This window comes from Psittacula echo, assembly GCF_963264785.1.
Source record: "Psittacula echo genome assembly, chromosome: 3".
In the NCBI taxonomy this organism is placed as follows: domain Eukaryota; kingdom Metazoa; phylum Chordata; class Aves; order Psittaciformes; family Psittacidae; genus Psittacula; species Psittacula echo.
The window spans coordinates 2,376,361-2,448,449 of NC_137736.1; the positions used below are offsets into that span (position 1 = coordinate 2,376,361).

General features: G+C 39.8%; 1 protein-coding gene across 1 annotated transcript; it reads right to left on the bottom strand.

Annotated features, from left to right (window-relative positions):
- Positions 1-13,597: 13,597 nt before the first annotated feature.
- Positions 13,598-46,653, bottom strand: GUCA1C (guanylate cyclase activator 1C; the record flags this gene model as incomplete). Its single annotated transcript, XM_080613124.1, has 4 exons — positions 13,598-13,728; positions 16,696-16,783; positions 19,294-19,443; positions 46,450-46,653. The coding sequence occupies 4 exons, from the start codon at positions 46,651-46,653 to the stop codon at positions 13,598-13,600; spliced, it is 573 nt and encodes a 190-aa protein (XP_080469250.1).
- Between the last annotated feature and the right edge of the window lie 25,436 nt (positions 46,654-72,089).

Sequence of the window (72,089 nt, forward strand, 5' to 3'; positions counted from 1 at the left end):
AAGGCCTGAAGCCCCACACATAAAGAAGCATAAAAGGAAGTATTGGATGACTAACTCTTCAATTCTTCCAATAGAGTACTATTCCCGTGGTAAAAGAACGAATACAAGCATCAAAAAGTCACTTGTGGGAAAGAAAAGCATCATAAAGTCTAGTTTTTCGTTCTAGGATTTAGGCTCATCATGGCCTTCATTGTGGGGTTTTGTGATCTCTTTGCAATGCTTTGATAATTAAAGATCGAATTACGGTGCACAAATAAGATGAGGTTAGTTACTTTCACATTTCCTAGCTTAGGAGTCACTCACTTTACAACTAATTTCTTAAAATGTAATTTTATACTAGAAATAATAGAAGCAGCCCAGACTTGTTTTACATTGGAGGTAATCACCAACATAGGAAAACAAGGGTATATTCCTGTTATTTCAGCCTTATTGGTAGAAGGTCAGTCGTTCAGACAATCTATCCAGTAGTTACCTTTGGCTGTTTTGAATTCATGCTTCACTTCACTGGAGTAACAGGAGAGCTCAATTGCAAAGAATTTCTTCTACCACCTGTGTGAGAAAATGAGAGTGGCATTCAGCAGTGGTGCATGACAACTATCCTATACCTGTAGTAACTGGTGTATTTGATAAGGTGTAACCAAAACTCCATGACCTTAGGAATCACAACGTCTACAAAGATTAGCTAACACTTTCACTCAGAGAATGCATTTAAGTCAGACTGCACAGCAAGGTAGTGCATCAAACTGTAGACAAGCAAAAGAAAGGAAACGAGGAAGCGCTATAGTGTTAAAACCTTGATGTTAAGGTCCCTATAGGAAACAGCAGCTATTATTTTTCTTACGTGACCAGAATGGCCTATCTTTTCTTAGCATTCCTCTGTACTTCCTTTTGTGTCTGCTGTTTGCTTAGTTATTGAGGTTGTAAATTAACAGGGACTTCTCATTTGTCTTGTGTTTATGCAGCACCTAGCGTAACAAAGTCCTTGCCTCAGGTTCTACTCCAGTAGAGGTACTTAATAAATCATTAAAACTATTTCTGAAGTAATGAATAAGCTGAGTGCTGGGAGAAGTGGTTTGCACTCCTCGTTTGAGTGGGGGTGAATGGGCTTAAAGGTGTAATTGCCCTATGTGCCATGAGGAGGCATGGGTTTTGGACAGTACCAGTGGAGAGATGAAAATGTCCTGGTCCTGCAGTCAGTACAAAGCCAGGCTTCTGAGACTTTGGTCTTAGATAGGTTCTCACTCTTGCTCTGTCACTGGGAAAGGGCAGACTGATGTCAGCAGGAAATTTCCCATGGTATGAAGACAGCCAGCATCTTTTTGAACTTATGATTAAGTGAACAGTGAACACTGTGCCATTTTTTACTATAAAAGAGACTATTGCTGATTGAGACTGCGCAGGCGGGTCGTGGAGTCTCCCTCTCTGGAGACATTCAAAACCCATCTGGATATGTACCTGTGTAACCTGCTATAGGTGGCCCTGCTGTGGTAGGGGCATCGGACTAGGTGATCTCCAGGTGTCCCTTCCAACCTTAACAATTCTGTAATGCTGTGATATGATGCAGACACACAGGCTTTCAAGAAGAAAACTTCTTTGGTGCCTGTGTAGTGCTAGAAGCTTGCCCTCTGTTTTGCCAAGCTCTACATCTTCTGCAATTCTTTGAGTAGGTCTGTGCAGAAATGTTTGACAGAAGATTTAACCTCAACTTCTCTTTGATTAGTTTGGCTCATGGAAGAATAATCTGTGGGACTGAGTTGTGTGTGCATTGCTTACCCTGTGGTATACTGCCATATGTAATTGTTTCATTCATGGTGTTTATTCGTATTTGGAAAGGGCTGTGTCCTCTCTAGCTCAACACTTAGCCCAGCCTGAAGCTGTGTTTTATCCCTTTAATCTTTTTATCACTTTTTTATAAATCAAAACATCTGCACTAAGTGATCATTTTTACTATTCTGCTCTGAAGTCTCTCCAGTCAGTCAATGTCTTTGAGTGTGTAGGCATCTGGAATAGTAAATGATTCTCTGAAAGCAACCTCTGAAGAACCATATAAAAAGTGATTTACACATCTATTCTCTGTAAATGTTGATATTCAGATATAGCCAAAACATCACATTGACTATTGAAATGACAAACTCATCTCTCTTCAGTATATGTCTTCCGGATTGCATGCTGCTCTCACTCTTTGTACAGGGGAATATGAAAGCATGGGATAACTGCTCTTTTCCAGAATTCCTTGCACAGCTCAGCTTGTGTCAAGTCAGTGAATATAATTAGAGATTCAGAGCCTGTAAAAATCCACTGAGAAGCAGAAAGGGGGGAGTAGCTGTAGGCATGCAGAAGATCTGGCTGCCTGTGCAAAAGGGAGCGTGAGCATCCCAGGATAAATTCATCAGGATAGACCAAGTGCTGCAGCAGGCACTGTGTACCACTGCCTCTGCAAGGAGCCCTGCATTTCCTGCTCTCCTAGAGGTAGGGCAGAAAGCAGTATTTTACTACTCACGACTCTATCCAAAGTGATAAATTAGTTTCTTCGCATAAGGCAGTCCCTGTATTCTGTTAAACAGCCAAATGTTCCCAAACCTTATCATAATTAAACACACCCAGCCACTCCATAGCTCTGCTTGTATAAAACATAAAAGAAAACAACGCAAACAACCCCAACCGCAGCTGGCCATCAGGAAGCCATCAGAAATCTTGCTCATCAAGCCAAACCCTTTGGTGAGCTCCCAAACACAGTATCGGGCTGACTAGCATTATTTAGCTGCCTGCTTTTGAACATCATGTGCAGGCCTGCTGGAAGGGAATTGAAGAGGGCTCTGAGGATGCACTTGCTGGGTCACTCGTTCTTTGAAGGCTCTTAATGGCCCTCAGTCTTTCAAGAGTATATATAATTTTTGTAGGGGAGTAATTTAATCAGTTACAGTCTAATCAGTCCTCTGCCAGAATGATCTTTGCTATTTTCATGTATTTCCTGGTCTGCTGGGTCCGGCTGGAACAGAACTAACTTTCTTCGTAGCAGCCCTGTGGTGGTGTGGTTTGTGTTTGTGGCTAAACCAGTGTTGCTGAGACATTAATTATGTGGCTATTGCCGAACAGTGCTTGCAAGCACAAGGCTTTCTCTTTTTTTCCCCACTCTGCTGCTACTGTCCCCTGTCTCCCCATTCCCTCCCCAAGTGAGTATGAGTATGTTGAGGCTGTGCAAGAGATTGGGAGGAGACAGGGCAGGACAGCTGACCCAAACTGACCAAAGGGATATTTCATGCCATGTAATGTCATTTGTAGCAATAAAAACTGGGGCTGAGCAAGAACCATAGAATGGTTTGGACTGGAAGGCACTTTGAAGCTCATCTAGTTGCAACACCCCTACCATGGGCAGGGACACCTTCCACTAGACCAAGTTGCTCTAAGCGCCATCCAGCCTGGCCTTGAACACTTCCAGGGAGGGGGCAGACACAACGTCCCTGGGCAGCCTGTGCCAGTGCCTCACAACTCTTATAGTGAAGATATTTTTTCCTTGTATCTGATCTAAATCTGCCCGCTTTCAGTTTAAAGCCATTGCTCCTTGTTCTACCCCTACATGCCCTTGTAAAAGTCCCTCTCCATGTCTCTTGTAGGCCCCCTTTGGGTATTGGAAGACTGTTTTAAGGTCTACCCAGAGACTTCTCCAGGCTGAAGAAGCCCAACTCTCTCAGTCCATCCTCATAGGAGGGATGTTCCACGTTTGCTCTTCCTGTTCTCTTTCTTGTCCCACTGGAGTGCGTGTGCTTGCTTTGCTGCTGGTGAGGCTCAATCCACAGCAGCAGGTTATTTCTGAAGCCTTCTGATCAGTGAAGTATGTCTGACTGGAAGCTCATTTATAAAGGCAGGTCCCAAGTTCAACCACCATGTCTGTGAATAAAGGAACAAGCAATTATTAGGACAGCCATTATTTTGAAATGATCAATCCTCTTTTCCATCACATGTGGAAATGGAGAAGTGAGAACAAATGTCACTTTTTATCACTGAGGACGTAGGGTACAAAGCTCAGGAATTAGACCTAGTGGGATTGTACTTAAATTGAAGCAAAGATGAGAATTTCCTGGAATAAGCGATTCTTGCACCTTTCACTACTTGCCACTTTCCCCAGTTCTCAGCATCCATCAGCTGCAACTGTCTGGATTGAACTTGCTCCAAACTCTTCACTCTTTACGGCGTTTTGTAGGAGCAGTTCCTTCCTAGATTGGCAAAGAACTGAGTGTCACCGATGTGCTGAACGAATGGCACGAGTCAGCATCATGCCTCTCTTGCACAGGTGTCAAACTGTTCCACAAAGCATAGTAAGAATTAGGAACATTGCTTGATAGATAGAAAACCCAAGGCACGGAGCTAAGTGATTTGCCCAAGATTACACCCACGTCATTGGCAGGGCAGTGAATAGGCTCTAGGCACAGCCTAAATTCTACTCTACCACCCCTCTGCTTGACAGTATTAACATCTAAATAATCATAGCCAATTCTCCTTGGTGCTTTTATATGTGTCAGTATGGAAGGGTCAGGGTGTATCCCCAGTATGCTAGTCCTCCTGAGAAGCACAGGTCTGCCTGTCGTGTCGCTTTTGGTCTTCCTTTGAAGGAAAGGAAGCAACCATTCCGCATGACCCCATCCGTTCCTGCCAGCTTGCACAAATAAACGGTGGCAGTCAGATACCTTGGAGGTGATACCAAAGAAATACTTGCCTGTAACAGAGGCCACTAAAAGATGTGCTGTAATCAGCACCTCTACCTAACCTATGTCCTGCATGAGCAGATTCAGTTGGTTCAGAATGTTGGAACACAGCGCTCATTATGATCAATATCATTCTGTTGATCAGATCAGCAGGAGTGAAAAATAAAACCACATTTAGTCAACAACAAACATTGGCAGCACTTCTGAAACAGGCCAAGGGCTTATTGAAAAGAATATTGATTGAGCCAAGAAAACATCAAGCAGTTATAAAAGTTAATCATATTCTCATTCAAGCCTGCCTTCAGTGCCAGGAATTAAAATTCTCCCATCTCCCGAGGACGGAAGATGCATTTCCATAATGTTCTGTAACTTCCAACGCTTTGCATCTGTACCGAATGGTGGAATTATTCATTGCAAATGATTTAGCTGAGATACATAGTCCTTTGTGCTGTGAGCGTACAAATTATGCAGGAATAAGCTGTGATTTTTTTGCATGTTTCTCATTTGCGATTGTTGAACAAAGAGCTGGGCAAACCAGAGTTAGCCCACAAGGTATTTCTGAAGTGGTCACCATAAATAGTTAGACTGCAGGTTTCAACAACATATGCCTGGTCACTCAAACCAGATGAAATGATAACGATTCCTGGGCTAGAAAAGGTTAGTGTCATTAAAAAGATGTGTCCATGTCCTCATTAGAAAAGTGCTCGTAAACATTCACAGTTACCCGAGAGAACTACTGTACGCAGAGAGTGAAGTGGCATTTTCAGAACGGCACATTTTGACACACAAGCGCTGTGGCAGTGCCTAGTTATCGGAGCTGTACGTGGTTAAAGAGCACAGAAAGAAGTTCGTGCTTGCCAAGAGAAAACAGGAAAAGGTTTTTTCTGTGCTGCAGTTCTGAAGATTCACGCCTTTCTAAGCAAAACTCGCTCTGTCGAGACCAAAAATAAAACAGAGCTATACCGGAGCTATTATTCCCCAACCCTCCTGCCTTCTCTTCAACCCTCTGCTTCTCTTACGTCTGTGGCAAGCTTTATGGAAGTCAGGTGCTCCAGAGTCTGTCCAGCACAGGGAGATGTGAACACAGCAGGGGCAGCAGTATCTCTGCTGGCTTCCAAAAAAGCTGGGACTGCAGCATTAGCAAGGGCAGTAGGGTTTCATAGGACAGGGACACCCACTGTACACACGTGGGAGCCCTCAAACTCACTGCTGTATTCTCAAGGATTTTTGTATAGTAGGTACCTGGCTAAATCAGAGTTATGTGACATGTACTCCCATATATTGTAAACTTGCCTTATATCCTACCCAAACTAAGGTGTGCTGGGGATCCTTCTCCCATTGCAAAGCTCATCAGAATTCATGGCTACAAAGAGGATCAGTGGGTGGTATAGATTTACAGACATGTCTAGCTTGTCTGAGACCTCTGCCTTCTGACCACTGTGATCTGCAAAGCGAGGAATTACAGGCATCTGGACTCAGGCTTCAATTTCCTTCGTCTGGCTTATCCCTTCTGAGGTACAAAGGACAGTTGTATTGGTGCATGCAGTTCTGAATGTCTGACCTTCTTCCTCTTTCTTGCCTCCCACCCTTTAATTGCTGCGTTCTGTGTGATCTCTTCAAGGAAGTGGGAAGAAATTTCATACACGAAGAAGGCTTTAAAATTAAGATAGGGTTTGTGTGAAGCTATCTGGAGGACTGGGTTGCAGGAAAAAAGGTGAAAATCAAAGCGGATGAATAAAGACCTGATTGCAAGTGCTATGGTAGAAAATAAAATACTGTGATGCACTGGTGCGGGTAGCGTGAGTGGAGGTGGATACAAGTAGGAGTGGGGCCAAGAGGAACAGGGAAAGCCTTGAAAACTTGCTTGAAGCATCGACAGATGCATGCAGTGTGGATGCTTGGAGGCCCTTTTCTCAAAGCAGTAAGGAAGAGTTACATCCAAAACAAAAACCACAGCAACAAGATTTAGACCAATTCCTCTCCCAACTTACCTGTGAAGGAAACAGTCAAAGTGACAAGTCACAGGGCTCTGCAGAGCTGTTGTGTCCTGAAGCACTTTGCCTGCATCCACTTGTCTAATCTGGCATCTAACACTTAACGAATTCATAGTAGAGTACCCCTAGCTCCATCTGCTCCACAAGCCAGGACAGCGCTTCCTAATGGCACCTATGCTTAAAAGTACCCCTTGTGAGGACACATTCCCAGTCTCCACTGTTTTACTGTGGATCTTCACACACTATCCAACACCCCCTGCCTGTGCTTATTGTGTGTTCACCATGCTGCTCTGACAAGCTGAATGCTGTGCCCCCCATCCCTTAATCCAATATGTAGAGCGTCACACATCAGCATGCTCAGTCAAACTAAAAGATTCGGTTTGCTTTTTGGTACAATACCCCCATATAATTTAGAAAGGAAAATGAAGTATTGCTTTGCACTTTTTTCTGCCTTACTTTTATGATGCATGAGGTTAACATGTACTTATTTAGACGTTGTCTTGTGTTTAAAGAAGCTCTGGTAAGATGGACCCAGACCTATACTGTGAGATCATGTCTACAAGGAGAAGGGTGCTGGGAGAGAGCAAAGGAGCTGCTAATCAAATGTTTGTATCTCTTGCTTATATATTTTAAAGGCGATAACCATTACATACATGAGCAGCATGTAAGGAAGCAAAAGCTGATTAGGAGTCACTTATAGGTCGAGATTTGGGTTACTTTTAGAGTGGAAATTAGAGCTGGATTTATGTAGCTCATTGTCTCTGGTCACCATCTTCCCACAGACGTTATAGTGAAATTGATTCTCAACAAAACCTCCTTTAAGGAAATCTTTGAGTTTATTCGGGCTTCTCTATCTCTGCCCTCTTTTTAGTATCACAGAAGCATGTTGAGATGGATCTGTAGCCAAATACTCATCTCATAAACTCCACAAACACTAACTAACACCATCTGTGGGAATTTTTACTGCAAATTACCACAACATGTAAAATGCTGCTTTCGGTCTGATGAGCAGAGCCTCGCCATGGGAATAGTGTCATAAGGCCTCCTTGCACAATGGCTCTTACTTCCAGATGTCACTTTTTTAGACATATAAGAAAAGATGCTTTATTATGTCTCCAGTAAACAGGAAAGTTCATCTTCTCAGTGCGCCTTGAATGTCAATGAAAAGCAGAAGTGAAAGAAATCAAACTAAGCAGCAGGAGTAGCACATCTGTGAGTAAACAGTTTCCTCCAGCACTAAGCTACTCCCCAGATGCCGGAAAGCCATTTTCATCTGTCCCCTCCTGCTCGTTCTCAGGGTCTGACTCCCTCTCCCTCGAGCCTGCAGTAATACTTTGGACAAGTAGAAGAAAGAATAAAGGATTTGGAGGGGAAAAAAACCACCTCAGCCACAAGCAGTCCAGAACAGGGGGAATAAGAAGACAAACATGGACAAACAGCCCATCATACTCCGTTCATATCTGATTTGCTTGCTCATCACATTAAATATTCCCTCCTGCCAGTAACAGACTGGCTTGCCCCAAGTATACTTGGCCATCACCACTTTTAGGAGAAACTGGGGGGTTATAGAAGGATTTTGCTTTGAGGATTTCTCTTCCATCTGAAACAACAATGTAATTTATTTGTTGAACCGTTTCCCATAACTTTGGTACCCGCAGGACAGTAATTTCTTACATGTCCTCTCTCACTTTCATCTGTCTTAAGATCATTGATCAGCATTTCTCTTTAGTCCAGAGGGTAGCTTCTTGTCTATTGTGCACATTTGGCTTCTTCTCAGAGACTTGGAAGTATTTTCCCTTTTCCTGGACAGAAGGCAGAGGAGGTGACAGCAGAACACATCCTGTGTCTCAATGGGCACAGATGTGCTTTCTGCAACCATCAAAACCACAGGGGACTACCAAGTTAAGATTTATAACTGTTCTCCAGAGACATTTACTAACGCTAGCAAGCAGAACACATAATTTTGGGAGCTTCCTTTTTTAGGGAGTAGCACTATGCCTTTGTTTTGCTTGAGTATTCGTATCTGCTTTAGATGGTAGATCTGATGTGCTGATCTTCCATTACGAGAGCTTCCACTTCCGCTGACTAAAGAAAGTCCGCTCCTAACTTTGGTGCTTGGAAATCTCACCACCTTAGATATTAATAAAAAAAGACTGATAATGAAAAAGCTTGGATTTTGCTTTTCTGTGTATTTTTTGCCCTGTGCACTTTGAAGTTGTAGGGAAGAGCCCAAACTCCCTTGGAAAACTGGAAACAAGTATTCTGCTTGGAGGCAGTTCCGATCATAAGTTATAGTTGTGTTTTGTGAGCTCTTTGATGTTCACTATTTATGGGATGTTATTGGAAGTCATTGCAGTACTTGGAAGATGACTAAATTATTATGATCTTCACCAGAAGCTGATTGCTAGCTGACACTGCTATTGGAGGCTAAGCTGGTGAACACGGTATCAAAGGGAAGACTGACCTAACTGAAAAATAAATGAGGGCAAGGGAATAAAGACCCTCTTTTGATATGAGAACCTTTAGTATAATAAAGGAACAATGAAAGAACAATAAAAGCCCAATTACTTGCAAAGGTTCAACTTTTTCCTCTAAGTGCTAGCAGCCCTTTAAAAGGGAGCAGTGTTTTAAATCTAAGGGGATTTGAAATCCTCCAGGACAGAAGCAGTTTGTCAAATATTTGTAACTTAAATAAAAAGAGAAGGAAAAGTGCAAACTCTTCCCATATTGTCCAGGACCATTAAAGCTACGTGCCAGAGGTATGCCGCCAGTGTAATAAACCCCATCGTTTTTATTGCTTTGGGGATGGGGATGGAAGGAACACACCAAGAGATGCTAAGAAAGAAAAGCTGTGCCTGAAGCCTGATGGGAGTTTAGTTTATTTTGGTACACTCAAAACTGTGTCAACCTTTTCCATGAATATTTCATTGGTTTTTAAAAGGAAAATTATCATGGCTGTAATACATTACTGCTTACATTTTAAAGTGTTTTCAAAATACTTATTTTATTCCTTCTCTACACCATTCTGCAGCAAGCCACAGAAATACTGTGCTGCATCAAGAGTTAATAAGACTCCGAATTATATGAGATATTTGATATAGGAATGATTTTGATATGTTTTTTAGATGTCAGCCTGAAGAACTTCTGTTCCGGTTTGCAGTCAGTGGGATCATTGACTCATATAGGACCACAAGCAGTCTGTAAATCCACATTCATTTATCATTCTGAGTGTACTTTGAGTTTTCCAAGAAAGAGGGAGTTTAAAAGATCTGTGATTGCTATATGTTTTCAAAAAGCCACAAGACTGGAAGGAGCATGGGATAGGAGAATGGGATGCAAACTATATTCTCTCCCTATCAGTTGCTCAGACTCAGTTGTGAAAACCAGTTTTGAGTATCATTGTCATTCAGAGGGTATTTAGTGACCTGCGAAGAGGAAATGACTGCGATCCTAAAGAAACAGTTTTCCACAGCATGCAAAATTCTGCATGCCAACACACCTGTTGGTACCTTGTTATCTTGGATAGCTGATGAAAACAGCCTAGAGAGGAGCAAGGAAAGGTACATTTGTTTTTCTGGGCTGTTAAACATCCTCTGTGAAGACACAGAAGACAATTTGAGTGGTTAATTCGGTTGGTATTGAGAAATCAGGTGCGATAGCAGTAGTTCACTAGGAGTTTCATCAGGAAGAAAAAACCGCTTATCACTGTTATTATCACTGTTTCAGATTTCTTATTTGTAACATTGCTAATCTGATTCTTTCTGAGGGCTAGACAGTCTCAGAAGGTAAGTTTCCTTTGTACCTTTGTTGCTGGGATAGGGAAACCATAATGTCCCTTTCATGGGGCCTGATATCCTCTTCCTCTTCAGGTTACTTTCCCTGGTTTCTTTTACCCTGTGGGCTTTTTGGGTGTTCTGTGACTCCATCCCATCTGTTCTCCCAGTCTCTCCAGTGTTCTGCGTGGGACATGGGTTAATCTATGGGTTAAAACAGTAAACAGTGTGGCTTTTTACTAGAAAACAAAAGGAGATAATTTCAGGACAATTAAGAATTGTTTGAAGAAAGGGACTGTCACACTAATTACCTGTAGCTGTTTGGATGCAATAAAAGGAACATAGAGTCATAAGGACTTCTTAACAGTAAAAGAGCTAATATGAGAAGAGATTCTACCAATTACCTCATTGATTGGCAAAGCTCACAATCAAAGCTGCACAGAGTGAATGTGAACCTGTGATTCTTTCCAAGGTGAACGTGGTGACAAAATGATTAGCCATTCTCAGTGCACATCGATCTTAGTTAAAGCCTCTCCCCCTGTGGTGATGCCATAGGCAGCCCAGCTTCCCCAGACCCACCATCACTTGTGTTGACAAAGACACTTCTTGAGGACATATGCTATAATATTTTTTCTCTCCCACATTGGGCTTTAAAGCAGAAGCATTCCTGTGGGCTCTAGCAGCTTCCAGGGATCAGTGGCTCAGCACTGCCCCTTACCCACTAAAGCATTTCCTAAGGTGTGTGCATACAAAGAGCTGACACCAGGCTTTCTTTTTCCTTTTGTGCTATTAAACTAGCAATAAACATTCCAATAGGATCAACTTACAATATACCTTCACGAGCAGAAAGCATCTCCAGCACAAGGAATGGACAAGCTTCACGTTGTTTCAGAACAAAACTTCGGGAGGATCACACTTGACAGGTTTTCCATGTGCCCCCTGATTTCACTGATACACTTAACAAGCAGCTGGCAAATTTGGAAGAATGAGGCCAACAGAAAATTGCGGCCATAACGCATTTACCTCAAGCAGCTGTGTATCAAATGGTGCTTAAGAACTTAAAGGAAATTCATATTACTCAACTTGTTGAATTGGTATTGAACTGAATTGATATTTCGCTTCATATAATTACAACTTACAAACATTAGGCAAATTTAAATGGAAATAGTCTCTTTAAAATCCCTTTATAAAACAAAAGGGGTGGTGTACACAGATAGTAGTAATTTTTCAAAGTCCATAACTTCATGAGCTTAAGAGCAAAAATCCAAAACACAGCTCTTCCCATACACTCAAGTTGCTTAGATTGGACCATTCTATTTTAAGTATTGTAAAGCCAATTCTGAAGGACACCACTCTCATGGGATCTAAATACAAAAGCATTAGACGAAGAAAAGTGACTTTCTGAAGTCTGGGTGTGGGAAAACTGGTAGTGACAATGACATATTAATGCATCAATGATGAATAAATACAAAAACTTAAAACCTGAACTAGCAGCAGTCTCATACATCATTCTCTCTCTTTTTTTAAAGGATATAAAAGATTAAAATGTCAGAACTATAATGTCAGAACTGTTTATAATGTCAAGTGATGCGTGTTGCATACTCTTAGTATATTCCATTGATCAAACCAGATTCTGGGATAATAATTGCAGATGATGAAGCACATTTCATGTGCAAATGGACACGGATTTGAAGTGAATTTGGAAGAAAAATGTTTTCAGACTGCAGTCTTAATAATTGTTTCGTTCAAGCTGTACTGATCCATGCACAAATTATTTTGCATATCGCTGATGCTCGTAACAATAATTAATATTAGTGTGACGCCTCCAGGCCACTGTCAGCCAAGGAGAATTTATGATAGAATGTAGTAATCTGATAAAACTTGTTGCAGAGTTGAGAGAGAATCAATCCCAATAGAACCTTAGAGAACTACAGTTTTCCTTTTGCAGACAGTCCATGCAGCTCCGTTTCAGCTCACAGAACTAATCTCATTATTTATAAAGTAAGGTTGAGTTGGTTTTAGCCTGGCTTCCTAAGAAAATCGGGCATATGTGATCACGCCACCTGTAAATGCCTTCTCTGTACTCCTGACAGCTACCACCTTCAGAGACAATTGCAACCCAGTTTGAAAGAAGGTAGAAATCTCAAAGAGGCTAAATTTGGACAGGGCAAAGATAGCTGAAGCAGTACTCCCTGTCAGGGAAAGGCAAGAATAATTCAGCTGTTAGACAGTCTTTTTGGCAGAAGCCAGCAGTCCCATCAGTAAGACAAGTCTCAATACCTCTTACCTTTTGTCTGATGCAGCTGTGGCAAAAAACCCTGTGGAAGCTAATTGTTTTGAAAAGGAGAGCATACAAATCAAAGGACACACATCTCTGGGAAACCAGAGTGCTTACGAAATGATTTGGTTTTAGCAATTCTTTGAACTTCTAATTTTACTCTACAAAAATAAACAGAATTTCATTCCAGCACTTTCATGAAAGGTTAATTCGAAAGAACAGTGGCTGAACCCTGCCAAAACTATCAAAAACATCATGTTAGTTTAATTTAAAGATGTAATAAAATCAGAAGTGGTAGACAGCTTGATAAGGAGGATGCACATCTTGAGAACATTAAGCTGACTGAGGTGTTACCCAGCAAACTTACTCCAATTTTGAGTACTGATTATTGCAATTTTTAGGTTAATGCAAACCAGGCTTCATTCCTAATTGATTTGGATACAGCACAGTCCTACCTAGAAGATTATGTCCACACTTTAGATGGTAGGTTTAAAAGCCTGTCCTGAAAAGGAGAAATCTATTAACTCCATGTCTTCTAGAAAGATTGCATTTTGTGATATTTTCATAATTTTATTGGTTAGACTGAACAGTGTTCATAGAGACCAAATAAGTTATCTGTACTGCGTCAAATAGCTTTTCTATTATACATGTGGCTGTCACAGTCATTAGTGAGGGAAAGAATAAAGAAAATAAAAGGAGAGATACGAAGTCAAGAGTTAGAGTTATTACTCCTGGAGCAGGCTGCTCAGTTTTGCCTGGGCAGGCTTTGATGACATCAAGCTCTTGAATGTGTCACGTATTATCTTCCTTGGAATGATGACAGAGATGCCACTTCTGCCACTGGATCCTTCAGATGCTGTGTCTCCTGCCGTTCTGTATGACTTTGAGTACATTGGAAAGGTCAAAATTCTTCGTAATCAAATCCATTAGGTCCTCGTCGCTTTCCACACCAGTGATAAACTCTTCTAAAGTCAGTTCCCCTAAAAGGAATTCACATACTCCTTAGGAACCAAGAAACCCAGCATTCCCTCTCAATTCAACACAAGGCCATTCATGCCAGATGGAATCCCTCAGGAAGGTTCCCCATTCTCTGCTGATAGGCAAATGCAGGAAGAGTATTTGCTCATGTTTTCCCACTTTACATCAGATCCCAAAACTCAAACTCACTTTTTTTATGTTAGAACAGGTCAAACACAGCTTTCAGGGAAGTCTAAGACAGCTGTGAGTACTCATAAATGTGAAAAAAGGCGCTAACAAAGCCTTGTCTCAAGGCTGAATTTAGGTGTATGGAACAATTCTCACTGAGCTAACTGGAGTTTATCTTATAGCTAGTTTTAACAAAAATTAAGGGCTTATTTTGCTGGGCATTACCAGGATTATTTAGAACCATGATAAATATAGGCAACAAAATATTTGTTAAGTGTTTTGATTACATAAATTCTTGCGAGCAACTGAAATGGTCATTTAAAGCGTGATTTTTTAGGCCCATGGCAAAATCAGGCACTACCTTGGAAGTTACAAGACAACTAAAAGATTTCCTTTATTGAGGAGCAGGAATATTGTTCAACATTCTTCCTCTTTTCCCACTCTTTTCCTTGTCAGTAAAGGCAAAGGCCCTTCCTAGGCATATATCTGCTTGTGTAGTACACAGGAAGGTACGTAATTATCTGGTTGGAAGTTATGATAACTGTGATTATTCCAGTGATAACTGTTTGTGAGGGGACACTTGGTTTAATAGGAAAAGCTTAATTCTTTACTCAGAGAATGGTTTAAAGTTTCTTGTTAAAATCACAACAGTGAATGATTTGTCACTGAAATAAGAAATGACAAGAGGCCAGGCAAAGAGGAAAAGAGTTGGATGAGTTAGGGCCCCGGGGTGCAGGGGAGCAGCAATTCAAGTTGCATGCACTTCTGGTTAGGTGACTTCTCAGTTAGATGACTTTTGTCTATTTTGGGCTTTAAGTACTCCCCAGAGTACTTTTGTGTTTTGGTTTTTGCCCATGGCAACCGTGGAAACCTCATCTGAGATGAAAAAGGAAAATGATCAGCACTTGAAAAATGTGAAAACCACTTTCTACACGGGCAGTAAAGGTTGCTTCCTTTTTAGTCATATAGGTCATCACTGCACTGGTGAACAGGCTTCTGTACACACTACTAAAGTGGGAATACATCATTTGACAGAAATCCTGGCTGTTAGGCTTCAGTGAGAGGAGTAAGACCCTCTCCAGGGGCTGGCATGTAGTGTCCTGAGGATGTTTGTGCTTCCTCTGTCAGCACCAGTTCCCCTATAACATCATCCCAGGAGCCATCTCTGTATGCTTGTCTGAGTCCTCCTGCTTTTGCCACTCATCCCTCTGATCTCTTCTATCCCCGGCACTCCCCTTATTTCCCATCTCCTTCCCTCTGTATTGCTTTTGACTGAGGTCTTTGGCTGGCTGGAGTTCCTGGACTCATCAGATGCACACGCTGCATCATTTTGATGCTTATGCAGGTCAACTGGTCTTGAATGCCCTCCTCTTGATCCCAGGCTATATATTGCAAAGTACCAGTACCAGCATGCAAGCATACCAAACCCACTGCAGTTACCAGGGAGATGTGGTTACACTGGCATACCAAACTCATTGCAACCGTGACAGGTCTCAGATTGCCTTGAGCTAATGAAAATAAATCGCAAAGCCATTGGGAGATTTGTGTTAAGAATTCCTCCTGGGATTATTTCTTGTATTTTAATGTGCGGAAGGACATTGCAACTTATTTGTGTCTATTTGCCCTTTTCTTTACTAAGAAGCTACAAGGAACTTAAACTACAAGAAAGTAGCATAGTTTAAGCTAAAATTGGTGAAATTTGTCCCATTCCCCAGGTGATGCTAGCCCTGCTGCTTTGCAGCTATTTAAAAAATGGAAAGCAGTTTGCAATGGGAGTATTATGAAGATAAATTGAATAATTCATGTTCTGGCACTTCATTGCTAAAATGTAAGGCACATGAGTTGTTTTTTCAGCTGATGATCTAGCTCAGATACAGTTATTGGCAGTAAGCTATGGTCAAAGCAGGAGTCAAAATATGAATAACCACAGAATTTGGGTTAGACACTAGATTATGATTATATGTTACTTGGAGTCCTTTGGTTATTTGCCTTCACCCAAAAGATGGACCAAGCAGGTGGGGAAAAAAATCCTCCATGAGTTATTCACATGCACTACAACATCTCTGTTTATACTCTGATTATATATAGCAAACAGCTATTTTACAAAGTAACCTTAATGCACCAGATAAGACCAGAAAAATGAACAAAAACCAAAAGAAGCACCCCAGATTCCTGACTAGGTGATTTTGCTCTGCAGTGCTTTCCTAATATTCCTAATTTGTCAATGATTGCAGTAACTGATGTAAAACACAGTTGCCAGTGGAAGGAGGATTTTCATGGCTAGAAGTATGAGAGAAGACATTCCCATGTGCAAGTGTTCTACTAGAAACAGCTCTGAAGCAGTGACTTAAAGGTTTGGTTTCCAAATGCAAGTCCAACTGACTCAGTGCAGTTATCTTGAATAAAACCAGTAGCACGTGTTAACAGTCAGCCTTCAAGGAACATTAGTTGGTTCTCTCGTCCACTTCAGAGAGATTAAGAACAGAAATACACTAAAATAACCTCTTTGACCACACCTTTATTTTTCTGTGCAATCAGAGTACTGGCACTTTGGATGCACAGTGCAAGACCTCCACGTTTTAGCCCCTACTGCATTGTAACTCCTCTGTCAGATTAATAGAGACAGTTGATTTATTTACACTTCACTGTAAAGCTGAAGCAATATGGGTAAAGAACACGTTCAGCTTTCTGTTAATCTAATCCAGTCAAGCCTTCAGTAGCATGTTCAGCTCCCCTCTTGATCCCACACTTCCTTATGGGGGGAAAATCCCCGTCAGTGCCAACAAAACCGAAATTCTTACCGTCATTGTTCACGTCTATCTTCTGAAATACAATGTTTGTGAACTCCTCAGCAGACATGTCAGTGTGGCCATTAATAGCTTGGATAGCCTGAAGGCAGAAAGGGAGAAAGTTCTTTAAAACTCTTTTCCCCATCAAGTTGTGAAACCAATACCCTGGGAGCTGCAGGATTTGCGATGCGGCTCTTTAGTTCACCAACCCTCTCAAAAACCTCTAAATAAATAGCTGTTTCAAGTAATGAGGATTGGAAGTTTAATTAACATAACACAGCCTGAAGATTACAGGCTAATTTCCATATCTCTGAAGGTCTGCTGAACCCATGTGGCACCTCTGCTCTGCTCTGCACTTTAGATTCCACACCAGCATTTTCATCTGGCCCTGGAGAGTTCTGTGTCTTTGGCGAGGGCCCTACGGTCTGTGTAATTTGAGTATTGTTTTTCACAGCTGAAAGCACATACATAGAAAACTTAAGTCATTTTTCTATTAAGACATGTTTAACTTAGTAATCACACATAAAGGCAGATCAGCAGACCTGGAAGTTGAGAGGATTTACTTGTCCTTCATATAACTTAAGAAAATATATAGGTAGAAATACACATGCATGTATGTTCTGTAATGGGCATACTACAGAATTTTTTATCTACACCTGAATTATCCTGAGATTGTGTTGTGTAAGATAATTCCCCACATGTGCCAGTTGATTCTTTCAGTATTCCTGATATTATATTAGAACTCATTATATTTAAATAGTTAAATCTATTCAGCACCGATGTGGAATTCTTGACCATCACTGTCTTTATCTTACTTTGAGCAAATGAGTTCCAGACGGCAGCAAGAATTTTACAAAGATAGCTACATAAACTTGTTTGTATTAGCAGTTCATACTGTAGATACTTTGGTGTTTTCTATGTCTGACCCTGATGCAGTCTTCAGAAGAAACTTACAGCTCTGCCACAGTTAAATCTGTTGTAGTGTTAAGAGTAAGGCAGGTTCCTGAAGTAGAACCACAGAGTAGTTAGGGTTGGAAAGGACCTTAAGATTATTTGGTTCCAACCACCCTGCCATGGACAGGGACACCTCACACTAAACCATGGCACCCAAAGTATTGTATAAGTACCCAGAGTACTTGAATCAGACTACCACAGAATCACCTTAAAATAATAAGGTGAATACAATGACTGGGCTGTTAAAATGCTTAAGAGGGTGCATATTTGTCTGGAAGGAATTTTGATGGTTGATAATGATCTGCTGGTCCAAAGTTTGCATAGCTGTGTGGAGAGATGAAGATTTGATAGGACTTGTGTGATTTAATGTTTCAGATATCATATATCTTGTTGGACAAGCCTAGGTCTAATGACTTGGGTAGGTTTAAGCAAAGGTTCTTGTATCCCAAAAGAGAAGAAAACACATAGATGTGTAAACTGGTTTTAAAAACAGGTAGGTTGAAAAACAAAACTTTACATTAAAAGTATCTTAATTCTCTTTTCGGATAAAGACCAAGACAAAACAGTCACCTCATTGCCTCTGGGTGAAAAAATATGGAGAATATCTGCAAAAGAAAGATGTCATTAGTCTTAAACGAGGAGAAATCTGGGAGGTGCAGCCTCTCCTACCTTTAGAAAGCTGCCCTTTAGAAGGTGATGCATCCCCTTTATTTTTTAACCCTGTGGCTTCATGTGGCTCCGGCTCCTTTTAAACTGGGCAGCAGCTCTTGAAAGTCTTTAACAGTGATGAGCCAGGCACCCCCACAGAATCCAGGTGTTTGTTCCTTGTTATATAGGTATGTTCTTTGTTTATTATGACATTAAATCCCTATTTAGATTTTATCCTCCCTGCAGCAAAACCTTGGTCTGTAATGAATCCTGAACATTCAGGGAGCAGTATTAAGTCATTCGTATTTGCAAGGAACCCTATAATACCTTTTGGATGAAAGCAGCTACCGAAGTGCAAAATAGTGTTTCACTAAAGCAAGTTGAAAACTACAGAAGTCATTTTAAAGAAAGAAATGCACTGCTTTGGTTTTATGGGTTTGAAATGGACCCATTTCCTGCAAAATTTTCTACAATATTTGTATCCAAGTGTCACTGCGTGATTTAATGGGAAAATTAAATTTCCCCAACTGAATTTTAAAACAGGGGATTATGGCATTTGTAGTAAGCAAATCTAAAAGCCTTTCAAACAATTAAAATATTAACATATTTGGATGACATCTATATTGTTTCTTGCAGCAAGTTCTGTTTGAGAAGCCGGTCTTCCACAACAGACTGGCACAAACACTTTTCACCAGCTGGTTTATTCATTGTGCTGTTTCAGTTCTACCCTGCGTTATAACACCGCTTATCACAATAATGTCTACCGTTTCTAGTTTTTCACTTTCAGTAAAGAATTATATCTGTAGAACTATGGTATGACTTAGAGATGTTTACTTCAATAAGCAAAAAACTAATGGCAGGAACATCGCTAGTCAGAACAATTCCGGTTTTACAACTGTAAAACATTAGATAAAGTACAGACAATCCATTTATAACACATGATGAACCGCTGTTTCAGAGGCTATACACTATGTCAAATGCTCTTGCTATTGGTCATAACTTGCTTACCGTGAATATGCTTACTAGTTCTTTTTTGTCAATACATCCATTTCCATCAGCATCATATAGCTTAAAATACCATTTCAATTTTTGGTCAATTTTCCCTCGTATAACCAAATTTATTGCAGCTATGAACTCCAAGAAGTCTATAAATCCATCCTAAGAGAGAAAGAGAGAAAAACCTATTTAACAACGTTTGTTTTCTGTTCATTCTGGCAATTTCACAGAAACAGGTCATCAAATTCACTATAGTACCCACTGAATTATAAAGCACCTTAACACAAAAAAACGTCTGTGGTGTTTAAAAAGGATATGCTCAACTGGAAGCACTGTAGGAAGGGGTATTAGAACAGGTTTGTTCTCTAAAAGCTGGGGCAGTGGGGGTGAGGGGCAGATCTGTTCTGAACAATTGTAATTGACATCTTTTTGAGGAGAAGAGAAAGACTTGCACATGCGCAAAAGGGGAGGCTGGGATATGTGGTTTGGTGCTAATGAGATGTCTGCAGCAGAGTTGCTTGTATTCATATGGGTACTGCAGAACTATGGATGACTTCCAGTGCAACAAAGCTGTTCCAGGTGTTATCCATCTGAGAGATCATGTAGTAAGCGTTGTACATGATAACCAATAACCTGGCATGAACCCCAGGTACTGTGGTTTATCCATATAAACATCAGGTCTCTCTGACTAATGCATTTTGCATGGGATATAAAGCCTGCAAGTCATAAACTAGTTTCTAAATAGTGAGGCTAGGGGTATATTCGTAGGGAAAGAGTATTTCAGATCTATGTAATTCCATATTTTCTGCCTTCTCTGAAGCTACTGATGGAAGCCTGTCAAGGACAGGCCTCCATGGTCAGGTTCTTCTGTTTCTGTACCAACGTGGTGACGATGGAAGAAACAGTTGCTGAAGTTGGAGAGTGTTTGCTCCAACTGTTTCTCATGTGCATATAAAAAGAATTAACAGCTGGTAAATTTAATCTTGTGATCTTTACGTTGGTCACAATGCAGTTGCTTGGAAAACCTTGGAAAGACTGTAATCAGTTTCACATGGTCTGTGAGTGAGAAGAGAAGGTTGGATGAGAATCTAGTAGGTTCAGCATGTTACTTATTTTTATTGTCATATATCAACAAGTATCTTGCCAGTTGAAGTTTTGCAATCAGCAGGCATTAATCTGTCCTCTAGACTATACTATGCTAAAGGGAAGGAAGTTCTGTAAAGGTGCAGTGCAACTCACAGCCACACTTCTAGTGCTTGTTTTGGTTTCTGTGTAAGGCTGATTGGCAGAGTGGCACCCAAGAAATAAACCCAATGTTTCAAACACACTGGATTCAAGGTACACGCAGAAATGGTGTGTATGTTACTGTTGGGGACGGATTCTCTGTGCAGGTTCTGCTGTAGTTGCTGGATTTACTCTGACTGCAATAACAGCAAACACAGCAAAGCCTAAGACACCATTCAACCACTGTTTGGGATTAAATGAAACGTAGCAGTAACTACATGCAGTTTTCTAACAAGGTTAGGTGCAGTATTAAAAGCAGATGCTTTACCAAAAAAATGACAGATCATGTACCACAAACTTAATGGGTTTTTTTGGCACACCAGCTGGAATTTCAATTTTACAAGTATTATTTCAAGAAGCATCTCATCAAGTATTTCACTGGAGGGCAAGGTTCATTTTGCTGATTACATTTCCATCATCTGATTTGATAGATCTATTAAGAATGTGGTTAGATGCGTTTCACATTGCTGCTTTTTTATTGCATTTCATACTACTTATTGAATCTACAGATTAATTTTAGGCTTGCTGGATGCCCATGACCAGATTGATTTTCTTCTTTCTCCCTTACATTTCACTTTGGATCTTGGAAAATGGCATTTTGTTTGCTTTCTTTTTACGTCTCGGTTTCACTGTTGTTGCTGTGACAAAATATCAGAAGTTTGGACAAGGTAATAATCAGCTTAAAGTATTTGGGTACGTAATACTGATCTGGTGAAAGGGACTGAAAGCTAAGGTCAAAAACCTTCCACCTCTGAAATTGTAGTTGCGAGGAAAGCCCCAGCCACACTCTATAGACACGCAAGGACCACCAGCGCCGTGTTAACTTCAGCAGCACCAGGAATAGAAACATTGAGAAGGAAGACAAGTTCATCTACCTGATGTGGAACCAGAAGCATTGCACAGAAGCATTGATGAGAAATGTTCTGGTTTTCTACAGCAAAAAACATACATTGTAGGAAGAAAAAATTACGTGATGTAGAAGGCTATGGCGATCTTTCTACATGTACACAGAGCTTTCTCAGATAAATACTGTGCTTTTTGCAGTAGCATCCAACAGCCTCAGAATAGTAAATTAAATGATGAAAAAAATCATAACAGTAACATATGAAGATAATCCTGTGGTTCTGAGAGTACAGCAAATAATGCAGTAAGTGTGTGATATTATTAAAGGAGCACTGCCATTCTGATTTACCCATCTGCTGCTGTATAACCATTCACAATACAAGTATGTAGGTAGGTCCTTATGTGTCTCCAGCATGCACATTAAAGTAGCCACTGAGCATTAGGAAGTCAGTAATTCACAAGCAAAAGGCTACCATAAAAATAATAAATTATATCAAAATAAAATGAAAAAAAAACCCCAAAACCAAACCCCAAGCCAAAACCACAGCAACATAATAAGCTGAGCATAATTATCAGTGGCGGGACATAAAAGTAATTTACTTCTGGAGCTTTACTGTGTCATTCCAAAGGGCAAATTTCACATACATCTATTAAGTGGAGTTAATACAGGTGAAGCTTATTTGCCAGTTTAGGACTTGACAGATTTAGGTGATGAATGAATTTCTTGTCTATGAAGGTTGATATTCCATGTCTGTATGCTGCTGGCCCTGCCTTCCTTGGCTGCAGCACATCTGAAGGGATGGTGAAGCCCTGCTCCCTTCCCTGCCTGAATAGGCAGAACCTGCTGGGGTAAGCTCACAGAGTATGCCTTTGGGTATAGTGTAAAACAGGGGGACAGAAATGTCCTGATGTGCTTCTGAGGAGTGGGTAGGAGATACACCAAAACCAAAAAGGGTTGAAACTTCTTTTACAGGCCCCAAAGTCTTCTGGACTTTTTGCTTAACATAGCAGACTTCATAAAAATACACACTTTTCTTTTTAGTCTCTTAATGGACTGACCAGATGAACTTGAACCTTAAGGACACGTTATGGTTGTGCATGTGTTTATGCCCTTCGATGCTGTGCTTTTGTAACTTGTTCTGCTTTCACTGATGAGTGACTGTTTTAAGCTGCTTGGAACAGTCTTATTCACAAAACAAAGACCAAAACTGGAAGGAGAATTTGCTGATGGTATAAAATTTGTCCTCAGTAGTTGTCCCTGAGGACATCACCAGTCCTGACCATCCCTGCCCAGGGCTCGAGCCCCATTTCAGTTGTTCATTAGTTACTGGATCACCTAGGAGAAAGCAATTGAATCTTCTCTTTTTATAAGATGCTTTTGCTTCAGAATGTCAGCCTATGTGCAGTTGCTGGAGGCCGCTCGCTTTTGTTTGCTGAAGATGGGGATGTGTGTCCTGCGAGGGTGAAGGTGGGCAGTCAAGGATCGTAGCGTTACACAACAGCAATTAATACTTCAGCGCCAGAGCCGTAGGAGGGCATTATCCTTCCAGTTCCCAGAATAGTGTTGCTAATCTTCACAGGTCCTTAAAAACTCTCACAGCTTCAAACTATTTGAAGACAGATTGAAACTAATTGACTTGTCAGCTATGAATACACCGCTGATATGAACAGGCACGGCAGTTCAGAATGAGCTGAACTTGGTGTTTTGGCTGCCTAGCTCTTCCCTGAGAGTGATTGCCTAGCAGGGTTGATGCAGTGCTGACGGGACAGCTAGCCATTTCCCACCACACAGCACAGCCATGCCTTTGGAAAGGGACAATTTCCCTGCAAAACCTTAGGATAAATGAATTCATCATCTCACTTGGAGCACTGAGGACGTTACCAAGGGTCTATACGCCATAAGCAGTGCCTTCCTTCCAAAATTTGCACCTGTAAAAAAGGCTCTAAACTCAGCCTGATTCCAGGAGAATAGCTCAACAGGCTTTATAAAGATTAACAAGTGTGCAAATATAGATGGTCTAGGTATTTCAAACCTAGGGGTTAGGACATTAAGCCACTTTCCCACCCCCTGTCTTTCAGAATACTGCTTTAATCTCGTAAGGCAGAGAGAGGACGCACAGGTCAAACAGCAGATTACAACAGCTCAGAATAACAGTGAAACTTGCAGCTAATCCTATATGCTTCTCTCTTTCTTTCTAGACTCCATTTCAAATACAGCTCTGCTTTCTCTGCCTTCAGAAGCCTAAAGGAGAATTCATTTCGCTCCATTTCATCTCCCCCCATTTCCTTGCTTTCCTTTTGCTTCTGAAGACTTTCAGCTGTTCCTCAAAGGTTGTATAAGCATTATTGAAGAAATACAGAACTATTTGTGACTGTTACTTTGACACATCCCTAAGATCTGATGCTGGAATTTGGGGCTTGCAGAGAGCTCCTTACAGGCTGTGGCTAGAATTGCCGGTTTCCTAAGCAAAGTTGGCATATGTCATGGGGTGGGGGGGAGACTCTTGGCAAGCAAAGTCTGTTAGGTAAGGATGAAGAATGAGGTAGGGAATTAGGAGCTGCAGATCGTTAAGTGGTTTTGTGGTACCTGCATACCCACTGTTATATAAAGAGATGAGGCTATACTGACCACAGTGTTAGACAAGGTTCTGCTTTGCTCGGATGAAGAGGACCTGTGAGATATGGAACCTTTGTGTCAGAGGAGTTGGAAATGCAGAGCCAACTGTGTCCTGGCTCTCAGGCTTGTAGGCTACCCTGGTAAAACATGGTGAAATCCAAAATGTTAAGGTGAGAAACAATTCTGTTTCTTTAATATTAGCAACTACCCCCCAGTTCCTTGCCATCACTCATGATTTTCTTTCAAGATTACTGGAAAAGAAGGGAGATAAGGAAATCACCAAGGTATTGGGCTGGGTCCTGTGTTCAGCCTGCAGCATGGCACAGCAGTGCCCAGGAAGGCTGTATTGAAGGAAAGCATATACTCAAGGACCTAGCCCTCCATTATCATCTCCTAGATGGTGGAGATCGGCTTTCTGCACCCTAATTTTGAGCCTCTACTTGTGCTTTTAGGAGCATCTTTCCCAAACAAAGCAGTAGGCAAGAGAGAGAAGGCTGAAAAATGCAGCCATGACCACATAACACATTTTTCAGCAAATTTCTTGGTGCCAATTCCAGGATATTTTTCTTTGACAAACCAAAGAATCTATCAGGACAAGCCTCCAGGAAAATCACTTGGAAGACGTACATGTCTTCTTGGACGCTCCTAGGTAATGGTTTTAGGAATTAACGTCTCATGAAGTGTTGCAAGAAGGCTTCTAGAAGTTAAACACGTACTCCATCATTCCCCAAAGTACTTGGTATTATTAGATAAAGGACCTCAGGAAAGGAAACAGTTAATAGTCTCTACCTTCTTTTAGTAGGCATTTTACATCTGTAGAAACCAGGAGATTATAGATCATGTTTTGTCACAGGAAAGCAATTACCAATTTCTGGTCATTACAGGAGTTTGCAGCTAGGTTGGTTAAAACAGATTTTGTCCAATTTCTGCTGCATCTTTTCTGCAGTTATTATTTCCAAAATGTGGTCCACCAACATTTTTGTCATCAACAAACACGTGGATCATGGTTGCGTGTTTCCAGGTGTTTCAAAGCAACACGTAAAAGATAAAGGTGAAAAAGAAGAAAACGTAAACCTGGAGTAGCCTCTGACTGCTCTGTTCATCATTATCAAGGAAATAAATAGAAAAAGAAGGCAGTTGCACTTGTAGAAAAATACTTAAAATTGCTTTAAATAAAAGAAGCACATTCCTGAACTGTTTTTCATTAAAATTACTTTCCCCTTTATCTGCATCATAACTTAACAAGTAGAATTTCAAAGTAATTATGATTAATTACACAACGCTAATCTTCACTGCCTATTCACGCAATGTGACAAAAGTGCAGCGTTGGCTGGTAATGGTAGTAATACGCTCCAAGCGCTTTGTAAGCTTAGCGAAAGCTGTGGAGTACGCGCTCATTTGCTTACAGGTAAAATGAAATTTTCAAAGAAAACCTACACATGTTGTTAGAAAAGTGCAATTGCTTCAGTTTAATGTGTAATTGTGGGCACTGAGTAACTGCACAGGAAATAACTCTAAATCTGTTCTTTTGTTTTAGAAACAGGGAGCGTAGAGACTCGGGTAGCACCATTCAGTGGGAGACTCTGTTGATGATTGCTTTTAGATAAAATTGAACTTCATTCTTTAATATTCCTCCCGTTCTATTCCTCACATTAGGTTTTGCTGCCCTTTTTTCTGCGGGACACTCAGTAAAAATGTATACAAATTTAATTCATGTTAAAGAAAAAAGCAATGAAAAATGTTAAGCCAAAGAATCAACTGACCAAACCTTTAGGTTTTTATTGTCAGTAGATTAGTTACTAATTTTTATTGTCAGTAGATTTTACCACATATTTCTCTGTACTCAATGTAGTGATTCATTTTCCCTAGGTCTCTTGTGCAGTACGGTTGGCATTAGAGCTTCATACAGGGCCTATGGGCTGGGCTGTCTTAACATGTGGATCTTAGTTGCTGGGTCCAGGTGTGAAAGGGGACTCCTGATGGCCAGCTACTACAGCATTGGTGGATGTAGTACATCTGCCCTTGCACCACACACAAACTGTGTCCTTTGGTGTGCTCTACAGTGTGGTGGACCTGCTGCCCAAGTGCAGCAGATCTCTACTGCAAACACAGTGAGCCTTGACACGCTGCACACAGATGGCAAGGAAAGAGCTGTTCAACAAGGTGGGAACACTCCATGGTGTGCACTATGAGTACCGCCGCCCCGTCACATAGCTTAATCCAATCCAGCTAAGCATCAAGGCTGTGATGAAAGGAAAATTCAACCGGAATATCACTTTATAGCACTTACAAAATTTTGCTTTTAAAGAGAAAATTCCTCGGACATTCAGATTACCCTGTTTGAAACAAAAAAAAAAACCCAAAACGAGCCATTGAATTCTGCAACGCTGTAACAGAAATCTGAGACAGACCTCACTTTAATATCCCATGTAAAGAAGCAGCCTTCCACACTTGGTGGTGCTGTGCCACTACTGGGGAATTCTGGTCTAAGACTTTTAGATACTTGTACCATCAAATCCTGGAGTGAAGAATTCAACTGTACTGACATTAAGCAAGTGATGATTTTTATGATAATGTTAACATAGGCTTTTAGCTGGTAATGACACATTATTATAGCCTACGTTAGTACTATCGCAGAAGTAAGTCCTGTGCCAAACCAGTAGAAAACAAGATTAAGATTGTGAAATTGCACCAATAATTGTGGGAGGACGTTACTAAGTAATAGATTTTCTTTTTCCTTAAATCACTATATGAAACTGGATGTAAAAAAATTCTAGAGGTAGTTAAGAAGTAGAACAAAGACATTCTTTAAGACAGCCTCCAAATAAATAGTGTTTCATGGAATTAGATGAAGTATCCTTGAATCATACTTTCTATTCCATGGCATTTTTTATAAGGCTACAGTACCTTTCAAAGGCAATTAAGCATTCCTAAAAAAATGATGTAACTACACTGCCTTAACACAACAAAGTATAATTTAACCTCCCCCTTATTTACAGCAAGCAGGATAGTTACTGTATATTTGAGTAATTTTATGCAACATTACTCCAGATTAAGGAGAAGCCAGTGGGTTGGCTGTGGGTTTTTTTGTTGCTTTTGTTGGATTTCGTCTGCAACAAACAGGAAAAGGATTTGTACATGCACATGTCAAATCCAAAAAGCCCAAATACTTTGGGAAGTAGGAGGTGTAGATTTTTGTTTCTTCTGACAGAAGAATTCTTTCTGGCTAAGAGATGCTTTGATTCTTATTTTCTTCTAGCCCTTCGTTTAGAATTAGGTATATTATTTTTGGACGCACAGGCTTTTCTTGCTGACTGTACGATGTGATAGGTATGACTGTCATGACAAGAAACTAAGTTTTCTAAGTAGTTGTTGTGAAGTCGATTAGAAGCAATTGTGAGACTGAAAAAGGATTCAAAACCAGAAAAAGCCAGAGTTCAACTTCTCTGGGCAAAGTGGTAGTGCTATCCACATGTGCTGGGACAACGCAAGAACCACGGAAAAGGAATAGTGTGAAATACAACATGTCTTGTCAACCATAATAGTAGCCCCATAGTGTAGCGTGCAATGCAGATGCTGCTGCAACCTTACTGCCTTGGTTAAGGTGGCTGATTAGAGTAAGCTAGGAAAAGCGTACTTATCCAGAGAGTCATTTGAGCCTGAAGACATACCTAAAATGATGCACACAGCTGAGCTTATGTTTGCACAACTATTTAAAGACTTAGGATACAAAAGGGAAAAGGTCAGGAAAATTTGGGAAAATACTTCTATAATTATCATTCTCTCTCACTTTGCTTTGAATAGCTAGTTAACTACTGCACCCAAGTCTATTGTGTCAACTTTGGTAATGCCTACAAACATGTAAGGATGCTGCAAACACTCTAGGCAGTTCCTTAGGCAGCCTGACAATTCATATCACAGCAGCTGTTCCTGGCCTTGAGGACACATGACAGCAAGACAATCTGAGAAAGGAAACCCGACTGAAGATCAAATTTTCCAGCAAAGGAGAGTTAGCAGGGATGCCTTGAGCCATTACAATTAATCCCACAAGAGATGGAAACACTTAATACTTAGGTTCCATGTAGCGTTTGAAGTGTGGCTTCAATGGCAGTCATTGTATTTCATCTTTTAAAAGCTCTTCATGCCCTCAATAAGAATGTGGAGGACAACTGCCACCTAGTGCTAGGTATCCATTGCATAGTTTGGCCATGTCAGTCTTTAACAAATTACTGTCTTCAGTAGAATCTCGTGCAACTAATTGCCTCATATCGATGAAATAATACTCGTCTGTCTCTCACAATTCTTAAGAAGGGGAAAAAAGTGGAGGGAGAAAAAACTGAAAGTCAAATAAAGAATGAATTACATTAATCACCAAAACATGTCTGAAAAACATTAGGACTTCCTGTGAACATTTACACTTGGAATATGAGGTGCAACCACTGCTTTCATAGAGAATTTCATGGCCAAATAATTCACGTTTCCTTCTACTACAATACCTGAGAAGATATACTTGGCTAATCCCATTCATGCCCCTGTAACAGGAGACGATAACATCTATTTGTAGCCAGAACACAGAACCAGATGACGAAAAGCCTGCCTGAAAATCTGAACTACACAGACACAGCAGGACAGTGGGGAAGGAACTAGGATGAGGAAAAAAGGACTGGTGGTCTGCCTCCCAACATTTGTCAGCATTGTGCCAAGTACAAGGAGTGAAGGGAAACTCTTACTCTTCAGGAAAAAAAAAAGGAAAGAAAGATAAAAAGGGTAGCTTGAGATTTAGTTTACGTTGCTATGTAGTCATTTTGACACAAACCAGCTATATTGAAATAACACATTTCTGCATTTTTTATTACCTGGTCTACATTAAGCAGCCTGGTGTAACTTTGTTCTTTAGGTTTTAAAATGGACTTCTTTTAAAATCTTTCTTATCGTTCTAATCTGCATGATGATGTCAGATGAACTCTAGTTTATCCCAGCAGTACTTTAAATTTTAAATGAAAAAGCACAAACTAGAAAGATGATTGAAGATTGACATCATCTGGTGGCTCCTCATCAAAAGATCTCTTAAGCTTTTTTGCTGTGCAGTGTCCATTTTTCTGCGTCTGTCAACTTTATCTGTGCATAAGAAATGTAGCAGAAAATGCTGCTCTCCGTTGAGAGCTGTCCAATGCTTTATAAAGTCTTAACAGAAAATCCTTTAACTTGCATAATTTTCCTTTGGTGCCACATACCTATTAATCTTCTTTATTCTTCACAGTATATGCTACCTGTTAAAATCCAGTTTTCTTACAAAGCAACAGACACTTATTCCTGTAGTCACTTTCAATTAATGCCAAAATAAGCAATACGAGAACTATAACAGCAGTATCCCATTTCCAGCACATCGCTTCACATGTTGAATGGCTAAGCAAACGTTTTCCTTCACAGGTCATAAGAATGCAATCAGTCAATCAGTTCTTAAAGCGTTCAATTTTTATTTCCTATGGTGGCAAAGCCAGTAGAAGTGGCTGACAATGATTTTTTAGGACACGTGTTGAATAGTAGCAGTGCTGACTATAGAATGCTTCATTTGTTCTGTTCAAAGAGCAACCGACACTTCCTATATATTATGGATACACCAGATATTATTTTTCTAGATATGCTCTCTCCTTTAACATTGCAGTAACCTCATTTTGAAGGATGTAATCTCTCTGAAATATGATGCATATTCTCACAGAAAACCAAATATACATCAGTATACTTGGCAACCACTGAAGTATTTTAGATAAACATAACAGTTTCCTCTCTAAAATTCATTGTTAGGCTGCATGAACTGGGACTGCATGACAGTTATGCGTGGACTGAGATGCAGAGGGAATAAAAAAGAAGACATTCAGCTTACTCGTATGCGGTTGCAGCTTTTTCAGTTTTGTATTACAAATAGCTTGAATCAAGGAGACAGAGAATTTGTCCATAAAATTACCTAATAAAGGGAATCTTTTTAAAAATGAACTCTGTTGCACTTGTATTTTACTAAAAATGCTATTTTGAAGGTTTTCATTGGAAAGCTGTGGCAAAAGACAAACCTGCCATTTATTATAACACCGATGCAACTGTATGAATAATACGTAGAAGTATTACTGTATCAGTCATGAATAAAACACTTGCTTAAATGCTGGTTCCTGTACTCCTTGTGGTAATCTCAAGTAAAGTTATCTTTATAAGTACAGTTCTGAATGTTCAGCATCTTTATTTTTCTCTGGAGCTAAGAATGATGAACAACAACTTTCAAACTTCAGTAGCATATTCCTTTATTTAATTATTAGGAAAGCATCCCACAGAGGTCAAGGAAGTGATGTAAAGTCTTGATGTAGAACCCTTGCTCTTAAGAAGTGTGGAAGAATTAGACATCTGCATGCTTGGTGCATAAGGTCATTTAATTATGAAAGAGCTAGTGGTCTGAAGAAGAGACACACCAGAAATGGTTAGCATCTATTTAGTATGTTCCTGAGAAGAAAGCTTTTAGGACATAGCCTGCATCACTGGTCTCCAATAGACACAGGCACTGCTTGGAAGCAGCTTTTATGCATTAGGCAGGTGCACTCATAGAGCCAGAGGCATGAATACCTGTACGATACTACGCCACAAATAAACATGCAAAAAATCACTGAGTTCAAGAAGCCATACAGCAACGGTAGCATTGCCTCTTTGGCACGATGAGTTAGTGCAATGCTCCGAGCTTACATGGTCTGCCTGCTGCCAAGACCAACGGTAACCTCAATTTCTACCTGACTGTGAATTGTGCACTGAAGATGTACCCTCCCTGTCATACCTCTGCTGACCATAACCATGTCCAGGAGTAGGGAGCTGAACTACTCCATTATCTCCAACCTAAAGAAATCAAGGGAATGACAAGGTTTGGCTTGTAACTGAATACCTCTTGATAATTCCTTTTTAACTGTTTCCAATTGTCAAGTTGTCGTTTGGTTTTGGTTTTGTTTATTTAATGGAAATCCTAAGTAGGAGAAGGACGTCAGTAACAGGCTTCATCTGGAAGCAGCAAGTCTAACAAGGAGGTGAAACGCAATTCAGAACTATAATTACCACCTTAAGTCGCACTGCTATCCTAAGAAGTTAATATTCCAGACCTTACCTGCTAGAGTTTTTAAACTGGGCATACATGAAACACAGAGGAGAAAGTCTATGCACCTTTTAAGAGTGTTTTATCATGTTATTTTATGAGAGAATACCTCCAAGCAAGGATGACCCCAACACAACTCAAGGAGCATTAGGCTGCTGTAACTGGAACTATAGATTAATCTGAGGCCTAACACTTTAGCACAACTTTATGAGCATTTGTGAGAAAACAGAAGCCTACATGAGAAAAGTGTATTTTATGCTGAAAGTAGAAAAACTTATTAAATCATTCAAGTTTTCCAGAATGAATTTCGTTAGATTTAGATCAACTAACTATAAACTAGCTCCCAAACTATATGCTTTTTAGCTCCAGCAATAGAAGTCATAACAATTTTAACCTGTAAAAGCCCCACTGTTAAGCCATGGTATGTTCTGGCCACAAAAAGTTAGATATGGAAAAGATCAGGTCATATCATATGAAATATAAATATATATATAAAAATATATATATAAAAATATATATAAATGCATATATATTATTTATATATTATATATATTAATATATAATCATTTTATTAATAATTATATATTAATTTTATTATTTATAAATATACTATAATATAAATAAATAATATTATTAATATATTAATTATTATATAATTAAATATATATTAATATAATTATAAATCATTATATAATATATATTATATACATATATTATAATATATAATATTTATATATAAAAATATTTATATATATAAAATAAAATATTTATATATATAATATATAATATATAATAATAAATTATATAAATATATATTAAATATATAATTATATAATTATTATATTAATATAAATATAAATAATATAAATAAATTATTATATATTAATTATAATAATAATATATAATTATATTATTAATATATTATTTATATAAATATATAAAATATATATATTTATATATAAAATATATATATTTTTATAAATATTTATATTTTATATATTATATTATTATTAATATTATTATTATTATATTATTATATATTTATATTTTTATATATATTTATATTTTTATATATATATAAATATATAAATATAAATATCATATAAAAGTCAGCTGGGGGAAGCAGGGAAGAAGGATCAAGATTGCTAGCTGCCTAGCTAAACAGCACTTCTGTATCAAGTGTACTAATAAGAGAAAGGAAGTGATTTCTATCAAGAAGTTTTATATACTTCACCACCCACTGGGACAACGGCCCCTTTATTAGAAAGCAACAAGCAGACAAGAATACAACAGCAAAGGAAATAAAATCTTGACCTACAAACTGAGATGCTGCCATAGGATGCTGAATGCAAGCAAAAACTCAAATGACCGAATTATGTCTGAATTTGTGCATTATGCATGCAACCATTTGCATCTCTTAACTTCTGTGGCTTGGAGATGAAAGATTATCGTCTGTTTAATATTGCATTGTGCCTAAATGTTCTACGTAATGTCATGGAAGGACAATAACCCCTTATTTGTACAATCATAGCTGATATTTCAGAGCTTCCAGTCAGCCATCCATTGACGACTCTTCACACATCTGTACTTAACTAAAACCTTTTTCTGGATCAAAGCCTACAATTCTGCTAAAAACCCTGGGGATGAAAAAAAGCTGTAGAAAATGGTATAGGACAAACAGTGAGTGTACAGAATAAGGAGATCTTTTTGTTTTGCCTCATTAGGAACATACGATGTTCCTTTCTCCTGCCCTGAGAGGCTGGTCTGGTGCCACTTTATTCTTAGCTTAACCACATAAAAAGTGTCATATCCATATACTTGAAAAGTGTTGATGCTTGTTATTTCTAGAAGTATATTTTAAAAGATAGTGGACAAGGGGTAATGATTTGAAACTGAAAGAGAGCAGATTTACACTAGATATTAAGAAGAAGTTCTTTACTATGAGGGTGCTGAGGCGCTGGCACAGGGTGCCCAGAGAAGCTGTGGCTGCCCCATCCCTGGCAGTGCTCAAGGCCAGGTTGGACAGGGCATTGAGCAACCTGGTCTAGTGGAAGGTGTCCCTGCCTGTGGCAGGGGGGCTGGAACCGTATGAGTTTTAAGGTCCCTTCCAACCCAAACCAGTTTATGATCAGTCTTGGTAATAAAGGACAAAAATACATAATTAAACTTATGAAAACAGAGTGCTGTCACCAATGTTAGGATAGAAATAAAGGCTGTATGGTAACCGAAATGCAATCTATACTGAATAGAGATTAAAATACAACGATTCTGTAAAGCTCTGTAAAAAGTTGTCATGGGCTCAGAATTTAAATCTTACAACTTAAATTGTTCCTTTCCATTTTCTATTCCGAACAAAAATCTCTGCTGGTCTCAAGTATTCCAGATTTAGTTCTGTTTGGCTGATATCCTTCCCTAGCAAGGCTGATCCTAACAATACCTGACAAACCTTTACAAAAGTTCATAGGCTAGTGGGCAACATAGATTTCTGTGCCTTCTTGCACTCTGGCTTAATTCCCAGATTCCCAATTGCTGTATTATTTAATACTCATTTCTCTACATAATTTTTCTTTGGCCTTTTTTTAAACTAAGTTTTTGTTTTGCTTTGTTTTGCCTCATTTTTCTTTTAGCCTGGGAGCTGATCTACACTTTGGGATGCCCTTGCCCTGAGCATTACAAAACAGAGACATGGGAGGAGACAGCAGGAGGAAATGCTTTCTCTTGTATTGACTATACAGCCATACCTTGCTGTCCCCCAAGGACAGCCGAATGGTGTGACGGTTAGCAATGTGACGGGTGACTGATCAATTTTCATGCGAGACTGAATTTCTGGTCATTTCCCCATTTTCCCATTGTTTAACCTTGACCGATCTTGGTTTATCTGAGGAAAAGGAGGATGAAGACAATGACAAGGTCAAGTTCAGAAAGATGCAGCAAGAAAGTTCCTGGTGAAAAAGGTTGTTCAGCCACACACCTTTCAGGGTGGTGATCCTGACAGCCATGCTGAAAACACAGCATGTTCTCCAGCTGCACAGTCCTGATGCAGCTCCTCCTGTTCCTCTGTCCTTCACACTAATACCAACTGTCCCTCTATGTTTAAAACAGGAGACTTAAGCACCTCCCCCTGACCCAAGCATCTGCCTTCAATTTCTCGTAAGAAAAGTTGCTTTGCTATCTGGCAACTTGATCACTTCATAGAATCATAGAATCACAGAATAGTTAGTTCAAATAGGAGAGTGATAGCCTGCATAGCAGGGGAACACAACAGAAAGAGAACAGATACCACCACAATCACCAGACAGAGAAGTAACAATTAGCCTAGTTCTATATCAAGAATCAACTGATAAGTGCAATACAAATTCCTTACTGTTGGTCAGTGCTGTAGCCCTGCCTTTTGTTTTTCAGCTTGCAGGAGCTGAATTCCTTCTTCCTCTCTCAGGTCAGGGACGGAGTTATTTAGCAATAATACTTCTGTACTGATTAGCATCTATACAAGCAGGTGAGGTACTGAGTACCTCATGAAAAATGGCAACCTCCCTCCAGCCCGACTTAAGCCAGAAAGCAATCAGTATCTTACAGGATCAAGTCATTTTTGAGAAGGACTCTCATGCTCTTAACAGACTATGCTACAGCTCTCCCCACAAGGGCACCATTAAATTTAACATCATATACCTCAAAATGTGGCATAGGAGTAAGAAAGCTTCAACACTCACTCACTAGTGCCCATGAACTTCTGAAGATTAAACAGGAGGACATTTTCATTGTTTAGCCTGAACTGGTTCAACAGGTAAAGAACATACAACAAATTGGATGTGTTGCCTTTTCACCAGAGAGCACTTCTGAGCCCTAGAGCTGCTGTGTGATCCTGATGTCTAAGGAGACTCATGCGGGCATCTTGGTTACAGGCAAGTGCTGGCTGGAGCAATGAGACTGAGTGAAAAGGAAGTGAGGGGAAGGGAGGTGAAAGACATAGACAAGCCTCTTGGGTATGTACAGTGTGACAAAAAACCCCTGAGTTTTCTCCTTCAGCCATCATGCTCTGCTCTTAAATAAGCAATCATTGCATCAAACACCAGAGAAAGACAGGGCACCAGGAACATAATTGAGCAGGCTGCAAACTTTACATCATATGACTAGGTTAAGAACTGTCCATCCATAACATACCCAGTGCTCATCATCCTTCCTCTTTGATCTTTTCCACCTAGACAATGACAGCTTTCTTGCATCTTTTCACAGGATGTGCAGTCCTTGCTCACAGGGTCCCAGTTGGGCATTGGGAACTTGGGAGCTGCTCACATCTACTGATCTCTCTCCCCTCTCTCCTATTTTTGCCCCCTGAAAACACACACATTTCCTCTGCTACTTGCTTCCAAGTAGCAATTCTTGGGGAAGTGTACTCATGGTGACTGAGAGACATGAGAAAGAGACCACTTCACTGACGTAAAGATGGGGCTGTAGGAGACAGACGTTTTCAACAGATTTTGTGCATTCTGGTAAAAAAATTTAGAGAAGAATGTTAAATTCCAGTTAAAATAAAAATGATTTTAAAGTAATACCTGCTTGCAGGATCCCTTTAGTTTAATAACCAAAATACCTGTAAAAGACAGCAAAAGTACCTGGGGAAAACGTGATCTGATTTACAGTTCAGTTTCACAGCATCCCTCACCAATAGTAGGGGACTGAAGCAGTATAGAATAGCTGGTATTACACCTGACAACAAAAGGAGGGTGAGTTTTATGAGGCACAAAAAGGCTAAAACTTGTAATCCACAGCATAGTCTGACAGCACTTAATAAACCCACAGACAAAGCGTGTGCTGAGATAATGGAAATGCTACAGAAATCACCTGGTTTAGAAGCCAATGGCATTGGAGAATTTCTACTTTCACAAATAAAAATAGAAAAAATCATAACAACGTGGGGCTGAACTGAAGAAGTTAATAAAGCAAAGCCATTTCATAGAACACTGAAACAGTGGGTACAGAGACCAGCTTGCGTATAGGAAGCCCAGTGAAGCAATTCCAAATGTGTTCCCTGTAGCAAACTGAATGATGATGAAAGATGAAGATAAATTACAGTATCTATCGAGGTCTACATTAGAGATGCCAAGAAGCTTTCTGGAGTTTGTACAATATTCTGGGAATTAAGAAGATAGAAACAGGACTATTTGCTTGCACTGAAAATGACAGTCCTGTAATAAAGAAGGTTGCTGGTTTAAGGACAGACTGGTGCTAAACTGCACAGGCACACAGAAATCACACACTGCAGGTAAAGCAAAACTGACTCTGTAGGGAAACGAGAAAAAAAGAATCAGATTCATTAGTCCTGCTCTGAAACGGGTGTAAAATCTGTTTGGTTTTGAAGGGGATGATGTAATTTAGATTTCTTTACAAGTGAAAAAGGTAATCTTTGGACAGAGTTTGACAATAGAAGTTGCTTCTTTTTTCCGTGGACAAACCCCAAGCTAAAACCCTACCGAACTTCACAGAAGAATGATCAGGAACTACCTTGATAAGAAAAATGGCACTAAAGTAAAATAATAAAGATGACATTCTCTCTTGTGTACTGAGAAAGCCGCAGTAACTCAGCTGTAGGCAGCAGATACTAAATCCCTGTGTTGTGAAACAAGGAGATCACGCATCTTTCCACTCCGATAGATTCAGCTGATTGCTACCCATTTGAAGTGCAAGACAAGAGAAGACAACTGCTAGGGCTTGAAGTGGCAAATGCCAAGATTAAAATGCATTTGAATAGAAAGCTTATCTGCAGATGTTTATCTAAATTCCTGTCATCTTTGCCAATTAACCTTCTGTCATTTCCTCTTGATTTTTGAATCCTCTCTGGCTCACTCCAGCTCACTCCCTTTTTCCTTCCTCAGCAGTTTCTACTGGCTGTTTGCTCTGAAAAAATACCCCTTCTCACCCTTCTATGACTCAGCTCGTGCTTCTGGACTTTGTCCTGTTTCTCTCTTTCTCCATCCCCTTTCACTGCATGGCTCTCCTATCAGATGCTGGACCTGACAGGCGCCAAGTGCGTACAGAGATCTGCTACTGCTCATTTCAGTTGCAGAGGGGAGATGCAACCAGAGAAAGCACCATTGCAGGCATTTCCATGTCCCTGCGTAGCCAGCTGACTTCAGAGCATAGTTTCCTTGCCCCTATCCTGCCGTCTCCCTCTATTAATTCCATTGTCAGTCGCTCACAGGCACATGGCTACTCCTCAGCTCTGGCCAGCTTCAGAGTCCATTTATGTCTATTAAAGTAGATGCAATCTACCCCCAGCTCAAGCAAACAGTGTGGGATCTTTTTGGAAGGACTACGTAGGTGGCTCCAATGAAAGAGAACCTTCTGGACAAGATACAAAGTTGTATAAAGAGGAGGTTAAGCTTCCTAATTCTGCTTTCCTCTTTCTCTGCATGTTACAAGGAGAAGGACCAAGCCAGCCATTCCTTCTCCTGCATTTTTATCAGCATGTAATTTGTCTCTAAGGACTGTTTTCCTCTCCTTCATAAACCAGAGAGATTTTGCCCTGATGAGGCAAGTCTCTAGTAGGAGTCGAAGTCTAATTTCTCCACCTTAGAGAAAAGAACTTACCAAATTCTCGCTAACTCAAGCACAGTAATAAGGAAAACAGAGGTCATTGCTGCCCTCTATGGCATTTTAACCACAACATACACATTAAAGCATGTGGGAATATACACACAATTCCTTAATTATTCTCTCATTGAAAGAACTGATCAAGCACTGGCGCAAGTTCGTTAGGTCACGGTCACATTCCTTGTGTGCCTGCTGCTATATTCCCACAAACACTGGACTGCTTGGATTTACCTATGGGCTTAAAACTGAACAGAAGGCAACGACCATTTAAAAACACATCCATAGAAGCCTGTTATGTCTGCGTTTTTCTGTACTAGTGCTTCATTATTCCTGACATGGCGATTATGAGCATAGCACAAAGATACATGTCCTGGTGATGAGAAAAGCAACTGTGCTTATCTTAGTTGTGCACAGTCTAGCCTAGGCTTTTTTTTGGTCATTAACCCTTTACAGATGTGATTTTGTAGGTATCGTTAGCTACACATGCTACGGCGCACTGGTATCTATAAATAACCAGCAGACCATGCATAATGAAATAACAAGTCTTATGCTTCCCACAGCACCATTTGTAGTGCATTTGTTTTCATTTTGATGATTATGGGAAGTGCTCTGAGATAACGACTTTACATTTGCTATTTGGAGTTAAAAGACTTAACACAATAAGGGCCCACTCCTGAAGCCACTATTTTCATCCAGGTTTCTAGGTGCGGAAGGAATGCATCCTCCTTTGTTAGAAGAATCATAGAATAGTTAGGGTTGGAAAGGACCTTAAGATCATCCAGTTCCAACCCCCCCTGCCGTGGGCCTTGCACTAGACTATGTCACCCAAAGCTCTGTCCAACCTGGCGTTGAACACTGCCAAGGGTGGAGCATCTACCACTTCTTTGGGCAACCCATTCCAGTGCCTCACCAACTTCACAGTAAAGAATTTCTTCCTCATATCCAATCTAAACTTCCCCTGTTTCAGTTCGAACCCATCACCTCTTGTCCTATCACTACAGTCCCTGACGAGGAGTCCCTCTCTGGCATCCCTGTAGGCCCTCTTCAGATATTGGAAGGAAAAGTAAGGAACACTCTATTTTTGTAGCTATTGCAGATTCCTGAACTTGGGGCTGTTCAAGAGCTTGGGCTGCACCTTGCCTTTTGAGCATCAGGAAACTGGAAGCAGGAGTAACAACCTTTGATTAAGGACAGAGGGGCAGTGTAATGACTGTTAGCTATTAGTTTCAAGTGGTCTTATTAGAAATGAAGGGAAAGAGTCTTCTCATCCAGGGAAAATCTGAGAGGCCAATGAAATGTTCCTAATTTAACCTAATTAACCTAATTTAGAATTTTTAATTTAAAATAAATTCTTAATTTAGAATTTTTTTAATTTTTAGAATTAGTAACCCTAATTTAGAATTCCAATAATTTAGAATTAGTTTAGAACTTAGATTTCTATAATTCTCGGTTTAGAAGTCCTCAAAATATTTACATTAAGGGCAACATCTCTGATTTAGCCCCCACCCCCCCAGTGACAATTTTGATGCCACAGGCTGTTTTCATGAAGGATTGCAGCTTAGACAAATTGGATTTTGCAGTTAATAATATTACATAGAGATCCTTAAACATCTCTAAATCTCAGCCTCCTATTTTTATCTACCTACACAACACAGCTATCTAGAAGATCTTTGGATATTAAAGCAATGTTTTCCTTCTCCCTGCCCCTCCATCTCACCCAACAATAAAATTCACTGAGATAAGCATTCTGGAAAAGGGAAAAGTGAGCCAATAGAGAGACACATTAGTAAACATTTAATGTAAAGGAGAGGCTGTCTTCTCTAATTAGGTACCATGTTTTTGACTGGAGATGTTTTGGAGATGTTCTTCTTGGTGCCTGAAGTCTTTTCCCATACCATGCAGACACTGAGCAACTTGCATCTCCTAGTGGCTCCAGTTAGGAAGGCAAGGGTCTGTTGCAATTGCTAAAGAGCGCGGCAGTATTTCTGTCTTGTAATCCCTGTCCAAGTGCTTTTCTGTGCCAGTGGAGAGGCGGAGAAACACCCCAGGGGGCCAGAAGCCATTGCCAGACTCTCCTCCCTCTTACTGCATCTGAGCAAATGACCGCATTTATTCCCACGTGTTGTTTCTGTCTGAGTATCAGCTCTGTTTCTGATGGAGAATGAATCTCCCGCTAAGATTTTAACTAGGTTTTCAACAGTTTTTCTCCACAGCTTGCATTTCAGTTCCATGAGGGCTTCAATTAGCTCACAAAGAAGGGATGAGGCACTATTTCCTCCTTCCACTCTTTGAATATTTATTTCCATCTTGTCATCCTTGTGCTTTAGTTTTGTTATTTTTATGTTTTCTTTGTTTTACATTTCGCTTATTTCAGGCCTCTCCTGGAAATCTGGTATCTACTTATTTTATTCCTGCCTTTTCCTGGTTTTTTTGACTTTACTTTTTCTACTGTGTTTCTTGCTTCTTTCCGTTTATCTTTTAGAAGAAGTAACATGGTCTGATTTCTGATCTATGCACTAATTCAAATCTACCTTCCTTCCACCGCTCAGCTTTAGAAGTTGGGTTTTTTTTCAAGGGGTGGGTAGTAAACCAGCTATGTCACTCTTTCACAAACTTTCCAAATAAGAATAAAAATGGTGACAATAAAACAAACACTAAACCAAAAGATTCACTGTAACTGTCCAAAACAGCAGAAATAAGAAATGAGGGGGGAAAAAATATCCCAGTTATCTACTGCTTATTTAATATCATTATGCCAAAGTCCTCTACTGTTCATGCTAATTCATACATTTCATGACGAAAAACAGTCCAAGAAAATGTCTTACCTGATTCATATCAAAGACGTGAAACACCCGCTCAATATACATGTTTGCTTGAGGGTTCATATCGTGTAAACCCAGTAATTTCTTGAACTCATGGAGAGTAATTTGCCCAGAGGGGCATTGCTTCATAAATTTCTGGTACCACTGACTGTTCTCCATTGCAGCAAAATCATCAGCTGATTCCCCAGCACCCATAGCACCGTCTGCCCTTCGTCTCTGTCCACGCTGCACTGTTTGCTGTTGAGTGGAGCTCTTGTGTTCCCTGGCTCACCTCCAACCAGAAATCAACCACAAACCAGGAGCTGGAAAACTACCACAAACCCCATAAAGATCCCTGCAGATCTGGATTAGGTAAAAATAGAAGCTGCATGGGATCATCCTTCATGATCTGTTTGAATGCTGGCAGGCCTGTCAATGTGGAGGGCCTTCTCTCTGGCTGGAGTTACCTTGACATGTGCTCAGCCTGCAGAATTCTGCTGGGGCTTTCTTGAAGACAAAACATGACATTTGTGCTCATGTTGTCTAAGATCTTGTGGCAGGTTTGCAGCTTTGGTACTTTTGCTAACTTACAATGCTTTGCACCTAAAAATGCCGAGGCTGAGATGACTTTGAATGCTTGCTAAACTGTAAAATGGTTTTGCTGTGCTTTGTTTGGAGACCTTTGCGTTCAGCCCCTTGGAAACAGGGAGGATCATAAATCCTGCAAAATACTGATGATGTGTATGGTGACTCTGGTGTGTGCCAGTAAGTGTTCACCCAGCTGAAGGAAGATAATATATAAATGGACCATACAGCATCATAACATTAGCATTGAAAAAGAGATGTTCTGGTAATCTCTCACAGGAAACATCAGGATATATAAATACAAAACCTGGTGAAATTCACACACCAGAAACTGAAGAAAGAATATCAATCAGAGCTAGTGAAATTAAGGAAGTGAACTTTTTAAGACAAGACAGACTCTTCATGACTCCCAATTCAAAGGAAATACTTTGAGTTTGACTTAACATCCCACGTAAATCAACCGCGTGCTAAATACTTTTCAAATCGTCTTAAGGTAAAAAGAACTAGGAACATGTCCTTATGTATATGATTCTGAAACATAGCAAGAGCGTGGGGAGCCAGTAAAAGTAATCATATTGCGTCATTTCATAATCTACTTAACAGACACGTTCTGTTCACACAGTCTCAGTGATGGGTTTTCAGATAATAAAGTGATAGGAAATTGAATACTTAAAGCACGGCACATTCAGTGTCATAGAAACTGGAAACTGATAGAGGCACCTTCAGCAGTTTCAGGTCCATGGAGAAGCTTGCATCACATCAAAGTCTGTTGTTTGCTTGGAATCTCACTTCCTAAATGCCAAATACATGCAGCAAGAGATTAGATCCCAAATCCTTTTCCAGTAATGTCAAAGATCTGGCAGTGATTTTTACCATCATGGCAGCAGGCAAAGTTGGATTCTCTAACAGAAGGAAAATAACATATAGATGTCAGAAAAAAACCCCATAATCCTAACCTGAGATTTTCAACTTTGAAATATAATTACACTGCAGTGGGCAAGACTGAACCATAATGACTTGATGCATCCCTGAATGTTATGCCCCTTCAGAACTTTGGCTTACGTGTAGTTTCTTTCACAAACCCATAATACACCTGCTTATTCTATTAAGAAAGAGTTAAATAGTTTCTGCCAACCAAATTAGGTAGGTTGTTATTCCACTGAAGTATAAGGGAGGGCAGAAAGACTTGATTCATCTAACTTGCAAAGAGCTGAATCATCTTGCAAAAGATCCTTTAGGTCTGCTAGGCAAAGAAAGGAGTCCGAGCTGGATTTCTGTGTTAGGATCAGGATCCAGAAGACAAATGCTTTTTGATTGTACTACACATAAGTCATGCTCCTGTTAGAGAGGTGTCAAGATACTCAGAATGATCAAGAACATCATGAAGATACTATTACCAAGAAAGCCAGTACCAAGACATACAAGTCCCAGATGTGTTACTTTTGACAAGCTGGTATGCCAAAAGCTCATTCTTCTTCTTATATAAATCTGTTTCCTAATCCAGCCTGAAGCCCTAGAGACTGACTTCACAGGAAACATACATTACAGCAGATAACCATACACATCATCTCAACCTAAACAGACATGGTGTGATTCTCACTGGGGAAGCTTATGAGGTCCTGACACATGGCTTGAGAGGTCGAGGTCCTTGGTTGCTACAGGCTTTTCAGTGGGGCTCTCAAGACAGGGTAAGAGGAAAATAAAACTGAGCTCAGCCTATCTAGATGCTATATGTTGAATCATCTCAATCTTGTAGTTAGTTATACTGTTGTCATTCCATTAAAAATTATACTGTTGCTATTTAATCAAAAATAGATTTTGGGGGGGGGGTGTTATTATTAAAAAGGAAAAGGTAAAATAGTCAGGTAAAACATTCTGGTTCACTTGATCTATTTCTCTAAGTGTTTAAGCCTTTCCAGCCACTAAATTATACAAGTAGATTGGACAAGGACAAAACTTGCCAGGCTTTTATCTGGGAGTAAATGCCACATTCTTCATATTATTTCCAGCTGCAAAAGGACACAGACTATACAATCTCATGTATATAACTATTCCAAATGTGCCATTCCAGTTCTGCCTTCTAAATATCTCTTCCTGTGCTATTGCTGCAACAGCTCAATTGAGAAAGCATGCAATAAAATCTATGCCTCAGATTACAGTAGCTAACGAAGGACTGTTGCAACATCTTGCAGAATTGGAAATTAATATCAAATCTTTGGTGGGAGCTCATTATTAAATAAGGAGGTTATAAGCCTAGCATAAGCAGTTTTATAGTGGATTTTATGAAGCCCAAAAGGCCAAATTGTTGTTTAATTTCATTAAAATGAGGGTGTGGGGAGGTGTGTTGGGGGTAGAGTTCCAAACGGATAAGACATCTTTTTCTGTCTAACATGGAACATTAATTAAACAAGCTCTTTTGGGAATAGCAGAATAAAAGCCTACATTTATATAGACTCTGTCTTTTGTTCCCTAAGTCACTGCAGCCTGGCACCCCAGCTCCACCCTGTATCCTCACCAGGAGAAAAGGAAACAAGTGCCTGATTGTTTTGCCAGCTTGTTGGTGCCTTAATGGATAAAAGCTGAATTCTGTATGAGTAGGTCATTCATTTTGGGTGCGTCCCTGCTACCCAGCTGCCAATTTTGTATGAAAACTGTAGGAAGTAATCAGCTGGAATGCCTGCTCTTTCAAATTTCATTGAAATATGCCAATTGATTAAAAAGTTATGGGGAAACAGGAGAAAGGGATCAGAGATGGATGCACGGGACTACGTAACAGTCAAACTCCGATGCATCTATAACCTGGCAAGCTTTAGGCATACATCTTAATATTCATCAGGTAACTTGAGCAAGTTACTCCCTGGGTGCTAAGCTATTTGTACTGGAAGGGAGGACCTGCAATTGGTAACCTGTAAAAAACCAACCAACAAAAAGTCATCCCGCTCTCCCTGCTCTTCCTCCGCCACCCAAAAAACCAAACCCAAAGCTAACCCAAAACCCCCCAAACAACACTGAACCCCCCTCCAAAAGCTCCCCACCTTTTTGGCTTGGAGTTATTTCCCTGTTTAGACAGGTTCCAGGTTTACCTAAAGCTTGTCTTCATACAGAATGACTAGCTACATTTGCTAACTCTTTTTTTCCCTTACAGAAAGATACTCTAAATAACTTAGCCATAGAAAAGCTCTTTTCACAACTGTAACGTTGGATTGTAATGACTGAATTGTATAAAAAGCAAATGTCAGCATCTATATGCACATTCTCAATGCTCTAAGTAATATAGACAAGTGAAGTAAACTGTTAAGAATTTTGATTCCATGTAGTATTACAAAGACTGCAAATAGTAGAGAAAGCTGAATGGGGTAAGATGGCAAAGAGCAGCTGTGCCTTGTTTGTGCCTAATTTATTCTGCACTCTTTGCCTGTACTGGATAAACCATTTACTGCGTACAATAGATATTTTCAAATACATTGACCAGTATCAGTGGCAAGTTCTCCTCGGCATTTCTGTTGGCACAAAGCTATCTGAAGGATACTTTTATCTTCTCTTTCCACACCCTCAGGTATCGCATGGCAAGCACTTAGTTTCCTTATACCTGTGGTTGCTGGTGTGCTGTCAACTTGACAGAAGCCTGATTTTCCAAAAGCATTTATTTCACATTCCAGTTTTCTGAAAAATAACTGAAATCGGCTGCAGGTTCAACACTTGTCAGTATTTGTCTAAAATAAATCTTGGATCTATTTCCAAATGTTTTCCAAGAGCACATTAAAGCTAACCTGAAAAAGCTCTCATATAGGCTCAGACCCTGTCCATGCGTGTCACGCAAGCAAGTTGGCGTCGATAAAGCTTTGCTGGGGAACACAATACATCAATTTATTAATTGGAAAGGACACATTAAGTTGACAATTTCTGCTGGTCAGTTTCCATGTGTACGGACTAGAAATTTGCTCATCATCTGTAATTAGCACATTTATTGAGTTAGGTGATACTACTTAATCGAATTCCAGTATATTTAACCATCTGCTAATTGGCAGGGGGAGGAAAACAGCATGCAAAGAGCCTGATGTTATAAGAACAGGACTTGAAGTTTATGTAAAAAAAGAATTATATAATATAAAAGATATAAATATATAAAGATATATAAAGATATAAATATATAAAGAATTAAATAATACCAAAAAGCCAAGATGAACTGGGGGTGGGAGTGTGCGTGTGCAAATAGAGATAACAAGAGAACCATGTAAGAAAGGTACTGACTCTGGGAATTCTTAGTCTTTTGGGCACCATACAATTTCTGGAACAAATATAATTCATTTTATAACAGAGAACAGAAAGGCCATTTCTGGAAACTGAAACTGTCTGGAGTAGTCCTGGCTACAATTATGACCACTTTTAACCTGCCACGAAAGTCGTTCATGTAATGTAATAACACCTTTTTCATTTCATCTGTGAATTTATTGAGATCAGGGTTGTAGGTAGAGAACACTAATGCTGTTTTCTTTTTTTCTCTTTTCCTTAGTAAGTTTTTATACCATGAGGGGACCACCTATTCTATTATCTGGAAGCAGACTTTGATTTTGAAGTATTGACAATTCAGCCTAAACCTGATATCAGTCAAGGACAAATACTTCCATAGGAATTACAGATGACTCTCAGAAAGTCTCATTTTGGCTTAAGGGAAAAATAACAAGGCACAGTCTTCTGGATAAGTCTCATGGCTAGAAGAGACCTCTATGAACACTGAGTTTGAAGACCATAAGACAGCAACACCACTAAGAGCTGCTCTTGGGATGACCTAGCAAGTTAAGCAACAAAATCAGGATGATGGATCAAAACCAGACAGATAAGTCTTTGGAAAAGGGGGATTGAGTGATACCAAACTAAGCCACAGAAGGTGCTCAGAATGAATTGAGACACAAAAGGCAACAGAAGGAATCACACTGTGTCTGTGTTGCATGATGTTAAAGCATTAATACCTATGGATACAGCCCAGCGCTGCTTTAAAGCAAAGTTATATAACTAAAACTTGCAATTATTAACACACATTGAAAACTACAATAAAAACCAGGCTTCAAAGATGAGGAACCAATCAAAATGTATTGGAGTGACTGCATGCAATCTTCAAAATGGCAAAATGTACTGGGAACAAAGCATTCAAAAGTGTTTGTCTGCCACTTGCGCTTATTTGCCTCCAGTTTTCTGTTGAATCACCTCTGAATCACTTCCCTTACCTCAAAACAGTCAGCATTGCCAGCCCTCTGAGACATGCCGCTGAATGCATCAGATGATACAGCCATAAGAAAGCCAGGAAGTTAAGAAGGAATTCTTACCTTATTCATGTCAAATGTGTGAAATACTTGTTCAACATAGCTGTTAGCTTCCGGAGTAAGTCCATGTAGATCCAGGACGTGTTTAAATTCATGCAGACAAAGCTGTCCAGATGGGCATTCCTTCATAAATTTTGTGTACCAGTGGTGAATTTCCATAGCATTAATGTCATCCGCTGATCCAGCAGCACCCATAGCATCAAACATACCAGGTAACCTTTTTCAGTATTTATTCATCCAAATATTGATTCTTGCTTCTCAACAACCACTTAAACACCAACTCTGCTTTTGAGAGCTACTTTAAACCTCTTACAGATCACTACTAATATAGACTAAGTAAATATAGCACCCTAGCAAGATTACTGGTGCCCAGTTTTAGTGCACCATGGTTTTATCAGCTGATTACAGTCTTTGTGCACAGTCAGTCTGCAAAGCCTCAGCAGGGCATGAGGACCGATTAATGCTGATTCTCATCTTGCATTGGCATCTGTGGTGCTAAAGCTGTGTAAACTGGATGAATATTGAATAAGCGACATGCAGGGACTCTGAGAGTAGTTTCCAAACCTTTGCTTTAATAATTCACAAGGTTTCAACGAAACCTTCAGCCCCATTTTAATATTTGGATGCCTTTTGTGCAGCTGCCTTGTAGCAACTGAATTTCCATTTTTATTACTTCTGTATGTACCATATCTATATAGTCCAAATCTTACCCTACAGGCCAAAAGTGCAACATGATTTGACTTGGATAACCTGGAAAAACCTGAAAGCAGCTATACACTGGGCACAAAACTCTCGCCATTGGCCTTAGACAGCAGCTCTTCGCCTGAGCATCTGAGTCTTGTGCAACCCAGTGTTGTCCTGTCTCCCCACTGCCACTGCTCATTCAGTCCCATGATTTCCCTTCCCTTGCCAGCATGAGTGCTTGTGGTTGCACTTGGGAACAATTGTAAGAACAGATCCAAGGCAAAAGCTTGCAATCAAACTGAAGGCTTTATATATATATAATTATATATATGATTAATATATTAATAATAATACGATAATATATTATATAATATATAATAATGTTATATGATTAATATATTAATATTTATATGATTAAATATAATAAGCTTTAGTCATGATTTAAATTTCGCATTGCCTGATCTCACAGAACATTGCATTGTACAAGAGGACAGATTAAGTGGGTATGGGAGCAGGTGACCAGCAGTAGAGGGGGTGGAGGACTGCTTCTTCTGCTGATTCAAATCGTCCCTTATTTATCTACAAGGAAACTTGTACAGCAATGTCATAATGTCTGTGCTGGGTAGTGGTACAGAGCGGATTACAGTTTTACTGTATTTAAGCCTTACAGCCTATGCTATGGCATGGGGTTGAAGACTAAACTGGTAGAACGCGAAAATACAGTTGTTATACTTAAGCCTACAGTAAAGGTGTTGTCTCCCTGGTGGCACTCTGATGGTGTCTCACAAAATGAAAGGTGAGCACTACCCAAGCAGCATTTCTCTTTCAACTGTCGGAGGAGAGCACAGCTTGGCTGCTCCGGGAGTTCTGGACAGCTGCATCAGTTGAATTTCCCTCTGGGCCAAAATTCAGGCTGGCTCAGTATGAAAAGCAGCATCAACAGCTACAGGAGACAAGTTTGGCCTGAACACTGCAAAGAAACTGAATGTTATGGTTGGGCATGCCACAAAACTTTGGTTTTCAGGTGGCACGAGGGATGAGTGGAGGTGCACCCACTAACTGAACCTGGGCGAGCTGCCCCTGCAGCAGAAGGTTTAAGGCAGGCTCTGTGTAACAGCGTACAGGTTCACATGCTCATCCAGTATTTTGAACTCTGTTTAATTCTTCAGGCAAATAAAACCTGGGACAAACTAATCATGTAAGATCAGAAGTGCAATATATTTCTCAGAAATAGATAGAAGCTTTCACTGCAAAAGGTGAGAGGGCTGGAACAAGCTGGGCTCTGAGTGGAACAGGTTTCAGCACATATTTATAACTATACTGCATAAATCAGTGTCTGCAGCCAGTCAGAGCAATGCTGCTGAAGAGGGAGAGGAGGGGGAAAAAAGCACACCTGAATGCCTAGAGGAATTCAATAGTGATATATATGTAGCTATCATTTAAAGGTGGTATTTATAATCTCTAGTCTTCCCTTGCCCCTCTTACGGCAGTCTCCCCAGAGCAACAATAGCAGTCTGCTAGTGTGCTGTCAGTTGTAGGGTCAAGGCCTTCAGAAGCAGCAGGGATTACCCATGTGAAATGCTGAATAAACCCAGACTAAATCTGAAACATGCAAAATGGTATTTTAAATACTGCAAAATATCACTCGCAGGCAAAGAATGCTGTATTTGTAACAACCAAGAACAGCAAGCAAAAGACAGCTTCAAGAAGCAGTCCTCAATCTCTTACGTTTGTTCATCAAATCTAAGTTTTCAATAGCTACTAACTGGAAATGCAGACCCAGAATTTTCCCAATGTACATCTCCCAAATGTCTTGTTCCACAAAAAGGGGCAATGTTTTCAAACTCAAATGTTACTCAGACTGCCACCGTTTCCAGAAATAACAACAGCAGTGTTCAAAGCTTAAAACCCCAACCCAAACCCACAGGTTTCAACCGTAGGTTTCAGAAGCCACAGACAATTGGTTTTTTGTAAATATAGGGGCCTATAATCGGTTTTTTTTGTACTTTTTCATATGTGCTTCTGAAGAAAACAACAGCATGAATGTGAGCCATCTCCGCCCTTGAAAGCATACGTATTTCTTTCATATGGCATGGAAGAATCTCCTAACACTGTTGTGTTTGTCCTTACAGAAGACAAGGTTAAAATGCCAGGGAAATGCACATTTTAAGTCACTCTTCAAGATAACCATCAAGCTGTTGTAAAGTTTCTATGCGATGAATCTGAAAAACCTAAAGTTTTACAGCATTTGAAAAACAAGCATATGAACAGGCACAACTGCTTACCAGCAAAGGTCCTAATTAAAGATATAAGATGTATAAAGGTATAAGAGAATACCCAGGAGACTTGAAGAGGCAGTGCAATAGCGTAGAATAAAATGGAAACATGGAAGCTAGCCTTAAGTGCAAGTAGGAGAAGAAGCTGCTTTTAAAGGAGTTCTTGTAGGCCACGTTCCTGTTAGGATAGCTTTACTGGGGGGGTTATAGTGAGGAAGTACACACAGATTAGAAAGGCTATGCTGGCAACACTGTTCTTTTTAGCAATTTAATATCCTCACTTTCACTCTGAGGAAAAAATGCTTCTCAGGTTAAAGTGCAGTTTTCTCAGACTTAATGGATCTGCACATCCAGGTTAGTTAGGGATTGTATTCCTTCATGTGTATAGCCTGCACTCAAAGGTCCAGCAATTAGAATGAGGGAGAATGCAGAAGTAGTGAAGAGCTTGCACTGTAGGTCTGCAAGCAATGTGATATAACGGGGAGGGAAAGCAGCTATGAGGAAGAAAAACACACATCAGAGAGACTGATGGGACTTTGAGAATGTGAGGCACTTCAAGAAAGGATGGAGAAAAGACAAAATTCTGCCATAAAACAAGTAGGAGGCCTGGAAAGAAGCAGATAATTCATGCATCAGAGTGGAAGCCAGAGTTTAATTCCAAAGACTTATCCCAGCATCAACAATGGTACACAGAAACCCATTGCCTGAGTAATGCCTGTATCAAATACATACTATGTGCTTAGTCTCCTCTGAATGTGATGGGGATAAAAAAACCCAACTCACAGGTCACCTGGAGCCTCTCAGCACTGTACCAGATGGCACCTTCATACGTAATCAAAGTGACTTGAGGCCAGGTTATGAACTAACACAGGTTATGAAATAAAGGCCCTTGAGACTCTGCAAAACAGTATCTAGGAAATGTCAAGGTTTTATGCACGATGGTATAAAATATAGGGGATAATTTAATTAAGCATTTGAAACATAAAAATCACACACAAATAAGGACAACAATACCAGGGCAGAGAAATCAACAGCTATTTTATGGAGAAGCTTCAAGGGACTAAACTCTGACACCCACTTTGTCCCCACAGCAAAGTTCTCACCAAGTCTCTCTCAGTATTATATATTAGCACCATCAGTATCTGCAATCCACAGGAATAAGATGCCTGGACTTTCAGGATGTAGGAAGACAGGGCCATTTAGAATTTTTATCTGATCCCTTTGCTATAGTGACAGGCAACAATCTCATCTGTGGCCATAGAAATCAGGTCACCAAACTGAAACATCTTATCTTCATTTAACCTCAAAACAGGCTTTCTGGAATCCTTTGAAACGTTCCTGCAATGTAATTTGAGGTTTTCAGGGTTTTTTTATAAAGGATTTTTGGTAATTATACTGTGGAACTGATTACCAGAAGGTGATGTGGAGGTTAAAAGTAAATATGAGTTCCAAAAGCAATTAGACAATTTCAAGGAGGAAAAGCCCGTTAAACACATTTAATGAACTCGATTGAATGGCCATAGGCTACTTGGAGCAGAGAGGGTGACTGAGAAGTACCTGTTCCACAGGCACATAGTCCTGGCTATTGCCAGAAACAGAAGAATGGCCCAAAAATACTTCTGACCTAACCAGTGAAATCTGGCTATTTTTATATACTAGGTATGATCCAAACAGTGTTTAATTGGCTTATCTTTATCCACCTGGTGGTCAGAGCGACTGACTGAAGAGCAACCATTATGGACAAAAATGATGCTATTGTGAAGGTCCTGGCTAAGATGGATGTCTGAGTCAATGCAGGCAAGCCCACTTTATTTGCAGTTTGCACATTTATCATAAAAGCACTGATGGAAATTATTTTTTCTGTGCAGTTTCTATTTGCGTCTTCCCGTCATTTTTCCACACAGGCTTAGTGCTTTCTTACTAGGACCCTTTCTGTTTCAATTGCCTGTAAGCTTCTCAGTGCGCTTGCATGAAAGTATACGACACCGAATGCACAGCAATGAACCTGTAAATTGCATTATGCCATGTATCTGTTTTCTTAAGTGATAAAACAACATACATACAGAAATCTCCTTGCTAACAAAAGTCGTGATGCATACAGGGACAAACCAGTGTTCTACTGATGTTTGATAAACAAAGGAAAGAAAAACCTAGGAAGAGTTAAGGCAGCAAACAGCGAGGAGATGACTAGATGGCACTTAACTTGTAATTCTTCCTCTTCCATGGTTTGATTTTATTCTTTTAAATTATTATTAGTAATTAATTTGCTGTGGTTCACAAACTTTATTAAATGCCTCTTAGAATTAATTTTTGAAGTTATTTCTAAACTGTTGGTAAGGTTACTTAAGTAATATTCTAATGCTTCTAAAGCACTTTATAAAGTATTAAGGTGACATCACTGTCTTTCTGGGACTCTTCTACAACACTGATACTATTTCACCTTTATAAAACCCCAATAAACCAAAACCAAACAAAAGGCAATAATCCTTGTACCCCCACCCTAAGTGGAAAAAAAAAGATAGGATAAATCGAAGTTATTCCTCCTTCAGAAAGATACTAAATATCATCAAATTCACCAAAAGCAACTAATGAAACAGTTTAACAATTGATATTTGAAAGGTGATTATACAAACTTAAGTTGAAGGACATACGTAACATGCTTAGCACCACGCACCACTAGCCTTGATAATTTGGTTTGATAGCAGTAATTCCATCTAAGCTGTCAGTCCTTGCTGGGGTGGAGTCTAGGATTATCTCAGGTACAGGAATTCAAAGCACACAAAGCATCATCTTCCCTCTGAGCACCTGGGCGCTCGGTGAGGAATGGAAGCAGGTTTAGCTCCAGCGCACCAGGGCTTGTCTCCCAGGCTACAAATAATCCATAGATGGACATCTGTGTTATCTATATGCATCTATGTTTACAGATAGACAAGCAACTAAGTGTGAAAGCCCAGGACAGACAACATTATTTTTTTGTTTAGAAAGACTTGAAAATAAATGTAATGTCCCCTGTGAAGGTACTTTAGTAATTCTGCCATCTTTCCCCTCGGACAACTGCTTTCCTTGAATAGCTGCATTACCAACTCACAGCTTTGCTGTTGTGCTCTGCTTTGTAGATGCAGTGAGAGAGGGACAGGCTTTTTCTCTGTGGTTTTTATTTGGGGTTGTTTGGGGGTTTTTATTATTCTTAAATGAAATGGGCTTTCAAATCTAAAGAGGCTGGTTTGTACCCTGGATAAAGGCAAATCTGCACTCCCTTTACAATACATTTCTACCACTAACTTCTATACGTATTCATCTGCGTGTAGAGAATTACTAGCTAATAGCCCATCAACTTAGTACCAGCATTTAGTCTCACATTCTGAGAGGCAATACACAAAACCTAAACCAGCATGGAATTTAATTAGAAAGAAAGATGGGGGAAAAAAAAATCTTTTGACCTTTTATAGTTTATATTCCTCAAGAGGAATTTCATCACCACTGTGATATGCGGCACTAACCGTGCTTGTCTCACACCACCACAGCAATCTCAAAGCTAGTTCCTGACTGCTCTAATTCTTGACAAACTTTAATACATGAAAAAATATCATAGGCAGAACATTTATTCAAGTGATATTTTTTTCCACTGAGTGTTGACAAAGACTTACTCTATATTTTAGGCTGAAAAATTGACTAAAAAACATGTTAGAGAATTTAGTCTTCACTAAGAAGTTGCACTCTGTGAGTAGGAAGGCAAAGCTTTGATCCTTCTAGAAGAGGAATGTACATGCTTAATCAGCACATGCAATTAAAATAAAGACACAGGAAATCTGGTAGAGCTTAGAAAATAAAGATTATTGTTTCCAGACAATTTTGATGTATCACAGATTTCTTTCTTGCATATTTAATGTATTTTCAGCATCATGTAATAAGGCCAGCATATCAGGATTCACTGTTGAGAGTAAACCGCTTGAAGCCTAAGCTCTGAAGAATTGGGTTCAGACTTGCAATCAACATTTGAAAAGAAACAAAGAAGAAGAAAAATTACTGGGCTTCCAAAGCTGTTCAAAGGTTCCATTTCATGACAAGAAACGTGCTCTCCAGCTTAAGAAGGAGGTTACATATTCTGTTTGCGAAAGCAAGTAGGTTCCCTTCAGCTATTATACTTGAAATAGAGATCTCAAGTGATCTTCCAATTTCATGAGATGCCATTTTAAGGAAGTCTCTAATCTGTTCCAAACTTCAATTTTCTTAGAGAATAAAATATCCACTGAACTGGCAGAAAGTCCCAGGAAAACATGGACAAAAGTTCTCATTACTTAAATATCACACGTTCAGCATGGAACAGAGAGCATGAAGATGTTACCAACTTCTTTTCCTATAGAGACACAAAAGGGAAACAAAAATCTAAGCACTCCAAGTTAATTTACTTACTAAACCAGGCCTCATATTTGAAAAGCACATCACAGTGAATTACGTGAACTATCCTTGGAAGCACGTGCTGTTTGCATGAGCCTGGAAAACTGACCTTTAATAGACTAATATTGCTTAAAAATCATCACGTTGGTGGATTTGTCTCAAACACAAGATACGCCTCCTAGAGCAACTTCTCGTCATCTGAAGATTCAATCAAAGATAACCACCCTGGTTTTGGAATAATAAGTTTGAGACCAAATTTTCCAACCTGTTATCAAAGAAATTAATGTATTCCACAAAACACATTCCACACACACACACACAAAAGTGAACCATATTCTTTCTGCATTATCTTTTGATACTCTCAACTGAACGATGTTTGGCAACAATAACTGAAATGTAAAGCTGTGCGCAGGCTTAGTCTTAACCTCTTGGTCTACTTCACGTAATTGAAGAAGTGTCTCTTGAGTATTAAACATACTTCTGTTAATAAATCCAAGAATATAAATCAAAGAAGACTCTTTTCCTTGGAAAGGAGCATCCAAAAAGAAAAATTGCACTTGTCTAATAGCACATCACCTTGGAACAGAAATGAGTTTTGAATACTATCTTTTACCTGGATTTAGGATGAGTCGGACTCTTCCAATTGTCCAGGAGGAGTCTCTAGTTGTTCTGGTTTAGAAGGAAGATTATTAATACTTACATTCAGGAGGTATTGTGTGTGTGTGAAAGGAATCAAGAGAAGTTTGTAAATGAAAACAACAGAACAAAAGGAAATAGAGGAAGGAGGGAACACCAATTAAGTTCAGCCTATAAAAGCCCTAGAGGAGCAAACTAACTCTTCATTGTCAGCTGGTGAATAACGAGATCTTCACAGCTGAGTTATCCTCCTATACCTTAAAGGTACCATTGGAGTATAAAAAAACAATAAGTCTGCAGTACTGGGGAAAAAAAACAGGACAACAAATAAACCTGCCCTATGATATTGATGATATAAGTTTCAAATCCTTTGACTGAAAATGAAGTTGACCGGAAGAGCCATAATGGCTGTTTAATTCTGCAGATGAATTCCTGGGAAAGCTTGAAAATCTGAAGTCTGTTGCTGTGACAAACCTGTGAATGTGCCCTTTGGACAACCAGCCACTGGTATCTTCCAGTAACGTAAGCCCCCAGTAAACATGCATAAGTTGTAAGCTTCCCTGATAGTGCAAGACAGCATAGGAAAAAGTATAAAAGAATGCTGAAAACAAATCTCTGTGTTTCTTGGGTCCTTGGTGGGGAAGCGTTTCAAACTTTGCATGGAAATATCTGATCTCTGCTTCTCACCTTAAAGGTGTCTGCAAGCTGTTGCCTTTCGAAACTGAGTCAGAAACATGCAGAAGCTGAAGCAAAGCAGCTTATTAACAGGGGCAGAGTGAGCTGCAGCGTCCCTGCATGGTGCTGTAGTCCTGTCTCCTGAGTTCATCAAACATCTGCGAGGTTTTAAAAACAAGAGGGTAACTAATTGGTCCACAGAGGCAAAACATAGCAACTGAGCAGCTTCGACTTCTTGTAGCTTGGTCAGAGCTTTTATGGAGAAAGATTACAGAGCGTGCTTACAGGACTTCAGCGCATGCTATTCCATTAGAAGAACTAGCAGAAAATTTACTTAGTGGCCAGTTTCCAATTTTGTTCATTTTTAAGTAGCAGAAAACTACATTTTGTGGAAATTAATTCTGTTTTTTGATAATACTAGATAATAAGATAATACTAGACCATCTGGCAGCCATAGTGTGTAATTTGCTGTGTTTAAAATTAAAGAACCGGACTGCAGGCCAACTCTTCGTACTACCCAATGTGTCTTCAGTATGTGTGTGCTAGCTGATGCCATAATGTGGCTTCCACACAGAGCCATCGGAAGGACAGAAAGCTTTTCCTATTTTAACTTTACATCAATGGTGGAAGAAATCCGTGTTTTTACGTAACACTTCTTTGTGTTTCAGATGAGAAGCTGCACCACGGAAAGAGATTTGTCTCAGAGCTGCAGTGAAACCATGCTGGGGTCAGAAATAGCGTGTGCAGATCTCACACCTAACTCAGTGACTTGGCATCTGAGGATAAGGTTCTCTCCCACTCCACTCGCACCAGCCTTGGAAAGGGTGCCAAAGAGCTGCCTTCTGCTGCAGAGATGTGACAGCTTCCACTGAACAGTGTACAGTGTCTTTACTCATGTCACTGCATGCACGCTGTTTGTGAGTTTTGCAAGGAGAGTAAGAGTAGCATCAGAGAAAAGGGGCGAAGGAGGATCTTCGTTCAGAAAGAATATTCATGCATTCAGTCTGCATTGCATAATAACCCTGCTTGAATTACTGAATGCCTTAAGATGGATGCAAATCAATCGTGGATGCCATTTCAACAAATTAATTGCAACCCAAATCACAGAGGCTTAAACATATCCAGAAAGTATACTGCAAGCTTGTGTGAGACCCTACCTTACACATTCAATTATTGTGCTGCTGCACTTACAGAGTAAGGGAAGCCAGCTTCTTAGAAGCTTAATTTTACCTGCAAAAAGTCTGTTTGTAAAGGCTGACAATGGTGGCATTTCAGATGCCTGTACTTCTTGCCTTAAGGAAGTTGTGCTTCCCCACATAACAGCGCTGAAAGGCTGGGTTTAATGCATTTCTCCCTGTTGGCAGAAAAGTCACCTTAGGGAACCACTGGTACTTCTGGCAATTTTATTGGACATCTCCTTAGTTTCAGGCACACAATAATGATAAGGCTGCCCTATCACACTTAAAACACAGACTGTTTCATGCATGAACTAAAATCTGACAGTTCAACTGCAGCACGCTCAAGCTCTGTTACAAACTGCATCTACTGCATCAAAGAATAGCACAACACAGTATTCTTTCTGCTTTCAAAGGCTTTTGGGTATTTCAACATTTCTTCTAATTTAGGAACTTTTTTCCCCCTCTCAGAAAAGGGCTAAGAGCAATGATACTAACAATCTTAATAAAGTAGTGGGTCACAGCTAAAACTAAAACAGAATTTTGCTAACAAAGAATAAGAAAATAAATAAGACTGGTTAAGTTTTCTCTATTTAAATATTGGTTCCTGACTATGTATTTTTTTGTTTAGTTTAAGAAGAATCTACTATGCTGTGCTTTATCCAGTTGATAAAAAATCCAGTTCAGTGTAAAAGACTCCTGGACAGGAAAAGGACCAGGTGCTCTTTATACCTGACCTGCAGCTTCTTAGTTTTAATGATGAATGTACAGGAGTATAGAATATGTCCTCAGTTCTGACATTCACTCGGTATTTCACTCCTTTTGTTTCAGGAAATAAGTGGTCTGAAAATATGTAATTCTCTTTTTGCTTCTATCTTCAGAACTGACTGTCTGCTCTCAGAAGCCAAATTTGCAGGTGAGTAGGTTTGGTATTCTACTCCCTATGTGAAACACATAGTGCATGATGAGCCAAATTAAAACTGCAGTAAAAAGTGAAAGAGTTGCAAGGAGAGTTTGAAAGCACTGCTGCCACAGTGATTCCAGTTTAAATTCTAAGTGCAACGTTTCCGTTGTGCTCTCAGCTCTCCATTCCTCCTCCAAATCTGGTAGAAGCACAGCATCTGCCAAAACCTACGTATTCGATTTATGCAATTTCCTGACCACTGAGTTCAGCACTAAATCAAAGATTTCCTCCCTCATCTGAAGACAAACTACTTGCAGCTTCACTTCTAATTCAGTTCTCTGTCCAGAAGAAGGAAGTCTTTCCCTCTCTGAAAACCAGTCCTGAACACCCGCAGGGAGCATGGCTATTACTGGCTTCAGAGAGAGACATAAGAGGTAGTCAGAGATGAAAATCCTCATTTCACCCTGCTAAATCCACCATTACACTATGGTGATGTGACAGGAAAAGAGCCAAATATCTGCCACCTCCATCCTGCTGATGTGCTGAGAGCAGGATTAGAGTTATATAATGTTGTAAAATGGGAATTCAATTTGCAAAGGGAGGAATCTCTCCGGTCCCTTCTTTATTAAAACTGCTGCTCATGCATCTGAGTAGCATTGACCCATCATGAACAAATGACACAAAGAATCCACGTTCTCAAAGCTGTAACTCTCACCGAAGCAGAGTCTTACGAGAGCACACTCCAAGTGATTTATGTGTTCCTAAAAACGTCTGCTTACAGTAAAGCTGTAGAGCACACATCCAAGACTGGTGAAAACCTGATCAGATGTTTATTATGTCCTGGGTATCTTGTTCAGTGCTCAGACTTTGCTTGCATTTCTGCATAAGGCTCTGAAGCATGGATTGAAACTGGATGCAAACCTGTCTGTGTGCAAGATGAGCACAGCAGGATGCTCAGGTGTTCACCACAGAAGAGCTTACCTTAAAGGAGAGGTTGGTATTTCCAGTGGCCTCCATGTGCACAGGGAAGATCCCATGAATGCTGTCTCCACATCTGGAACTAATGTTGCCGACGTCTTCAATGCACTAAATAAGCAGGGAACAGAATAAACTCAAAGGAAGTCAGAGGTAACCTTCCTACACTCTCCTAATTTTTGAGCCAAGGTCTTGGAAGCAAATGAATCCTCACCAGGGCTCAGGAGTCGGGAACTCTGGTTTTCTCCAATGCTGCAGCACAAGTCCACTTGAAAGTTCCCGAAAGCAGGGAGGAAAAGGATGGCTGCTCCAGCCTGTTCAGCCAGGGAACACAAAAAGTGCATTTAGAGTTGTAGAGCAAAGTGAAAGGTGACAGAAAGGCTTGCAAATAGGGTCAAGTAGGTCTGAGGCCCTTCCAAATTATGGCAGTATTGATGCCTCTCAGGAAGTGAAAGGGATGAAAGAGTTTGGAAGAAATGGTATGGAAGCAGCTCTGGTGCTAAAAACCTGCTTTTGCTTTGGGAAGAAGAGTATATGTTTCTTATAAAAGCTTAAACAGGGGAAGTTCAGATTGGATATAAGGAAGAAATTCTTTACTGTGAGGGTGGTGAGGCACTGGAATGGGTTGCCCAGGGAGGTTGTGAATGCTCCATCCCTGGCGGTGTTCAAGGCCAGGTTGGATGAGGCCTTGGGTGGCATGGTTTAGTGTGAGGTGTCCCTGCCCATGGCAGGGGGTTGGAACTGGATGAACTTAAGGTCCTTTCCAACCCTGACTATTCTATGATTCCATGATCTCCCTGACACAGCCGGGCTGTGTAGGGTAGGGTGCAATATGCACAGTGTAAGCCAGGAAAACATTGATTAAACCAACTGTTTTGCCAGCTGGAGTTCAATAATACCAGATACGGATGAACAGAAGGGATCCTTCCACCTATTCTTTCATCCAACAGGAGACAGGTACTTTTGTACTAGAAAGACAAGTGAATTAGTTTTAAATTTTACTGAAGAGCAAGTAAGAAGGGGTTGGTCAAATGAAACCTTAGAACTTAATTAGCTTAAATGTGCAAAATCGAACAAGTAACAGGTGAATAGGTACTTCTGCAAAGAAATAAAGAAGATAGGAAACAGATTAGATACGTTATGAAACTGTTTTGTATTGTTTTAAATGTTGGATAAAATTATCTAGTATTTTAGTACTGACAAGCCAGTATTTTGACTATTGCCCTTTCTATAAAAATTAAATTACTTTGAGAAATCTGCTAAAAATAAAGCTGTATTCATTGGGCTTCCTTTCACTGAGTTTTAGGAGAAACACACGAGAAAATTCAAACTAAGAGTTGCCAGTTTTGATGCATGCAGTGAAGTGCAGAAATTGATGCTACACACAAGAGCAGGGCAAGGTACCACATAAAGATAAATGATCGAGGTAATGCAGAAAAAATATTGTCCAGATACTACCTTATTCTGATACAACATTATATCAATACCTGCATTAGTGTTCCTGAAGTGCTTTTTCCATTTATCTTACCTCTGTGTGGCAACATTCTACATGTTTTTAAACTCATTCGTCCAACAAAGCCAAGACAGTTGGCTGAATGCTACACTGAATTTAGCCATCCTGACAAGACTGGGGTCAGGCATTCAACAACCCCAGCCTAGGGAGTCTTATTATAGCAAATTTATGAGAGCAGATGTTGCTCCAAGCCGACGTGTTGTGTTTGGCACAGTGGAGTTAAGCAGCTACAGCGGTACTTAAATTTTCTCACAGCTGCATAAAGTAGTAATTATATTGGTCTAACTACATGCTAAAAATGTACAACTGAAGCTAAGCTAGCGTGATTAAAGGATCTGAAACCTTGGACAAGTCCTTGACCTTAACGTACTGGGTAAACAGCAGGATCTTAGAACACCCCTTTGTTTTTAGCAGCTTGGGAAATAGGTGTTTAACCACTGCTTTTAAAGTATTCTTTCTGAAAATAATTGAGGGGGTGCTTTTATCAAGGATGCCAGATTTCTTGTATTAACCCCATACTTATCAAATAAAGTACCAGGAAATGAAGAAGAGCATACAAGAATTCCATAGATATAATTTACATCAAGAGGCATGTAATTACAGAAAAAGATTGCATGTAAAATTATTATTATTTCCTCAAAACTGACTGGAATTGTGATTTAAATCTTCAAAAAGTGTAGAAGAATCATGTCAGTGGGTATGGAAAGCAAAATTCCACGTGTAATAATTAAGGTCGGACTCAAATCTAGGAACAGGTTGCTAGCAAAGACAACCTTCTGTTACTTTTGGCAAAAGGAGAGGCTTCTGGTCATCTGCTGCATGAGAATATGGATCTTTATCTGTTTATGAACAGCAACATGACATGGTTGACTCTGGGATGAGGAGGTGGGAAACAGTCTCAGGAGGATGCTCCTGGCCATGTAATCCTGAGATAATACTAATACTCTAATAATTATATTTAGTAAATTAAATATCGTACTGAAGATGTCCCTGTTGAATGAAAATAACCTCCAGCCTGACATGGTTTCGGGAATCAGGACATTTTTAACAGTTTGTTGTTTAAGATCAATGAAATATATTTAATGGTTATGCAGTCACCCAAATTAAAGCATAAATATGAGACATCAGACATAACTCTCTATGGAAGATCTCATCACTGAAACCTGAGAGGATCATTAGCCTCGGTTTTTAACTCTTTGATGCAGAATAGTCTATGTTATCAATTGTATTATGTTTTATATCATTAGTTGCAGCTATTCCTAATAGCATGGTTACTCTTCTTGCCTATCTGGTTTAGAAGCAGCAAGCTACTTCCACTTTTTTCCCCATCAGATATACGTTTGTGCGTCGTAACAGTTTTGCTGCTCCCAAATAAGCACAGACTTGACCAGGAACATCAGCTAAATTACTTGAAAATGGTATCTTTAAGGAACTTTTAAACATATCTACCGTTAGTAAAGATGTACATGCTTATTACTTAAAAAAATATTAGCAATCATTGTTTTAAAAGATCCTACACAGAAGAATTATAGTGCTCTGTATTGAGTGCAAGCAGAACAAAAGGGTCTTCTGGATGACTTTTTTCAGGTAAATAAGATGCAACAAGGAGATGGTATTTAGATTGGTTACTTTCAGTTCCACATGACATAAGAGCAAAATAAGATTCTAGCTCTGTTACATAAGTGGCTTTGTTAAAAAGCAATCAAATCTCACAAATGCAAATTAAAGCTCAGAAAAGCAGTTTTTTTCCCTGTCAATTAAGCCTATTCTTAACTTTCCTCATGCCAAAGTAAGTATTCAGTCTCATCTTGAAGCAAAGTTTATAAAATGTCACTTACAATAAAGTCAAGTTTTCTATGTGTTAATCTACCTAACTTTTGCTAAAAATATGCTTATAGCTAGTAAGAGTCGGATGCTATTGGTTCATTGGGTGGAACTGCATCCTACTGTGGCTTTCCTTATATTTTCATCAGAAATGAGTCTGCTAATGGCAATGGGTACAACATGGCAGAGCTGAGCTATAAATATTTCACTGCTAGTTGCTTCCCATTTCAATCCAATCCATTTTCAGACACCAGCTCATCATTATTATGAAACAGATTATGAAACTGCCTGTATCTTGAACCACAATTGTTTGTCACACTTTTGCTTCTCCCATTCTCTCCCCCATCTCGTGGGGGACAGAGGTGGGTGGGGTGTGAGCGAGTGGCTGGTGGGTACTCAGTTGCTGGCCACAATATAGAACAAATAAATATGTGTGCGCACGCAAGACATTTTACTAGAGCTGGTGAAAAAGATTGAGCTTTTTGAAAGCTCTTTGATTGACGTACCTTAAATATGCCTGTAGTTACTAAGTAACATCGTAAGCAGATATGCAGACCTTTAAGAGAAGTGTTTGTGTTGATTTTAGTGGAAGAACTCGATCAAAGCTGCTGTGAAAGGGTGAGTGAAAAAGCTGAAACCTCCCACAAAGGCACTGGCAGGTCAGGCTCTTTGTTCATTCTGCCTTTCTACATACGAAGTCCAAAAGGAAGAAGCAGAAGCAAGACTGCTTTTGCAGGGAAAGCACTCAGCTGGATGCAGGCTGCCTATTAGGGATGGAAACTGAATCGCCTCTTTGACCAGAGTTATAGATTTTTACTAGCCTACAATTTCACATCATTTATATATAGCACAGAACTGCTGCAACTACCCTCTTTTATTGCACACTGAAAAGTGAGTGGGTAATTTCACACTTGCTCCTGGATATTAGGTTTATTACACCAAGCTCTATCTTAGAGTATACTTTGAGAACAATCATATATTTTGGAAGAACAGGGTTTTGTAACAGAGCTAGTAGCAGGCCTTTATTATAGATATGATAGGAGTTACCATCTCAGAATAGTAGAGGCTTTTTCACAGTAATTGCTATTGATTATCTTCCATCCACGTGTACTGTCACTTATCAGTACAGATGCCCTGGAAAGCTGGTTTTATGATGTGCCTGTGTACAGTACTGTAACTTTCTTTGTGGTGAAAGCAGGATGATTATATCACCTACGGTCACATAAGACCAGTCACAGAAGTTAATCACAGGTCTAGACATCCAGTGTGGAAGTCAGGGAGAGGCAGGGATTATTAGCTCTCAAAAGGAGACAGGTAAGATTCTAGCTTAAAGGAAAACCAAATCAAAACATAAAAATCCAGCCCAAACTCACCCCCCACACTCCCCAAACAATAACAACAAAAAACACACGCCAATCTCCGCAGAATTAAAGATGGAAAAAAAAGGAGAGCTCTAAAAAAAGGAGCTCTAACGGGGCTGGTTAGTGTATCAGAAGGGCGTAGCAGGAGGAACAGCTTTAAGTGCTCTTACTCATCTTTTGTGGCCTCAAGAAGTTCTTCAGTTGGTTCAGACAAGCCTTGGCTCTGCCATTTCCCCGAAGCATGTTGATAAGGCGAAAGTTGATTGAAGAGATGAGGAAAGGAAGCGATGTCTTGCTTTCCAAGGAAAGAAAGGATCAAGACGGATGCAACTTACTCCGGTCCTTAGCATCACATTCCTACAAATAGAAAGCAATACTGAAACTATTATTGTCAGCATTCAGGCAAGATGAGAAGTGTTAAAAATAATGAGCTACCTAACTGAACACATAAAAAAGAAGTAAAGCATAGTGTAATGCATGATTATCAGACATTTCAGCTACCCCTGAAACAGGGATAATGTGGTCTGCAAACTGTCCATCAAACCTATCGGACTTTATTCCATCTGACAGATCAAATAGCTGATCTTCAGTGCATGTAAAGTATCTAGATAACCAGCAACTTAAGACAACTCAGGCCAGCTTTTACAAATAAAGAGCCTGAGCCTCGTACTGATGTAAATCACTGCCTTCTTTTATTCTGCCAAAATGTCAGGGTTTGCATAGCTTGAAACATAAAAACAAGAGCAAGACTGTGTGCAGATAAGTAGGCAAAGAAAGGGGAGTTAAGATAAACAAAAGAAGGTTGAAAACAGCCAGCTTTAGGATAATAGAAGCTGCTGAGCTTCAAAACTTCAAGCAATCAAAACTCACGTTAATTTTCTAACACAGAACAACATAGTCAAAAAAGCAATTAAAGGTACACGAGGTAGTGATCAGCTGACTTAATCACCAACAATCTGAGACTGGATTGTCAGCGGTGATCATGTAGCTGTGGCTTAGGCAAGTCATAGTGTAAGACATATGTGTATATGTTTTAAAACTGAGACACTGACATAACGGCTAAAAGAACCTCACAAAGAGTCAGAAAAGATAAGCATCATAGTGGAGACAATGATGCATTAATTTTGAAAAGCTAATGTTACAAACAAAAACCATTTAAAAAAAGATTTGTAAGGAGTTTATAGTTATTAATCATTTATAGGACAACCAGTACCTAGAGCAGTAATTAAAGACACATTAGCATCAAATGATACAGAGTGGGTAGAACTTGTATCATAGAATCATAGAATAGTCAGGGTTGGAAAGGCCCTCAAGATCATCCAGTTCCAACCCCCCTGCCATGGGCAGGGACACCTCACACTAAACCATGCCACCCAAGGCCTCATCCAACCTGGCCTTGAACACTGCCAGGGATGGAGCATTCACAACTTCTCTGGGCAACCCATTCCAGTGCCTCACCACCCTCTCAGTAAAGAATTTCTTCCTTAGATCCAATCTAAACTTCCCCTGTTTAAGTTTGAACCCGTTACCCCTTGTCCTGTCACTACAGTCCCTGATGAAGAGTCCATCCCCAGCATTCTTATGGTGAATTCTTTTTCAGTAAAGCAAGAATTTCAGTGTAACACAAAAATGTGTGCTCAGAAGATATAATTGGCTTAGCAGCATTAAATACTGTGTATGGACTCAATTTCAATTGCGAGTCAACAGCTGCAGACCCTCTATTATTGCAAAGAGAAAACAGCTAGCAGGCAATCTCATTTGTAACATCAATTAGTAATGTTACTATCAGGCCAGATAGCACTAACTTATACTTCAGTTCTATCACACATGCTACCTCTTAAAATGACTATTTGCATATAGACAGGCACTTATTTGCAGGAACAACATAGAATATAACGTAAGTGAAAGCAACACAACTGTGGTTCATCTTGACTAAAAAGACTGCAACATACACAGCTTCCTGTGATATCACCTCAAAGTGAATGAGTTCCAAGGTCTGATAAAAAATGACATACGCCTTTAGTGCCTTGCTCAGTGCCAGACTTCGTATCCCTTATGAGAAACAGTTGTGCGCTATAAGCACTCAAAACTTTACTGACATCTAGTTTAACGGAAGGAAATTATATTGCTTTCAATCAGCTCAGGAATATTCTGCTCTTAAAATGACTGTTAACTCCTAATGCAAGCCTGCTATCCACCCATGCTGCTATGATAGAAACTGCCTCTTAATTTGAAAGTCCCTCTCTTTCTCCACTAAAGTTATCATAAATTGGTGCAGATTTCTTTTGTTTCATTACAAATGACAATAGGATTCTTTTTTAATACTCTTTGTACTCTAAAAGGCCTATTCTGTGCTGCAGTGAAGTGCTACAACAAAACCATGAAAATAACCTACTGATACCTTCTAAGCTTTGCCTGATTTATCTTCTTATGCTTTACATGCTTGATTGTAGGATGTTCAGTTCATGCTATTTTGAGGAAACCACTTTTCCTGTATTTCTTTATAATTTTCAAGTTAGCTGCTGGCTATCAAATTTCCATTTCTAACAGAAATGAATACTTAATGTCTTAATAAATGTCTTAATCTTAATTAATGTCTTAATAAAGATGTCTTCACCTCCCATCATACTATATCAGGGTGTTTTCTTTCTTTTCTCTCTAAATAGAGAGGGGGAAAGATAAGCTTACAATTTAGAGGGTTTGATATTATTTTAGATTGATTATTATTGTGTAACCCATTTTAAAGAAGTATTCCTTGAACTTACCTAGCAGGTTTGTAGGTTGCCTTTCACTGCATCACCAACATCATGCTTTCAAGAACAAGTCAGACAGTTGATCCACAAGTAATTAAGGCAAGTGATATCTCAAGCCAGAGATTTAGAGTGCTCGGTCACAGTGTTAAGAGTATTACTGGCTTTAAGACATTGAAAGCCCATCCATGCCAGAGTTCATCCATGCTACTTTTCCTGCCACAGCACAGTCTTTTATAATGGGTTTCAAGAAACTTGGCAATTTCCTATTTATATACAACTGCTTTTAATCCTCAATAATACAATATTGTAAGATACCAGCTTTTGTATGTGTGTGGGTTTTTTTTTGTTTTGTCCTTTTTTTTGGAGTTTTTTTGCAGGGTTTTTTTGGTTTGGTTGGGTTTTGGGGTATTTTATTTTTTTATTTATTTCTTTAAGCAGCAGGGGGTTTAGGATCACCCTTCATTCAATTTTGATATGATTTGTTCTCACCCAACAGCTTCGGTGCTTTAGAGAAATTCCTTACACAGATAATTTCTGGATCACTGTCTTTCAGCTCAATTGTAACAACATCCGTGGTTCACAGAACAGCTGTTTTCCTTTAGCATGGAAAGGGGTACCTGCAAAATTATATAGGAAACAGCTAGGCTGGAGGGTTGGTTTTATTTACCTTAACAACGCATATGTTGAATGCCTTCACAGTCAGAAATCACTCTCTGGGATGTCTCCTTCTGTGTCATAGAATCATAGAATAGTCAGGGTTGGAAAGGACCTCAGGATCATCCAGTTCCAACCCCCCTGCCATGGGCAGGGACACCTCACACTAAACCATGTCATCCAAGGCCTCATCCAACCTGGCCTTGAACACCGCCAGGGATGGAGCGTTCACAACCTCCCTGGGCAACCCATTCCAGTGCCTCACCACCCTCTCAGTAAAGAATTTCTTCCTTATATCCAATCTAAACTTCCCCTGTTTAAGTTTGAACCCGTTACCCCTTGTCCTGTCACTACAGTCCCTAAAGAAGAGTCCATCCCCAGTATCCTTGTAGGCCCCCTTCAGATACTGCAGGATATGGTTCTTTTTGAAGAGGTCTTGATTTTGTTATGGGGTGTTCCACATGTGAATTACACCTCTATGGGGTGACTGGAAGAGATGTTGCCTGGAACTTTCTGGGCTGTGCTCTGCACCCCTGTCTGTACCTGAGCAGGACCACTGAGACATGGAGCTACATTATGCCTGTTTAACAGCACAAAGATTCATTTGTCTAGAAAGCTATTAAATTGCCCTATAAACCACTGCTATCACAAAGTAAGTTACAAGAACCTAAGGTACACTGTTAAAATCACATTTCTGGGGGACATATTAAATGTTAAAGCATCCTGGTTCACAGTTTGGATTTTAGGGCCAAATTTTCAAGAAAGTGACATCTATCTTTAAAGCATCATTATCTTGTGCAACATCCTGCTTATAGGATGCAAGTAGAAAAGGTGAAACTGGATTCTTTTACCTTTCTCTGATTTCTTGTCATAGAAAAAAACAGGTTTTCAATCAACAGCTTCATGTCTGACAACCCTTTATCTTGCTGCTAGCACTTAGCTTAACGAGAGGTTAATCTTCCAAAAGCTGAGATTTGACACACCTCTTTTGCAGGAAATCAGAAAACAAATAACATGCTAATCAGTTCACACGTGGCCTCATCAGTCCTCACTACGGCTTGCTGCAAGTATGGCCAGGAATTCTTTCATCAGGTCGAACCAATATTTCATATACCCTTCAGCAGCAGTCAACAACAGGGAAAAGCAAATAACCCAGGATGCGAGCAATCAATCAACACACGCTCAACAAACTTGCAGTGAAAGGAGGGAGAAAGGGCTGCAAGGGGATAACTCTTTTCCCCCAACTTCTTGAGAGATCAGTGTACATCCTGAAGCATGAAGACTGACAGCACCAAGAAGTTTTTAGCTCCGCCAGTTTAACTACGAGCATTACTCATGCTGTGCCTTATCATTTAGACTTGCATTAACATACAGCTTTATTTACTGCTCTCTGACATTCTATTTCTTCTAGCACAACACAGAAATGTTGGGCAAGTTGAATTATAGGCGCTATAACACCACAATGCTATTTTTCCAATTGTATATACATTAACATTCTGATCCCTTTCTTTTGGGAATGAAATCTGTAACGCTAGAGGGCTGGTCTCTATCCACAGCAAAGCCATTTATTTAGTTCACTTCTCCCCCTTTAATCTTTGAAGAGGTATGTAGGGGTGGAATTTTCAGACATCTGAACCAAAAGTGGTTCTGTCTTCTTGATGCTTGAGGGAATGTGAGAACAATCTAATTCAAGAAAAGTTACTTGGTTTTTGTTCTGAATAAGAAGCTGTTGCAACGTACGGTGAGCTGATTGAAAAATAGCTTGGGAGCTATTCTAATGAAAAAGCATAAATACAAACAAACCTTCATGGGAGCAATGCAATTAGTCTTCTTGTCAAAGGCATGACTTGCAATATCACGGTGCAAACGGCTATTGCCAAATCCAAGAAGCATTAATCCCCAGTTGATCTGATCACTGGAATAAAATTACCAACACATAAGATGAGCTTCATCATCGTTCATGGGCTAAAAGATAGGTGGAAATATTTGTGGTTCTGCATACAAATGTCCTTTCCAAAACACTTGGTAACTGTATTGTGTACACAAAACACATGCTCCTGAAGCTGGTGTTTCACACAGCCAGTGTCAAAGGCAGCAAAAATGTAATTGCCTTGCTCTGAACTGCTGCACTGGTTTCAAAATGAAGATGATAAAACCTGTAGTCAGTATCTATAACTACAAGGAAACTTTCCACTGAGATATGAGGTATGGTAAATTTTAATCAGCATATTAGCCTGGAGAAGAGAAGGCTGCGTGGAGACCTCATAGCAGCCTTCCAGTATCCAAAGGGGGCCTACAAGGATGCTGGGGAGGGACTCTTCATCAGGGACTGTAGTGAGAGGACAAGGGGTAACGGGTTAAAACTTAAACAGGGGAAGTTTAGATTGGATATAAGGAAGAAATTCTTTACTGTGAGGGTGGTGAGGCACTGGAATGGGTTGCCCAGGGAGGTTGTGAACGCTCCATCCCTGGCGGTGTTCAAGGCCAGGTTGGATGAGGCCTTGGGTGGCATGGTTTAGTGTGAGGTGTCCCTGCCCATGGCAGGGGGGTTGGAATTGGATGATCTTGAGGCCCTTTCCAACCCTGACTATTCTATGATTCTATGATATTTACAATTCTAAACACACCATGCAGGGTAAGGGTCTTAGGAGAGCAACTTTTTAATAGACACACCAACATCTGTGTGCTTGAGGGAAAAATGTGAAAGGTTCCCTGAATCACCACCATGATGAGAATCACCAGTAAGAGCTATCCACATGTTTGTGTTTTGGTGTGCAGTAAATGCGGGTCAAACAAATGGAGGGTTATGTGAAAACAAGTGTGTGATAACAACAGGAGTAAATACTTATTGCTAGCAGACTTGGAGATGGTTCCAGGGAAGCTAGTACCTGCTGTAATGCTATCAGTGCTATCACACATTAAAACCTAACCACACCGGTTTAACGTTAAATTCTCCCTGTACAATCAAATGTCACTTAGGGTGTACATGAGTTCCTGTAACTGCCTTGCACCTTAGGCTGCTCTTTGCTTATCTTGTTATTTTGAGTCTCCCTTGTGCGGCATTCATCAGAACAGCTTTCTTTTACCGTATCCCCTCTTCCGTGTGCCTCTGGCTGTCAAATGACAAAGCGAAAAGTTGTGTTTTAATGACACTGTTGCTTGGGCACGCAAATGCAGATACCCCAGGGAAAATGTTTGATTCCTTACTCATTTAAAAGCTGCCTCAGAACCTGAAATAAGGCTTCGCATGCTGTCAGAAAGGAAAACACAAAATCATTTACTATACACACTCCAACAGCATTTTAAGGCCGTGTGGAGGGGGGTGTGAGGGGCAAAGAACCTTTTGACAATAGCAAGAACAATCCATCCCTCAAGAAACTGACTCTGTAATGTGTCTAAAGCCAGCAAGACACAGTGCTTGGTGTCTCCTCACATTAACCTCTTTTCAAGGTTTGTTTTGCCTTAATCTCTCGGTATTCAGCCCGCAGAGCTTTAGTGAAGAAACTGCTTGCTACCATCGTGGCACAGCAATGAGTCACTAGGGAGCCCATAGGCAGCTGTGTAAAACCATAACTCAGAGAGCAGCACAGGACACTGCCATGGCTGCTGCCTGGCACTTGTGTGGTTCTCATACACGCTCCCGCTACCTGTGCTAGCCATCGTGCAAAGGTAACAGGGCTTGCAAAGAAAGGATAAATATTTTACTTTAAATTAGGTACATTGAATCACTTTTGACAGCATTTGCACAATCTTTCGTGTTTCTGAAAGCACGCTGGAAATTGCTAGGTTGCGAAATAAACACTGCAAACACAGAGCTAATGTAAGGAGGGAAATAAGGGATGGCAATATTGTACCTCGGGAGCACGGGGATAACTCTCCATGTTCAAAAAGGGAAAAGACTGTGTTTGTCATCTAGGTCATCTGTTTTTCTTTGGGGATGGAAGTCTCTGTTCTGAAGTACAGTGCCTTGCAGAGCATGCTTTTTGCATATAGCCTTTTTTCCTATGGTTGTCTAGGCACAGAAACAACAGAAACTGATCCCTCAGGGAAGATCAGCTTTGGCACACTTTTGTGACCATTCACTTGTTCCTTAGAGAAGGGAAAAGGCCAGCTACACTGAAACCTGCACTTCTGGTTTGGTTAGTCCATTTAAGCATTGCCTCTGTTCGTGTTTACAGTGTAAATCATGAGTAAGTGTAAAGTCTGACCTTTCCCCGCTAACATGAAATGGGTTTCCAATCAGGTACACTGTGCCCATAAGACAAAATGTGTCTTTGTCTGGGGGCAAGCTTCTATTTTGCATTATATAAAGCCAAAAGCTGACTGCGTGTATGGAGTATTTTCAGTTTTATTCTAGCACTGTTTTGTAGGTGTTTATCAGAAAGCATGTAACCAAACAATAAAACACATTTGTTCCTGGGGCTCTGCTGCCTCCAGAATGAAGAGCTGTTTGTGGTCCTAATGAAAAAGCCCTCAAGGAAAAAAGTGCATGAAATTTAGGCACTTAATTATATCTGCCTGTCATTAAATGGTAAAGGCTCTCTGAATGACTGTTCAAAAGGTTAGCAACTGACATTTTAAGTTAATGCTTAGATTCAGTATGCCCCCTGATGCCGTGGCACAAAGAAACAACTACAGAAACCAGCTGCAAATCCCCCTTTCAAAAGGAATTCTAACTACCCTTACAAACCTGTGAGGAAAAAAGGTCACTTCAGCTGTGGACACCTGCTCTTTCGGAGGGGACTCATCTTGGGCATGTTCAGGTGGCATCGTATCAGCTTCCTTACCCTCATACGGGGCAATGATACAGACCATTTCTGCCATGTGTTGACATTAATAGGCATCATCAAACACTGGAACTCTATCTTCTGGATTTAGGAAACTCAAAAAACAAGAACATGGAATTACCCTTCATTTTCTGCTTCTCAAAGGTCTTGAGGTTGGGTGTCAACTAGAGCCTCCAGAAGACTGCAAGATGAACAGAATATAAATTTATTAGAAAAATCATTATAAAAAAATAGGAATAGTTTTAATATTTTTTTAATGAAAAGATTTATGGACTTTATGAAAGTTTCCATAATAAATTATCATAGACAACGCTAGCTCAACACCCGAATTACAGCTCGCCTTGTGGTTCTTCAAGGGCTATCATGTATACGTTTTCAACACAAATAAATCATGTTATGTCTTTCCTTTCCTCTCTTTTTCTTTAAAAACTAAAGGTTTGTACTGCATTTTGAAAAGTACACATGATACATCCTTTTTCTGCATTGCATTACATTGTAGAATTCTTTTATTATGCTTTGATAGGTAACTTTAATTCAGGAAGTGACCAAAAGGAGCTTAAGCCCTTTTCACCTGAAAATCCTCAAGAGATTGTGGAGTCTTTGAGTGAAAAGCTTGGAAAAATGGATGCTAGTGATAGCAATGATGCTGTACTTGAAAAGACTGCAGTATAAAGAGGTAGTATAAAGCTGCCACAATAAAATGTGTCCATTTTGCAAACTTCAATAGGCTCCACACACAACTGAAGTGTTATTCCATATTAACTCAGACAGTGGAAAGAGTATTTATCTTACCTTCAAGAGTCTTTTGAAGGTATTACCACCAAGATAAAGGCAAATTCAGAGGATGTAGTCATATTTACATTTTCTAAAAGGCATTTGGCAAGGTATTTCAATCAAAGAACAGAAGACACGATAAAATATGGGATAGAAAAGCTGTCTGAAGTACAAAAGGAAAAGCTGCATAACCGCACGCTCTTCAGTTTGGCAGAGGATGCCAATGACTGCACTCTTTCCACCTTCTGGAGGGG